Source organism: Borostomias antarcticus, assembly GCF_949987555.1.
Source record: "Borostomias antarcticus genome assembly, chromosome: 12".
NCBI classification, from domain to species: Eukaryota; Metazoa; Chordata; class Actinopteri; order Stomiiformes; family Stomiidae; genus Borostomias; species Borostomias antarcticus.
In genome coordinates this window covers 27,426,101-27,497,314 of record NC_140245.1, presented here as the reverse complement: position 1 = coordinate 27,497,314, position 71,214 = coordinate 27,426,101, and the positions used below count along the sequence as shown (strand labels likewise).

Genomic DNA, 71,214 nt, shown 5'->3' with positions numbered 1-71,214 from the left:
TGCTGTCATTTCGAGGGTCAGTGTTGGCCCCGCCCTGCTGTCATTTCGAGGGTCAGTGTTGGCCCCGCCCTGCTGTCATTTCAGGGTCAGTGTTGGCCCCGCCCTGCTGTCATTTCAGGGTCAGTGTTGGGCCCCGCCCTGCTGTCATTTCGAGGGTCAGTGTTGGCCCCGCCCTGCTGTCATTTCAGGGTCAGTGTTGGCCCCGCCCTGCTGTCATTTCAGGGTCAGTGTTGGGCCCGCCCTGCTGTCATTTCGAGGGTCAGTGTTGGCCCCGCCCCGGCCACAACAGTCCAGTGTGTTTTTCCCCCTCTTATCTGTTGATCTGGATTTGTTCTCTGCTGGAACCTTCCCTTGGCAGACCACCGGAAGATGACGTTCGTACGGATTCAATTTCCATCCGTTCGGCTGAGTTGACCTTTTGCCAACGTTATCATCCCCTTAGCCAATGAGAGCAGCGGAGTCTGTTATCTTTCAGAACGGCGTGGCTCATTAAGGGTGTGATGTTCCTCATGTGCAGGTTTGGTGTAGAGAACCAGGGAGAACGCAGCAGAAAGGAGACCAAAGCTCAACTGAGCCGGCGCTTACTGGGACTACTGGGAGAAGAGACCAGTGAGTACAACCCTCCCTCCCCCCGCCACACACACTTCTACACACTCACACACACACACACACACACACACACACATGCTTCTACACACACACACACACACACACACACACACACACACACATGCTTCTACACACACACACACACACACACACACACACACACACATGCTTCTACACACACACACACACACACACACACACATACACATGCTTCTACACACACACACACACACACACACACACACACATGCTTCTACACACACACACACACACACACACACATGCTTCTACACACACACACACACACACACACACACACACACACACACACACGTGCTTCTACACACACACACACACACACACACACACACACACATGCTTCTACACACACACACACACACACACACACACACATGCAGAGCTTATTTATTTACATCCATATGCAGCTTCCAGCGGCAGTGAGAGGAACTGTCTGGACGAGTGGTTTCTGAAGAGGCGTCTGGAGAAACCTGTGTTTGAACAAACGGACAACAAGTTTGGGACCAGGGTCACGTTCTCAGCAGCCGTGACCTTCTCCACAGGTTGGTCTCAGTCTGTCACCCCCACACACACACACACACACACACACACACACCTCACAGGGACACAAATGCATGCACACGCGTGTACCAGACATGGGTCGAAATCCTATTTCAATTCCTTTGGGAACAGCCCATTGATTCATAGTGCCAGATGGGAAAATAGCGTGTGTCGGTGAGCAGGTGATCTGAACACGCGTGTGTCGGTGAGCAGGTGATCTGAACACGCGTGTGTCGGTGAGCAGGTGATCTGAACACGCGTGTAGGTGAGCAGGTGATCTGAACGCGCGTGTGTCGGTGAGCAGGTGATCTGAACACGCGTGTGTCGGTGAGCAGGTGATCTGAACACGCGTGTGTCGGTGAGCAGGTGATCTGAACACGCGTGTCGGTGAGCAGGTGATCTGAACACGCGTGTGTCGGTGAGCAGGTGATCTGAACACGCGTGTCGGTGAGCAGGTGATCTGAACACGCGTGTGTCGGTGAGCAGGTGATCTGAACACGCGTGTGTCGGTGAGCAGGTGATCTGAACACGCGTGTGTCGGTGAGCAGGTGATCTGAACACGCGTGTGTTGTGGTTCCAGGCTGGACCGGCCGGCGGGAGGAGGCGCAGAGCGTGGCGATGGAGGAGGTCCTGCGCAGGGTCCGCTTCCTCAGTCACCACAGAAATTACTGACCAATGAGAAAGAAGAGCAGAAAAGGCTCTCCTCATCCCTCTCCTCCTCATCCCTCTCTTCATCCCTCTCCTCCTCATCCCTCTCCTCCTCATCCCTCTCTTCATACCTCTCCTCCTCATCCCTCTCTTCATACCTCTCCTCCTCATCCCTCTCCTCATCCCTCTCCTCCTCATCCCTCTCCTCATCCCTCTCCTCCTCATCCCTCTCCTCCTCATCCCTCTCTTCATACCTCTCCTCCTCATCCCTCTCTTCATACCTCTCCTCCTCATCCCTCTCCTCATCCCTCTCCTCCTCATCCCTCTCCTCATCCCTCTCCTCCTCATCCCTCTCTTCATCCCTCTCTTCATCCCTCTCTTCATCCCTCTCCTCCTCATCCCTCTCCTCCTCATCCCTCTCCTCCTCATCCCTCTCTTCATACCTCTCCTCCTCATCCCTCTCCTCATCCCTCTCCTCCTCATCCCTCTCTTCATACCTCTCCTCCTCATCCCTCTCTTCATCCCTCTCCTCCTCATCCCTCTCTTCATCCCTCTCTTCATCCCTCTCCTCCTCATCCCTCTCCTCCTCATCCCTCTCCTCCTCATCCCTCTCCTCCTCATCCCTCTCTTCATCCCTCTCCTCCTCATCCCTCTCCTCCTCATCCCTCTCTTCATCCCTCTCTTCATACCTCTCCTTCTCATCCCTCTCCTCATCCCTCTCCTCCTCATCCCTCTCTCCTCTTTATCCCTCTCTCCCTATTCGCTTCTGTCTCATGCTGAGCTCAAGACTGGAGTCTTTTTCACAACAACAACAACAACAACAGCAACAACAACAATAACAACAACAACGTTAACAACGTTAATAACAATGGTCCTCATTCCTGAACGCAGTTAAGAAAAAGTTACGAAGAAATTTCTTCTTAACTCCACTTACAAAGTTCCCGGGACAATTCTGTCATTTTGAATGGTTTCTTATCTGGGATTTGTTCTTATCTAAGAACAGGATTTAAGAACGTGGAAATGCAGTCGTGGGGAGGCCATGTTGGAGTGCGCCCGTTCACAAGGGCTGGATTTATGAGAAATCTGAGGTGATTGCGTTCACATCAATTCTACAGACATCCTAGCCTTGAAATAATAATAATCATAAATACGAGAATGCTCAGTCGCTACTCAGACTCAGCACAACAGCACCTTATATTCCATAGTCGTCAGAATGGACACATAAAACAAACGTGAATATCCATAACTAAAATATATCATATGGGCCTACATAATATAGATAGGGCACATCAAGATCCACACGTAGCCTACTCATGCATTTAACTAACTGCACAATTTAATAATCTGCTCTAAGCACATCCCATCCCTTTCATGTAGGCTATATATTTTGCATTTTGTATTAAAAGTCCATATACCGTCTTGTTTTCTATTGTTATTTTGTATTGGTTTTTTTCCACCTTGCTTAAGCTTAGTGTGCACGTTATAAGAGCCAGCAGAGAAACATCTCACTGCTCATTTTACTGGTATGTTGCATGTGACGGATAAAATGTCGAATTTGCACGTGAACTTGAACATCAATCATGTCAATTGATCAACTTTTTCCTCGCTGTCTGGGGATTCTGTGTGCACACGACCCTGTAGTACCCTGTAGTAAGGACCCTGTAGTACCCTGTAGTAAGGACCCTGTAGTACCCTGTAGTACCCTGTAGTACCCTGTAGTACCCTGTAGTAAGGACCCTGTAGTACCCTGTAGTACCCTGTAGTAAGGACCCTGTAGTACCCTGTAGTACCCTGTAGTACCCTGTAGTACCCTGTAGTAAGGACCCTGTAGTACCCTGTAGTAAGGACCCTGTAGTACCCTGTAGTAAGGACCCTGTAGTAAGGAGCTGGCGGGGCGTTTCTGTGTGTGACCCTGTAGTAAGGAGCTGGCAGGGCGTTTATGCAAATTCAGGTGTACGAGAACGCGTGTTCTCAGTGGCATTCCTCATTTGGGGGAGCACAGCTGAGAACACTTTGGCGGTTTAGGAACACATTTCCACGAATTCATGAATCCGGCGAGGATCTTTCTTAGGGTTGGTCTTACGAAGTTCGTAAGAAGACATTTAAGAAGAAAATGTTCAGGAATGAGGTCCATTAACGTTAAATCCAATTATTGGAAGTTGCTTTGGATAAAAGCGTCAGCTGAATGACTGTAATGTAACAAGTTGTAGTTCTGTATATTAAAGTGACTACTGATTTTGAATTCAATTCAAATTCCGTTCAAATGCTGAAACTTTTATAAATTTGACTCAACATAGACCTGCACCATAGAGGTGTGTGGAGGGGGAAGCCTGGTTCACCTGGTTATGGAATGAAACCTGGAGTCTGGTTCACCTGGTTATGGAATGAAACCTGGAGTCTGGTTCACCTGGTTATGGAATGAAACCTGGAGTCTGGTTCACCTGGTTATGGAATGAAACCTGGAGTCTGGTTCACCTGGTTATGGAATGAAACCTGGAGTCTGGTTCACCTGGTTATGGAATGAAACCTGGAGTCTGGTTCACCTGGTTATGGAATGAAACCTGGAGTCTGGTTCACCTGGTTATGGAATGAAACCTGGAGTCTGGTTCACCTGGTTATGGGATGAAACCTGGAGTCTGGTTCACCTGGTTATGGGATGAAACCTGGAGTCTGGTTCACCTGGTTATGGAATGAAACCTGGAGTCTGGTTCACCTGGTTATGGAATGAAACCTGGAGTCTGGTTCACCTGGTTATGGAATGAAACCTGGAGTCTGGTTCACCTGGTTATGGAATGAAACCTGGAGTCTGGTTCACCTGGTTATGGAATGAAACCTGGAGTCTGGTTCACCTGGTTATGGAATGAAACCTGGAGTCTGGTTCACCTGGTTATGGGATGAAACCTGGAGTCTGGTTCACCTGGTTATGGGATGAAACCTGGAGTCTGGTTCGCAGGGTTAGGGTTAGCCCTGTTTTAAAGCTGTTATGAATGACCATTAGTCACGTTTTATGTAATTCATCAAAAAGTGTATCTGTTATTGAAAATTGCACAGTCAATGAATAATAATAATACACTTTATTTGTATAGCTCCTTTGTCCTTTCATACAAAAAATGCTGCTCAAAGTGCTTAACAACAAATAAATGACATGCACACAGCGCCTCACATAAAAATAGACATAAAATCAGCATCAGAAACGGAAAATAAGATGATGTCCTAGCGTCTCCTGTAGGAGGGTTAGGGTTAGGGTTAGGGTCAGGGTTAGGGTTAGGGTCAGGGTCAGGGTTAGGGTTAGGGTTAGTGTTAGGGTTAGGGTCAGGGTTAGGGTCAGGGTCAGGGTTAGGGTCAGGGTCAGGGTTAGGGTTAGGGTTAGGGTTCATAGGCTCATATGCACTGAGGACTCTGGGATGCTGTGTTGATGTAGTGAAAAGCTAGCTACAGTATATCATCAACTATATCATCAAAGATAGCTATATCATCAACCACCCCAAATTCTCCCACGCAACTTCCCTCCTCCGTTCCCTACACTGGCTCCCTGTAGCGGCTCGCATCCAGTTTAAAACTCTGGCGCTAACCTACAGGGCAATGAAAGGAACAGCCCCCTCCTACCTCCAGGCCATGGTCAAACCCTACACCCCCTCCCGACCGCTACGCTCTGCTACCTCAGGGCGACTGGTTGCCCCGTCACTCCGAGGCCCCTGCGGTCGATCGACACGGTCACGGCTCTTCTCTGTCCTGGCCCCGCAGTGGTGGAATGAACTGCCCACTGATGTCAGGACAGCAGAGTCGCTGCCCATCTTTCGTCGCAGGCTCAAAACTCATCTCTTCAAGAAGTACTACAACAATCCTCCCACCTAAGCACTTATTGTATTATATTATATTGCACTGTACTTTAGATTGCGATTCTTGCACTTTGCCTTCAGCACTAGATTATGCTCTTAGTCACTTGTTTTAGAAAGAAGATGCACTTGTGAGTTCTGGCAAGTAGTAGTACATTGGCTCTTCCTACGTTAAATGCAATTATTGTTAGTCGCTTTGGATAAAAGCGTCTGCTAAATGACTGTAATGTAATGTAATGTAACTATATTATCAAAGCTAGCTATATCATCAATTATATCATCAAAGCTAGCTATATCATCAACTTTATCATCAAAGCTAGCTATATCATCAAAGCTAGCTATATCATCAACGGTTGATGAGTTAAGTGCAGATGATTATTTTAGAATTGACTTTGCACACTAAAAAAGGCATTTGGATGGTGATTGAACTGAAGGAATCTGAACTATAGCTTGGTGTGTGGGTTCATGCTAGTTCAAGAAATGAATGTGCGGCCTGGCCGTGTTTGGGTTAGGGGACCTGCCCCGTGATTCTGATCCGCTCCAGAATTGAACGGGTTGTTATTTGACCCCTTCACCGAGTTTCATGAAAATCATTTTGGTATTTTGTGGTATTTTTAGCGTAAACCTGATCTAAAAAATGAATGCAGGTGAATAGTTGGCTGTGTTTGGGTGGCTCGGCCTGTGATTTGGATCACTCCAAAATGTAATGGATTCTAAGTTGGCCCATGCTGCGCTACACCCTTCCACCGAGTTTCGTGATAATCGTTTTTATGTAATCCTGCTAACAGACGATCCAACAAACTAATGAACAAACACAATCAAATAAACGAATGAACAAACACGCTCAAACAAATGAATGAACAAACACACGCCACCGAAAATATGACCTGCGCTTTTGCTGGGGCGGAAGACGTTGTCCAGGAGCTGCCTGGTCATCTCGTTGAGAGAGGTCAGAGGTCAGGGAAGACGTTGTCCAGGAGCTTGCCTGGTCGTCTCGTTGAGAGGTCAGGGAAGACATTTTACAGTTCACCTACATTGGCTCAAATAGGTGAAGCTGTTTTTTGCTTCCCTGTGGAAAATTAGGGGTAGGGGTAGTATCACATTCCCACGCCTTTCTCTCTGAAAGCACATTGTGTTTCCTGTTTATGAAATGCGCTATATAAATACTTTGATTTGATTGGTGACAAGCATAGCGACAGTTACCAGGGTGCGCACACATGACACTCATCTTCAAACATTACCACTACAACCAAGCAAAAGTTTATTTCATACACAGAATAAAAATAAGTATAAAAATAAATGTTTTGTCAAATAAATGCCCATCTCTTCCATATAAACACTTCTCATTATAAGATGGGTATTTCCAAGTTCACAATCTAATAAACAGTTACAGTTGTATATTCATGATATCCCATGGGTAAAGCCTCTTCACGGTTCTGAGTTAAAGCACTATAGATATGTTTCAATCCATGTGCAGGTAAAGACATGGCTTCACTTTCTAGAGAACAGTAGCATTCCCACAAAACCCATAATCTGTGATATATTACCATGTACTGTACATTACATTACAGTCATTTATCTGACACTTTTATCCAAAGCAGCTTACAATAACTGCATTTAACTTAGGTAGACAGTGTACTAGTGAGTACTGTACATGGTGGTATAATAGTGATACCCTAATCCTACACACCCTTGAACAACACAGCCAGAGGAAACACTCTGACACTTCCCCTTACATGTCACCATGTGACTCAGAGTTGTGAAATTTATCATGTATGTTTGTTGTTAACAGTGAGAAGAAGAATGAACAGTGTGTAAGGGAAGTTCCCTTCTGAAGGCAAGTTCACTTCTGTGCAAGGCAACCCCTTCTGGAGTAAAATAACTGACTACTCAGTCCTCAGTAATTTTAGACTGATTTCCAACCTCCTATTTTAAAGTACAATTCTAGAAAAAAAAAGTATTCAAAAGAGTTAAATGACTTTCTAGATAGAAATTGTATCCTTGATACTTTTCAGTCTGGTTTTTGCCCTCATCATGGCTCAGCTGGCTCTGCACACTCCCTGTTTGCATCCTACCTGACGGGCCGCTCCTACCAGGTGACATGGAGAGGGTCGACGTCGGAACCACGTAGTCTGACTACGGGGGTTCCACAAGGGTCTGTCCTGGGTCCTCTCCTGTTTTCCCTCTACATCTCTGGGCTCTGTCATTCGCTCGCATGGCTTCTCCTATCACTGCTATGCCGATGACACCCAACTGGTTCTGTCATTTCCCCCTTCTGATACAAAAGTGGAGACACGCATAGCTGGGTGCTTGGCTGACATCTCGGAGTGGATGACGACACATCACCTCAAGCTCAATCTGGACAAGACTGAGCTGCTGTTCCTCCCGGGGAAGGGCTGTCCGCACCGGGACCTGGCCATCACCATTGAAGACACAGTGGTGACCCCGACTCGGACTGCGAGGAATCTGGGTGTGACCCTGGATGACCAACTGTCATTTTCCTCACATGTCACATCCGTCACACGTTCCTGCAGATTCATGCTCTACAACATCAGGAGGATTCGCCCTTTCCTCACTAATGAAACGGCGCAGGTACTCATCCAGGCCCTGGTCATCTCCCGCCTGGACTACTGCAACTCCCTCCTCGCTGGGGCACCGGCGTCAGCCATTAAACCTCTGGAACTTGTCCAGAAAGCTGCTGCTCGCCTGGTGTTCAACCACCCCAAATTCTCCCACACAACTTCCCTCCTCCGTTCCCTACACTGGCTCCCTGTAGCGGCTCGCATCCAGTTTAAAACTCTGGCTCTAACCTACAGGACAATGAAAGGAACAGCTTCCTGCTACCTCCAGGCCATGGTCAAACCCTCCACCCCCTCCCGACCGCTACGCTCTGCTACCTCAGGGCGACTGGTTGCCCCGTCCTTCCGAGGCTCCTGCGGTCGATCGACACGGTCACGGCTCTTCTCTGTCGTGGCCCCGCAGTGGTGGAATGAACTGCCCACTGATGTCAGGACAGCAGAGTCGCTGCCCATCTTTCGTCGCAGGCTCAAAACTCATCTCTTCAAGAAGTACTACAACAATCCTCCCACCTAAGCACTTATTGTATTATATTATATTGCACTGTACTTTAGATTGCGATTCTTGCACTTTGCCTTCAGCACTAGATTATGCTCTTAGTCACTTGTTTTAGAAAGATGCACTTGTGAGTTCTGGCAAGTAGTAGTACATTGGCTCTTCCTACGTTAAATGCAATTTGGATAAAAGCGTCTGCTAAATGACTGTAATGTAATGTAATGTAATGTAAATCATAACATGGAGACAGCACTGGTCAAGGTTGTAAACAACCTTAGAATTAATACTGACTCCAAAAAGCTCTCTGTTCTTGTCCTTCTGGACCTGAGCACAGCTTTCCACACTGTAGATCATGACATCCTTATTGGGAGACTTGAGAACTGGGTCGGCCTCTCTGGTCCAGTCCTTGACTGGTTCGGGAGCTACGTCATTGGCTGAGAGTTTTTTGTTGCCCTTGTTGATTACAGCTCAAAAAACACTTCAATGACATGTGGGGTCCCACAAGGATCCATTCTAGGGCCCCTGATTTTCAGTCTATATATGCTACCCCCATTAGGAGGCACAATCTTAGCATCCTTAGCTAGGCAGATGACACCCAGCTCTATATTTCTGTGACACCTAATGACTACAGCTCAGTTGATCACTTGGTAGAATGCATTGCTGATATAAATGTATGGATGTCACTGAACTCCCTTCAGTTAAACCAGGTCAAAACTGATGTGCTGATCATTGGTGAAAATTTTGAAAGGGAGAGACACTGGGCACTTAAAAACACTGACACTGAACACCAAATGCCAGGTCAGAAACCTAGGTGTCATGTTTGATTCAGATCTTAATTTTGAGGCCCATATTAAGAATGTGACGAGGACATCATTTTATCACCTGAGAAACATTACTAAGATGAAATCTTTTCTGTCCCTGGCCAGCACTGAAAGACTAATGCATGCTTTTATCAGTAGCAGGTTGATCAATGAAAGCTATTAATCAACTTCAAATGATACAAAATGCTGCAGCACGATTCCTCACTAAGACCAGAAGGAGGGCACACATCACACCAGTCTTACAATTGCTACACTGTTACTGGTCAGTTTTAGAATATATTTTAATAATTATTTTAGTTTATAAATCACTCCATAGTCATGCACCTGAATTCATGTCAGACATGTTTTTAAGATATACACCAATTAGGTCCCTGAGATCCTCTGGCTCTGAACTTTAACGGTTCCTGGATCAGGACCAAGAGACACGGGGAGAAAGCCTTCAGTTTTTACCCTAACCCTAACCCAGCCTCTGGAACACCCTGCAAGAATACCTAAGAATGGCTGAAACTGTGGGAGCTTTGGCTGAAACTGTGGGAACTTTGGCTGAAACTGTGGGAACTTTGGCTGAAACTGTGGGAACTTTGGCTGAAACTGTGGGAACTTTGGCTGAAACTGTGGGAACTTTGACTGAAACTGTGGGAACTTTGGCTGAAACTGTGGGAACTTTGGCTGAAACTGTGGGAACTTTGGCTGAAACTGTGGGAACTTTGGCTGAAACTGTGGGAACTTTGGCTGAAACTGTGGGAACTTTGGCTGAAACTGTGGGAACTTTGACTGAAACTGTGGGAACTTTTAAGCGAAACCTTTTTAATCTTGCTTTTATCACCTGTACTTGCGTTCTAATTAAATGTTCTCAATCTTAAAAAATGTCACTGTTTCTTTAAAACATTCTCTTCTCCTATTTCATATTATCTGTCTTGCTTTCTTTTCTTGTTTTTTGTACCATATTTTTTATTTATCTTTTCTTATTCTGTAAAGCACTGTGTGCTACAGTACATTTGCTTGTATGAACAAGTGTTCCAGTATACAAATAAACTTGGTCAGATAACCTCCCTTCCTGTCATGTGATAGGTGTAGGGCTCTGATGTACCCTTCCTGTCATGTGATAGGTGTAGGGCTCTGATGTACCCTTCCTGTCATGTGATAGGTGTAGGGCTCTGATGTACCCTTCCTGTCATGTGATAGGTGTAGGGCTCTGATGTACCCTTCCTGTCATGTGATAGGTGTAGGGCTCTGATGTACCCTTCCTGTCATGTGATAGGTGTAGCCAGAGTGTCGCCCACCTCCTCCACCACTGTGATCTCCTCCACAGGTTTGCTTGTCCAGGTGGTAAACTGTAACAAGATGGGGGACAAACTTACACCATGTTACACTTGAAACAAGGGTACAGTACATGTTACATGAAACTCTGTGTTTGTGTGAGCGTGTGTGTGTACTGTGTGTGTGTCGTGTGAGCGTGCGTGTGTGTGTATCGTGCATTCACCTGAAACAGGTCGTCTCTCTCCAAGAGGTGTTTCACCTTCATGGAAGGGTGAGGTATAGGAGGAAACAGGCGTTTATACACCCTGAAAAACACACACACTCATGTTACAGTTGTGAGTGTGAATCAGTCTATATGTGGCACCGCTCAGCCTACTGCGGTGTGTAACGTCTCCCCGGCTACAGTTGCTAGGAAGTGACCAGCTGACTGCCTCGGGACCACAGCGGCTTTCCTGGTATCATGATGCCCTTCTTGCAAACTACTGAGTCATCAACTGTGCATTTCCCTTTTCTGACGTTCTTAGAAACAGGGTTAGATCACTCAGTGGTTTCCATCTCATTTGAGTAAGTGCTGAGAGAGAAAGAGGGGGAGAGAGGGAGAAGAGAGGAAGAGAGAGATTGGGAGGAGTGACAGAGCGAGAGAGAGAGAGAGGGGGGGGGTAGATAGAGGGATGGAGAGAGAGAGGTGGGAAGAGAGACAGAAAGGTGAGATAAATAGAAAGAAAGCGGGAGAAACAGAGAGACAACAGGAGACAGAGAGAGACACTGAAAGAGTGAGAGAGGGAGACAGAAAGAGAGAGAAAGAAAGGAGAGAGACTTTTGATGCTCTTTAAAACCAAACAATTATAATCTTAAAAACAGAGACGGAGAAAGAGAGAGAACGAGGGAGAGACAGAAAGAGAGAGTACCTCTGAGACTTGACCAGGAGCCAAAATGCCAGGAGGATCATGGGTATTCCCAGAGTGATACAGACGATCACCCAAAGGTCGAGTTGTTGAGGCTGTGGCACCTCTGTGGCAGACAGTCCCACGACTTTCACCACTTTCACACACACACACACACACACACACCAATATAATATTGTCAGGTTTGGTCAAACTCAACTCGCCAATTATGTCCAAGTGCTTTTACGAGTAATTATTATAACTCACCAATGAGGGAACTCCAGTCACCCCAGTCCGAGTTCTCACGGCATTTAGAGGACTTTGTCCTCATCCTCACCTGGCGAGCCAGTTTGGGATCTGCATTCCGTTTTGAGTAAACCAGAACCCCTTCCCTAATATCTGTTATCTTGTCATGTACAGTACACACACACACACACACACACACACACACACACACACAGAGTTAACAGTGAACAGAATGAACAGTTAACAGTGAGCACACACACATACTGATATTGTGTGGTGCAGCAGCTGTACCTGGTTGTTGATCTCAAGCTGGTATGAGATGCAGCCATCGAGGTCTTTGATGGTCTTCATTTCGGGATGTGACCACTGGACAAGCAGATCGCCCCCTTTGATTTCCGCAGTTATGTTGCGAGGAGGCCCAGACATCTCTACGAAACACACACACACACACACACACACACACACACACACACATAGACGCACACACATAAACACACATGTGCACAGCACACCTTTTATTTAACTCAGCATCCTCTTGTTAACAGCGGTACACACTAACCCTAACCCTAACCCTAACCCTAACCCTAACCCTAACCCTAACCCTAACCCTTACATACTAAACTCATCTTCTGGTTTTGCTTTGAAATTGAACATTGAAATGGACAAAGAACAGTGAGAACACGGGGCAGGAACACAGTGAGAACACGAGTGCAGGAACACAGTGAGAACACGGGGCAGGAACACAGTGAGAACATGGGGCAGGAACACAGTGAGAACATGGGGCAGGAACACAGTGAGAACGCGGGGCAGGAACACAGTGAGAACATGGGGCACAGGAACAGTGAGAACACGGGCACAGGAACAGTGAGAACGCGGACGCAGGAACACAGTGAGAACATGGGGCAGGAACACAGTGAGAACGTGGGCGCTGGAACAGTGAGAACGCGGGCACAGGAACAGTGAGAACGCGGGCACAGGAACAGTGAGAACGCGGGCGCAGGAACAGTGAGAACGCGGGCGCAGGAACAGTGAGAACGCGGGCGCAGGAACAGTGAGAATGCGGGGCAGGAACAGTGAGAACGCGGGGCAGGAACACAGTGAGAACATGGGGCAGGAACACAGTGAGAACGTGGGCGCAGGAACAGTGAGAACGCGGGCACAGGAACAGTGAGAACGCGGGGCAGGAACAGTGAGAACGCGGGGCAGGAACAGTGAGAACGCGGGCGCAGGAACAGTGAGAACGCGGGCGCAGGAACAGTGAGAACGCGGGCGCAGGAACAGTGAGAACGCGGGCGCAGGAACAGTGAGAACGCGGGCGCAGGAACAGTGAGAACGCGGGGCAGGATGTGGCCACAGGAAGTGGTGCAGCGCCCATCTGCTCAGTTCTGATCTTCAAAGACACCAGGAAACCATGTCAGCTCCTCCCTAACCATAACCCTGGGCCTCTCCGCGCTGCAACACAATGACCATGTCCTCCAGACAACAACGACCTGGTGCTTTTGTCAGCTCAAGAACGGCTGAAAAGATGCACTCACTCAGTTCACTGGCAGCTGTGGGACTGGGTGGGGTCATGCTCTTTTTTAACCATTATTTTACTGGGTAAGAGAGTTAAATAAATTCTTATTTACAGTAACAGCTTAGCAAGAGGCAAAAGGCCTTGTGTAGGGATGAGGGTTGGGATTAAAATGGAGGACAAAACGGACATTGGCAGCAGCAAACAAACAAATAGGCTACAACTGCAACAAGCAGTGCAAGTGCACAATTCTCTTGACTGTATTCCGGTAGTCCTGCAGTACTGGTAGTGACAGCTGCGGTTTCTTACCTATTTCAGCAGAGTAACATTTTTTGGTGTAGAGGCACCAGGAATCAGGCAGCGACACATTCACATGTAAAGTCCATTTCAATGCATCTATATCATTGCCTGGCACAGTACCATGGCAACGGGCCACGCCCTCTGACTGAATGCCCACTCCTTCAGATGCACAGATGGGCTGAACGCTGGACTTCTCGCTGGAGAGATAAAACATACAGACGCTGTTGCAACCGTTATAATGCGACTACTGCACAATTACGAGGTGGAGGCAAAGTGCTCAGCTGTGTGAACGGTAGATGTTGAGGATAGCTTACAAGAGAGGGGGTGGAGCTTATAAAACTGAGGGGGTGGAGCTTACAGGACAGAGAAGGAGTACTGGCTGTCCGCATGGAGAGTACAGAACGTTGCCAGACAGTTGACTGTGTTGGTCGTGGGGAAGGAGCAGGAAAATGTGTTATTCTGGCCATCCTGGCACGGCATCTCTCCAACAAATTTCACCTTAGGGGTACACACATGAGAGGAAGGAAAGACATTGTCCACAATTGTTGTAACTTCTGGTCAAAAATGTGATGTAACACCATAATCTTACCCCGGGACTCACCTGAATTTCGCAGTTGTAGACTGGGTGACACATGGATAAAAATCAACAGAATCAAATCAATGGGAGCCTCTCAGATGTCAGATATGAACAGAGCCCCTAAGGGAGCTGCCACATACATACAAACAGTCTCTCACTACCTCACCCACCATCAATACCTCACCCACCATCAATACCTCACTCACCATCAATACCTCACTCACCATCAATACCTCACTCACCATCAATACCTCACTCACCATCAATACCTCACTCACCATCAATACCTCACCCACCATCAATACCTCACCCACCATCAATACCTCACTCACCATCAATACCTCACTCACCATCAATACCTCACTCACCATCAATACCTCACCCACCATCAATACCTCACCCACCATCAATACCTCACTCACCATCAATACCTCACTCACCATCAATACCTCACTCAACCATCAATACCTCACCCACCATCAATACCTCACTCACCATCAATACCTCACCCACCATCAATACCTCACTCACCATCAATACCTCACTCACCATCAATACCTCACTCACCATCAATACCTCACCCACCATCAATACCTCACTCACCATCAATACCTCACTCACCATCAATAGCATCTTTGGAGTGATTGGGGGGGGGGGGGGGTCAGAGGAGGCCACAGCTGATTTCATATTGCTTTTGTGCACATTTACTGTAAGGTTATATGTTATGGAACCACTGATGAAGAACTAACCTACCTAGTCTTGGAGGGTTAGGGTTAGGGTTATTAACCCTAAACAGGCTGATCAAAACCATAGCTCTGGGAAAACAGCTTCCCTTTATTGTAATGAGGGGAAGCTGTAAAATTAGCCCCAGCTTAATGTTAGCTAACAGGACTCATGTTAACAGGTTAACACAGCAATTTAGTTCTCTAGAGGCACGAACTATGAACCAAACCATTATTATTTTAGAAGGGGGTTATTGCTCTGAAAATAAAAACTTCTTTCAGCAATATTGCATGATTTGTGACTTAGTTTTAACTTGCTGATGCATTAGTTTGAACATTAGCTCTATATGTATGATAATTTACCTATGAAGGGTTAACCCTAACCCTTCATAGGAAGAGGGACAAATAATATGATGCTACTGAGGGTTCTGTGGGCCATTAGAACCGTTCCCCCCTTTTCCTCCTAAATCACGGCGCTGATGCTGAATCTATGACCCACTGCTGACATCACATGCTGCCAGAGCATCTATGATCCACGTGGGGCAGCTGTGGCTCAGTGGTAGAGCCAATGACCGTAGGGTTGTTGGTTCAAATCCTGCCTCCTCCTCCTGTCGAAGTGTCCTTGGGCAAGACACTGAACTGAACTGAATCCCAATGAGCAGGCTAGCACCATTGGTGTGCGAATGTATGTGTGAATGGGTGTTAAGCGCTTTGGATAAAAGCACTATATAAGTGCAGTCATTTACATGCTGCTAGAGCATCTGTGATCCAGTATTGACATAACATGTCTTCAATAAAGAGATCATAATCTCAACAGGACTTCCCTGATTAAATAAAAATAAAATAAAACACACAAACTCTCACCTCCATGTGCACCTAGGACCAGCGCACTGACCAAGAATAGTGTACAAACAGGAGACAGCATAGCAAATCTAGAAAAAAGAGACACACAGATGGACACAAGATGTGAGCCTGATAAAGAGCTGACCACTGAGTTTTTAACAGAGGGTTAGGGTTAACCCTCCTAACCCTAACCCTAACCCAGAACTTATATGGGCATACAGATCCATCAGCTATATTTAAGGGATTTCCTGGGTTTAAAAATTCTCTGTAACGGCTACCAATCATCTCACACTTCTCAAATCTCAGGCTAAGGGGGGAAATGTGTAATGCTTGAGATCAGTGTTCAATAATGATAATAATAATATTATTATTATTATTGTTGTAGTTATTATTATTATTATTATTAACAACAACAACAATAATAATAATAATCATAATTTATTTGTATAGCACCTTTCATACAAAAATGAGTGCTTCACATAAAAATAGACATAAAATTAACATAAAAAGCAGGGAAAATAAGATGGAAGATAAAAACCTAATAAAAAGACATACAACTTTGGGAACCTTTTTCGAAATCAGAAAAAGTTTTTACCTTTTAAAAGGCCGACTTCATTGAGCGCTCGTTGGCCGTTCTGTCTTTCCTCCTCTTTAATGACAGTTGAGCACTTTTGATCTTTATTCCTCCACAGGCTGCCCTGTTCGGCTGAGCTCTAGGGCTATAAGGGCTATTGCTATAATGCTATCTATCTAACACCAGGCTTTAAGTAGCACAGTCTCAATCAGACTACACACCATTCAGAATAAACCAAATATATAAAATAAGATCAGATAAGATCAACTTTAATAATCCCCAGGATAATTGTCAAATCGAATATAATTTCAGGGAGTCACTATAGTTATTTTTTTTTTTTTCATTTAAAGTACCTGAGTGGTTGTATGACTTTTGTATTACTTTTAGTAGAATGGGTTAACTCTCTAATAACTTCTTTAATCTAGATGACTATGAAAAACTTGAACTGTGCTTCAGAAAAGGAACTTTCCAGATCGCAAATTTCATCTGTAAAGCATGGGAGAGGAGAAAAATGCCGTGTATATATAAGTTGTAGTTTGTATTATATATTGTGTTTTTCCTTATACACACAAAGCAATAATGACACTATAATATAAACATATAGAGTTGAGTTGGTACTGAACAACTTGCAAAGCAACATACCCCGTGTCTCCTGCCTCCTCTGCTGGGGGGAACGCGCAGTCTGAGGGGATCGGAAAGCGCGAGGCCAAGCTCACTGTAGCTGGGGAGTGAAACGTGACGTCACAAGCTCCTCCTATGAGGCATAGAAAGCTTCTGCTTTTTGTTTGGGGGACTATGACATTTCTGGGCTATTATTTTTAAACTATCTTACCTGAATAAAATTGTTAATACTGTTAATACTGAAGAGTAACGCCATTTCTTTAGTAAGTCATATTAATCATAATATCTGGGGGTGGAAAAAATATGTTCCCTGACCGGGAATCGAACCCGGGCCGCGGCGGTGAGAGCGCCGAATCCTAACCACTAGACCACCAGGGAGCCTGTCACAGCAGTGTGGAACTGCCATCTTAATCCTTATAAGAATGTAGGCAGCCACCAGTTATAGCTACCTATAGCGGTAGATGATTGACTACGCAGGCGCACGTAGCCCGAGTAGGCTAGCCTGTTACACTAACTCGTACTGGAGTATCTTGAGGAGTGATACTCGAGCGGAGTAAGTTACACTAGTTCACGTTAACAGTTACCGTTAGACACAGCGAGGTCAGGACAAGGGTAGCTAGTCTGTATTGTAGCTTTCTTTGTCTAACTTTAGGTCAGTGTGAACGTGATTGTGCCGTGCTGTTCCCCATCTGGACTTTGCGAGGGAAAGAGCAGCGAAGCAAGCCTGGTTGCAGATCACCACCACTCACTGCTTCTCACCAACTAGTAGCCTTTTGCAACAGTAAGTTCACTGTATTATTAGTAGTGATACGTATTAGCTACGTGTTTTGTTAAACTCGAGTTCTCAACCGTTGTCCAGTTCAATAATATTTGAGCCCGCTAGCTAGCACTAACCAACGCGCTGGCTGCCCGGATAAGAAGCACGCTGAGCACTTACAGGAAGGAAGTTATAGTGCTAACTTATATTACAGCCGCAGGCTTCTCAAACATACATCCTCAGTTCCTATATGACGAATGTATACCTGGCCGACCGTAAGACATCCATAGTTCCACCTCTCAAAATCAATCAATCACTCAATCAAAGCTTTATTTGTATAGCGCATTTCATACCCAGAGGCAACACAATGCGCTTTACAGAGAACAAGGGAGGAGGTCATACGACCCACTCTCTACATATTCCAGAGGGAAGCAAAAAAACAGTAATCACCCGGGGGCCAGATAAGTGAGCTGTAAACATTCTTCCCTGACCCCTCTCAACGAGGCGATCGAGCAAGTTAGGCGTCCCCTAGCTAGCCTATCTACTTTTGTTCGGTGTGTCTGCGGGAAATATTAGATAGCTACATCATGGGCCACTAGTATTCTTTCTTTGTAGTGTGGAGGAACCGTGACCTCTGGCGGCAGATGTGAGGAACTGCAGCCTCGTGCCCGTGCTGCGCGCGCCTGTATAATTCATAATAAATTCTGTAAAAAGGCTATTGCTATGCATTACGTCCTAAGTACGCAACTAGATATTATAAGGTTACCTATCTGGCAATTTACTATCTGTAGTCTAGCAGTCTATCAAATTGATCCTCATCTACTTATTCCATCCAATCATGGAGGACTGCGACTGTGTCCATAATATAGGCAGTGCAATTAATAACATTCAAGTATACATCTATACAGTCAATTGTTATTGTCTGTTGTCAGGCAAGAGTCAGTTGTTATTGTCTATCACATAGGCAAGGTGTTCAGTTGTGTGTTGTCAGGTGTTGGTTCAAGTGATCGAGTATACAGTAGTACAGAGTCAAGCGTTGTTGTTTATTGTATAAACAAGGTGCCAGGTGCTCAAAGTGTTCGGGGTTAGGGTTAGGATTGGTCCGGGAGGGGGGGGGGGGGGGAGGGGTAGGATTGGGGTTAGGGTTGGTCCGGAGGGGGGAGGGGTAGGGTTGGGGTTAGGGTTGGTCCGGGAAGGGGAGGGGGGAGGGGTAGGGTTGGGGTTAGGGTTGGTCCGGGAAGGGGAGGGGGGCAGACAACTTGAAACGGCTCCTCTTCCTTAATAATCTTTTGAACAAATAAACACAGATCTTTTGGTGCGTTCCAGCACTGGGAAGTCAGACTTTCCTAGTTGAATTTCAATCGGAATGCCCCCTGAAGTCGTAAACACTGTTAATCGGCACAAAGTTAGCTAAAGTGGATTGATGGGTATGAAGTAACAGTAACTTGCAAGTGCTTTAATATGCTAATCTTGTTGTAAAGGATGACAACCAGTAAATGACGTTCAGCATGGCATCCAAAGCTACAGACGATCTGAGACATAGGAAGCAAAAAATAATAGATATCCTGTCTATGGACCTGGAGTTCATCCTCAACAAGGTCCATGAGAAGGGGATCCTGACAGATCGTGAATACCACAATCTGAGATACACCACTGGGCAGGCCCCAGGGGAAACGGGAACCAAACTAGTGGACAAGGTGATGGGAAAAGGAGAGACTACCTGCCAAGTATTTTTGAATCTACTGAAGGAAGTCTTGGTCACTGATAACTACCCCGGACTGAAGGACATCTTCTTCCCTACTCATGGTCCAACGTCAACCCCTAGCCCTAATGGTTCCAACCTAAACCTTCCAACCATGTGTACAGGTACTTCTTTCTAACACACCAATTTAAACCAGCTTCCATGCTGTCATTCTTCACTCAGATACTGACCTACAGTGCATTACTCTACTACATCTCACCTCCCACCCTGTTACTGTTCACTAGGTCTGGACACAGTACACACTCACACTGTTAGAACTGTGCCATAAACCTGAAATACATGCTTGGGATGCTGACACATTGACTTGGATACAGTATGTTATCCTAACCCTAGTTATTCTATATATCAAGTAACAAGGAGGGAAAAAGACAGTGAAAGCTCTTATAACATCAAACACTCATTTATTCCTGTTTCCTTGGTCTATTTGTTTATTGATTTATTTTCAGATATTCCTAACCAAGAAAGTGGAGCCAGTCAAGAGGTGAGGAGGTTCATCTACTCTGACATCCATAACGGTCCTTTACAACCATGCCATGACTGATTATGTAGGGGTGGGTCGTACGCCCACCTCCCTTGTTCTCTGTAAAGCGAATTTTGTTGCCTCCGTGTATAAAATGCGCTATACAAATAAAGCTTTGATTGATTGATTGATGGTATGAGATCCAGAATATTATTCTTTTGTTTGGACTGAATTATTGTTGCTTTCCTTCATGGGAGTCACTTTTAAATCGAGGGTAATCACACAGGACCCAGTGCTTGCATTGAAACAACTATGTGTGAAACTGAAACTGATCTTATTTTCTTCCAGGAGGGTCTGTATGAGATGGTGAATAATCCACGAGGTCTTTGTGTGATTATCAACAATGAGCATTTTGACACTAACAAAGAAAGACGAGGAACACAGAAAGATGTTGGTACGTAAAGTCCAATACAGAGTAGTGTATTTGTGTTTCAGCATGCACAAGGACTCTGAAGTTAACTCGGGAGAGTGTTGTTTCATGTTTCAAGTTTCATGAGATGATATTGTGATTTTGAGAACTGATACTGAAGGGGTTTTCCTCCTTACAGATGCCCTGGTGAAGGTTTTTAGCTCACTGTGGTTCAAAGTGGTATTGTGCAAGAATCAGACAAAGAAGCAGATAGCTGATGTTCTACCACTTTTTGCATCACTGAATTTACCTGAGCTTCAGAAACGTGAAGTTAAGGAGTGGTCTGGCAGTCAGTTCACTGATCTGAAGGAGCTGCCCCCACACAGTGACGCCTTTGTCTGTTGCATCCTGAGCCATGGAAAGGAAGGGGGTATCTTAGGAACGGACGACGAATTCCTCCCAACCAGTGACATAACCTCAACTTTCAATGGGCATAAATGCCCTGCCCTTGTCAACAAACCCAAGGTTTTCATCATCCAGGCATGTCAGGGGTCAGAAGCACAGGGTGGTGTGCAGGCGGATTCTGCCGGGGACGAAGAGGAGATGGAGACAGACGGTCCCAACCCAGACCCTACGGCCTACAGCATTCCTGAGGAGTCTGATTTCCTTATTGCCATTTCCACCGTGGAAAAGTATCTGTCTTTCAGAGAACCAGCATTAGGATCCTGGTTCATCCAGTCACTCTGTGAAAACCTGGACATGGGCAGCAACAGGTAAAAGCTTCAAGAAACACAGACTTTTACAAAGAGCGGACAGGTTTGTGTTGACTGTGTGTTCATGTGTTCACTGTCTGCTCTATGTGTGTGTGTGTGTGTGTCTGTCTGTGTGTGTCTGTCTGTCTCTCCAGGGGTGATGACATCCTATCGATCTTCACGCGGGTCAATCATGATGTGAGCCTGAAGGAGGGGAAATCCCCGAGCCTTGGAAAAGTAAAGCAGATGCCAGAGCAGAGGACGAGTCTGAGGAAAAAGCTCGTATTTAGAAAATAAATAGATTTCCAACTGATGCAGAATCAGCATGATGTGGAGAGGCAGAGGTCATGCTAATCTGTTGCTGCATTGTGAAAGGGCCTGGAAATAATGTTTTTATATAATCTGTCCTTGCATTGTGAAAGGGCCCAGGCTACGGTTTTATATACATGGAAATAATGTTTTTATATAATTTCTCTGCCGTATTTTAGAATAAAAGTTTAATATCGAGTCATCATAGGGTTAGGGGTGTTAACCCCAAACCCACTAACCCTAACCCAGTCATCATAGGGTTAGGGGTGTTAACCCCAAACCCACTAACCCTAACCCAGTCATCATAGGGTTAGGGGTGTTAACCCCAAACCCACTAACCCTAACCCAGTCATCATAGGGTTAGGGGTGTTAACCCCAAACCCACTAACCCTAACCCAGTCATCATAGGGTTAGGGGTGTTAACCCCAAACCCACTTACCCTAACCCAGTCATCATAGGGTTAGGGGTGTTAACCCTAACCCTAACCCAGTCATCATAGGGTTAGGGGTGTTAACCCTAACCCTAACCCAGTCATCATAGGGTTAGGGGTGTTTGTACTCAGGGGTCCGACTGGGTTGAAAACAACATTTTCTGAATTCTGAAGGTGAACATCAAATTTCTGTTTGCATTGTTGTGTGGGAGACAAGGTTTTATAATGATGGCAATAGTGTTTTTATATAAATTTGTTAAAACATCAATTTGTGAGCTTTATGACAAGTTTCATTATTTTTTATTCAATTGGGTGACTGGTCATTTGAACAAAAGATCCCAAACACTCAAAAAGTATCTGGAGGAACGATTAAAAATAAAAGGCCTATATTGTGGCACAGCTACATTTTTAAAAATACCAACATGTTACAACCAACTGGTCTTATCAAGGCACCTAACCCTAACCAAGAGCAGCGGTCCAGCCCTGTATAACACATCACAGTTGCCCAGGAGAGGGCAATGCCATATTATCTATCAATCAATTATGCAAACATGACAACATGACAGCAGCAAATACATTTAGATATAACAAGAATAGTAAGACTATACCAGAATATAAAAGAACATCTTTCTACACATAAGATCATTTATCCATAAAGAAGCAGTTTCCTCACCAAGGAAAGGAGAAATTACAGGTAATCAGATCGGAAAAAATCATCATAGGAAGCATGTAAATTCAATATCTATGTTTATACCTGGATAATTCAGAGCATCAAACAGGATGAATCCCAACAGTTTTACATTGGTTCTGTTTACAGATGCTGTCACCACCCCTTGTTAATGGTCTAACATGCTCCAATCCTTCGATTTTTAAAAGTGAATCATTTTCTTAGTAAACTGGTCATGTTTTTAATTTTATTTCTCTATTGTGCTACGTTTCTCATTTTTGTTCACAATAATAATAAACTTAATCAAATGGAGTTGTCAGAGGTCTAGGGGTGATTGTAGGCTCTACACATGTGTCTGACTGGGTGGGAATCTCATTTTAATTTGTTTTCTGAATTCAAAGGTGAACATCAAGGAGTCCTGTCAGATCATAGCCTATATATTTTTAACAGTCCAATTCCGCTGCGCATTATGCTAAATGTTACGGTAACTGAGGCCGAGGTCTCACAGCGTCGTTGTCAGGGAACTAGTGGTGTTGATGATGCAACATGCTCTTTATCATTAGCTAGCAGGGTAAATAGCCTATAAGCAATACTAGCAGGGTAAATAGCCTATAAGCAATACTAGCAGGGTAAATAGCCTATAAGCAATACTAGCAGGGTAAATAGCCTATAAGCAATACTATTAGTGCGTCTAGCTCTCTTCCATGCTGTGTATTATCGACGTGTGATTGACGGGAGACCAAAACATGGAAGACAGTGTTTCGGGGGAAGGGTTCAAACCCTCTGTAGATGTTTCGGGGGAAGGGTTCAAACCCTCTGTAGAGGCCATGGACTTTCTGTCCAGTCTCGGTAAGTCAACTAGCTAGTAAACTAGACTAAGGTTGAACTTATTAGTATAGCTTCTAAATTAGCTAAATTATCTGGGAGTGCTAGATATCTAGATATATCTATTATATCTATCTATAGGGGTTAGGGTTAGTCTATCACGTAACGTTACTTAGCGCGCATCTGGTGGTGGCGCCTGCTGCTCGAGGTGGTGGGTTAGGACTAGGGTTAGGATTAGGATGGGGTTAGGGTTAGGATTAGGGTTAGGATTAGGGTTAGGATTAGGATTAGGTTAGGCTGAGCATGCCTAGCAAGAAAGGGTTAGGATTAGGATTAGTGTTAGGCTGAGCATGCCTAGCAAGAAAGGGTTAGGATTAGGGTTAGGATTAGGATTAGGTTAGGCTGAGCATGCCTAGCAAGAAAGCCGTGGTCGCGCAATTTACTTTGTCTGATAAACATCTAAGCCACTCGTAGGCATAACGTAATTGATTAACGGAATGCTTTTGGTTTTGGCATGTTCCTCATCACCTTGGCCCGTCTTGTGTGTGTGTGTGTGTGTGTGTGTGTGTGTGGCGCAGGGGTTGCTGAGCTGCAGAGCTGTCTGTTCTCTGACTGTCTGGTGACGCAGTCTGAGGCCGGCAGGGAGCTTGGCGAGTTCAGCGTGACGGTGGAAGCGAGCCGTCGAGGTGATCAGTCCTGTCTCCTGCTGCACGCTGACAGCCATGGATCCGTAGACGGCATACCCTGTGGAACAGCTATCACAGGTGAGAAAAGGCATGTGTGGAAAGGCAGAGGAAAGATATAGAGGAAAGGTGTGAATGGTTGTCTGAGTCTGTATTGAGCCTGAGCCTTTCTGTCTCCTGACAGCGTACCTGTCCTTGGGCCTCGAGACGCTGGAGCAGGAGCACCACGAGTATGTGCAGGTGAGCCAGTCAAGACCCATATCATGTGCAGGTGAGCCAGTCAAGACCCATATCCAGTATGTGCAGGTGAGCCAGTCAAGACCCATATCCAGTATGTGCAGGTGAGCCAGTCAAGACCCATATCCAGTGCCATTTCATCTGAGCATGGCAATACAAAGCAGTTTAGCAGCGTAGTAGTGTGGGTTGTTATAGCTTTGCCTTTACTTGGATCTGGTACCTTCCCCTTAACGCTCCCAGCTTCAGGACCACCGGTTGGACAGGAGGTGTCACATGGTCCAGCGTGACGGACAGATGGTGGTGGAGAAAGTCACCAGTGTGGGAGAGGTGAGATAGAGGGATAGCTGTAGAGGGAGCAATGGACACTTCTGTGATGCGGAACCAGATCGGAACTGATATCTGTGTGTGTGTGTGTGTGTGTGTGTGTGTGTGTTTATTGTTTATTTGGGCACACGTTAGTTGCCACCAAGGAGTCCACAAAATGATGTATCAAACACACATGGTTAATCTACTCGTACACTTCAGACAGCATGCAAGCATGCATGTAGACTAAAATAAAACGTGTGTTTTGTGTGTGCATGTGTGTGTGTGTAGGAGGTGAAGGAGCAGAGTGTGTCTTATCTGCTGTGTGCATGTGTGTGTGTAGGAGGTGAAGGAGCAGAGTGTGTCTTATCTGCTGTGTGCATGTGTGTGTGTAGGAGGTGAAGGAGCAGAGTGTGTCTTATCTGCTGTGTGCATGTGTGTGTGTAGGAGGTGAAGGAGCAGAGTGTGTCTTATCTGCTGTGTGCATGTTTGTGTGTAGGAGGTGAAGGAGCAGAGTGTGTCTTATCCGCTGTGTGCATGTGTGTGTGTAGGAGGTGAAGGAGCAGAGTGTGTCTTATCCGCTGTGTGCATGTGTGTGTGTAGGAGGTGAAGGAGCAGAGTGTGTCTTATCCGCTGTGTGCATGTGTGTGTGTAGGAGGTGAAGGAGCAGAGTGTGTCTTATCCGCTGTGTGCATGTGTGTGTGTAGGAGGTGAAGGAGCAGAGTGTGTCTTATCCGCTGGCCTCCCTACGTGGGCTGGTCACTGAGGGGTCCAACCTTCTGCTGCTGAGACTACTGGCCCTGAGGAGGAAGCTTCCAGAACCCATGACCTTCATCTCCTTTGACCAGGACGCACACATCTCCTCCTCCACCTACGTGTGTGTGTGTGTGTGTGTGTGTGCGTGAAAAGCAAGAGTGTGAACATTCAAGGATTCAGAGGTAGCAAAAATGATCATTTGAGTCCTCTGGTCTCACTGTTGACCTATGAGTTTGACTGTGTGTGTGTGTGTGTGTGTGTGTGTGTGTGTGTGTGTGTGTGTGTGTGTGTGGTCAGAGGGAGCTTGGTCCGAGGCAACAGGAAATTGGAGGCAAGGTTGTTGAGGTGTTTGGGGTTGAGCGGAGGGTGGATTCGATGGAGGATGTCCCTACCACATGGCACTGCTACTTCCTGTCCGATGGGTGAGGTGGCATGGTTAGATAGATAGATAGATAGATAGATAGACAGACAGACAGACAGACAGACAGACAGACAGACAGACAGATAGATAGATAGATAGATAGATAGGTTACACAGCTGTGTTCATTACATAGCTGTGTTCTCAGTGGATCTAGATTTGAGCCAATGTTGACGTGGCTTTCCCTTTGTTATGACATATCCTGTTTATGTCCAGGCACCTGGCCAGCAGAGTACAGGTGGGCTCTCCTGTCACCATGATGCTCCTGCACCTACCACCTCAAACCAACACAGGTACACACACACACACACACACACACACACACACACACACACACACACACACACACACACACACACAAAGGAGGGTATTTAAATACAACATGTGAGGATAGAGTCTACAGAGGAGTAAATAAGAATTGTGTTATTCATGTGTTTTGTGTGTTTCTCAGAGGTCAGGGTGTTTGAGAAGAGGCCTCTGGTGTGGGAGGAGGACATGCAGATGTACTCCAAGTTCTTGGACAGAAAGGTGACGATACAGGCTCTATGGCCCAATTCCATTTCCGTCCTCAGCACCAATGCTTAACTCCTCTCATTATGGTGCTGACTGATATTGGAGGATTGGCACAGCTATAAGCAAGATTGTTTTGACTGTTTACAGTATGTGTAGTGTGTGTGTGCTTGTGCATGCGTATGTGTGTGTGTCTGTGTGTGTGTGTGTGTGTGTGCGCGTATATATGAAGTCTAATTTACCAATAGCCTAATTTATCAATAGTCTAATTTATCAATAGCCTAATTTATCAATAGTCTAATTTATCAATAGTCTAATGTATCAATAGCCTAATTTATCAAGTCTAATTTATCAATAGTCTAATTTATCAATAGTCTAATTTACCAATAGCCTAATTTATCAATAGTCTAATTTACCAATAGCCTAATTTATCAATAGTCTAATTTATCAATAGTCTAATTTATCAATAGTCTAATTTACCAATAGCCTAATTTATCAATAGTCTAATTTATCAATAGTCTAATTTACCAATAGTCTAATTTACCAATAAACTAATTTATCAATAGTCTAATTTATCAATAGTCTAATTTATCAATAGTCTAATTTATCAGTCTCAGTCTGAAGGAGGAGGCCTTGACCTGACTTGAGTGACCTAAAGATCATGTGATGATGCTGCGACGTGATAAAAGCTTAAGAATATTTATTGAAGTTATACTAATCAATGAACAAAATAATATTATAACACAATTCAATAATAAATGGAAAAACACGTGGCAATATGAAAACACAGCAGAAATTAAATGAATGATGTCAGATTATGGCAGCCTATCCTAAATCCTGTTAGCTTAAACATCACACCACATCACAAGAGAATGCTGGATGCAGCCTGACGGTCGTGTGTTGGGAAGCGATGCTCCTGAGGCGTTGTTGGGCTCGAAGAAGGGAAGAGGCATGTGACGTGATTGTTGCTTGGTTTGATGCAGGGTGTAGCGCGCCTGCGCTCCTGTTGAAACAGTGATGATAGACTGTTGGCGAACATTGATATTCGTGGAGATTCAGCGCTGCTTGATGTACAGCAACTGAAATGGTTCAAAAGATGCAAATGTCTTGTTCAAAACCTCTGCTCTCGCCAGAGGTGGATCGTTTGTAGTTTGTGGAAATTCCTAAGACCCATGCAGAATTAAAATGTGTGTGTGTGTGTGTGTGTGTGTGTGTGTGTGTGTGTGTGTGTGTGTGTGTGAAAGGAGGAATTGAAGGCGGAGCATGCTTCATACCTGCGGCAGCATCCAGAGCTGCGTGCCGTCATGGCCGACTTCCTGCAGTTCCTGTTGCTGAGGAAACCAGGCGACGTGTTTCTGTTCGCCAGAGAGTACTTCCTCCCCTTCGCCTCCCGACGTCCCCCTGGAGGAACATTCAACGCGTCCTCGTTTTAAGGAGGGATTCTCCCGAGGAGGGTCCATAGTGGCCTCATCTTTTTTGCTTCACCTGCACTAATCTGAAATAGAAAAAAAGTTACTTTTCTGGTTACTTGATAGTCCTCTTCTTTCATTGTGTAATGTCTGGGTCAGGATTGGCAGCTGATGGACATTTAAAACACAAAAGGTGGCCTTCTTTTCAGACTTCTTAACCCTAACCCTTCTTTTCAGACTACTATGAATCAGCGCAAAAATCATTAAATGGTGACCCTGTCTAACCTATATTTGAGGATGGTTAGTTGATTAGGCTATGTATCTTTTTAGATGGTCTCATTTTCAGACATACCACTGAAAGCTTTAGTAAAGTTAAATTAAAACTTGTGTTTGTAGTTATGTCCAGCCATCATCCAACATTTGACTCTCTGTCTGGCCTAACCTCGCGTCTCCTCTGGGAGCAGAGCCTGGAGTCTATGCCAGTAGAGACAGCAGGGGTGAGTTCAGTCCCAGCAAAACGTTGCAAAGCGGTTGTTGAAACGGAAACAGTGGTGCTTTGAACACCCTGAGTGTTACATAAGCATTGCCCCTATGGCAGCTGAGAATATAAGGCAGGATTTAATCACTAATTAACACCTCTGACACACCCACCAAACGAGCAAAACCCCACCTCAAAGCCTGTTGCCTACACCATTTTCAGATTAAACTAACCCCGGCTCTCTTCCCCCGAGGAGAAACTTGGGGGGTGAGTTCAGTCCCCTGACAAAACGTAGCAAACGGTAATATTGAGACGGAAATGGTGGTGTGTTTGAACACCCTGTTGATTAGGTAACAGAAAAGTTAGAGAAAAGTTAGTGAGATTATTCTTCAATGGTGTTAATGACTGGGTTAAACGGTTAGCCTATCGTTTCAGTCCACATTCCAGAACAGTGGGTGGCGGTAATGCACCTAAAAGTTGTTTGCCAACCGCCAATAAATAACCACAAGAAGAAGAAGAAACTGAAAGTAAACTGGGGAAGTTCGTTCTGCTCAGAAACGAGAAACCTGAAAACATAATAACCGGTATCACCTGAAAACAACCTCTCGCAGCTGACAGCAATCTTTGGAAAAATTGCGTAACTCGAGGTGAGTTTAAGTTTTTCCAATTTTCCTATGAGTTCTCCCCCAAAAAATCAACTAAAAGTAAAAGATAGCTATCTCAAACAAACAACGAAGGGGACGTGGCTTCATAGAATATCACAACGGTACACGGAGCAATTGCAACGAAAGAGTAGAAAAAGGTAGGTGAATATGACGAGCATTAAAAGGTAGGTGAATATGACGAGCATTAAAGGGTAGGTGAATATGACGAGCATTAAAGGGTAGGTGAATATGACGAGCATTAAAGAAACAGGTAGGTGAATATGACGAGCATTAAAGGCAGCTCTAGGAAGAACGGCACAAGCTGGTTGTCTGCGGCAGGTCATTCCCAACAGTGCCTTGCTTCAGAGTCATTGGGCCCATACACGCAGTTTCACTTGATCTCGGGTGCATGCAGAGAAGTATATTGTCCTACTGCAAATACTTGCAGGTGCAATACCAAAAGGAAAACGCTTCAATAATTGCCTAATGTAAACGAAATATTTTGAATACTCATTAGTTGGAAAATATTGTTTGAAGTCTAGGCTAGACTTCAAACAATATTTTCCAACTAATGAGTATTCAAAATATTTCGTTTACATTAGGCAATTATTGAAGCGTTTTCCTTTTGGTATTGCACCTGCAAGTATTTGCAGTAGCCTACGACAAGAAAGCTCTTGCATGGCAGGTTCTGCGGCTGCACCTCACACAGGTAGGTCACTGTTACCCTAACCCTAACCCTAACCCTCACACAGGTAGGTCACTGTTACCCTAACCCTAACCCTAGCTACAAATATGGCCACGACCATGAGCCATGCTAAAATTAGTTTAGAACAGTCCCTCTGAGCACAATTTAGCCTAGTGTATCTTATGTTTATAATATAGTACAAACAAGCACCGGAATATATATTAGAGAACTTGTCTTTCGATAGGCCTACAAAATAAGTTTTTGATGAGTTGCAGTTTGCGCCTCTAGACGCTAAGGGGCAGTGCCTCCTAACCCCAGCTAATCTGTAAGGATGTTTGGGTCTCATAAAGTGAAAGATATTCTGAGACAGGCCTATGTTGGCGCATCCAAGCCTGGCCTTGAATGTAATTAGTGGGATGTTCAAATCTGTTCTGAAAGTATCCATTTTGTCTAATCTGTGGACAATTGAACCCAAACAGCCATATATGAATTCATATTAATAACTCTGAACAGGGCAGTCTGGACACGCTGCCTCAGGTCTGGGTAGGGTTCTCTCCTCCACCGAGCCATAACGTTACTCATTATTGAGTCTCCCTCTCTCTTATTATAGGTGACTGGTGGAGGCCTTGTGGTCTCACTCAGTGTGTGTCTCTCTTATTATAGGTGACTGGTGGAGGCCTTGTGGTCTCACTCAGTGTGTGTCTCTCTTATTATAGGTGACTGGTGGAGGCCTTGTGGTCTCACTCAGTGTGTGTCTCTCTTATTATAGGTGACTGGTGGAGGCCTTGTGGTCTCACTCTGTGTGTCTCTCTCATTATAGGTGACTGGTGGTCTGTGTGTTTTTGTGATGGTGGACCATCTTCTGCTCTCACGCGTCGACGAGGAGCTGGTTTCCTCTGAGGTGGCGGCGCTGCGTTTCCTCTGCAGAGACGTGCTCAACTGGAAACGCCTGGAGACCGTGAGTATGGCTGAGACCCTGATCCAGTGAGTATGGCTGAGACCCTGATCCAGTGAGTATGGCTGAGACCCTGGGACCAGTGAGTATGGCTGAGACCCTGGGACCAGTGAGTATGGCTGAGACCCTGGGATCAGTGAGTATGGCTGAGACCCTGATCCAGTGAGTATGGCTGGGACCCTGAGACCAGTGAGTATGGCTGGGACCCTGAGACCAGTGAGTATGGCTGGGACCCTGGGATCAGTGAGTATGGCTGAGACCCTGGGACCAGTGAGTATGGCTGAGACCCTGGGATCAGTGAGTATGGCTGAGACCCTGGGTTACTTGGTTAAGATTACTACATAATACTAAATATTCAGCTTAAGTATACTGATAGCTTCACGTGATGTACTGTACCAACAACTAATTCTACCGTCATTGGTCGTGTGGTGGTCATCATTAGGGTTAACTAACCCTAACCAAGCAGGTGGGCAGTCGGCTAATTTAGGCTCAGCTGTTTGGCGCTGTATGAGACTTAGGCTAATTCACAACAGAGACAAATAAATGCAAGTTATAGTTTGGCAACTGAGGCTTAGGGGGCAAACAATACACTTGTTTCGTTTACCTGGCTGGTTAGCTGTCATCACTCGGGCACTCTGGATGGGGAGAGGGCAGGGAGGAGATGTGTGTGCAGTGCTGCTCATCTCTCTGGATGGGGAAAGGGCAGAGAGGAGATGTGTGTGCAGTGCTGCTGCAGCGCGCCTCCGTTTGTGTCCACTTTTCGCGTTTACCATTGACAAAGGAAGAGAGGGAGGGGAGGGGCATGGGTGTGCCGCGGGCACGTGTGTGTGTGGGGGGGCAAAATTACAACGCATTTTGGGGCATTATTATTACACGCTTTTAATCAAGAATTGATCGATGTCACCATGGGCCACATACAGTAGGCCTATACTGTAAAAAATAAAGAAGTAACTTTCAAAAGGGCACTTGCCTTGTCCAGAGGGCAAAGGGCAGGTTCTCTAGCACCACCTTGTGTCTATCTGTGCACGTCCCTGGCTGGGACCCTGGGATCAGTGAGTATGGCTGGGACCCTGGGATCAGTGAGTATGGCTGAGACCCTGGGATCAGTGAGTATGGCTGGGACCCTGGGATCAGTGAGTATGGCTGAGACCCTGGGATCAGTGAGTATGGCTGGGACTCTGGGATCTTGTGCTTACAGGTCACTGTGAGAACTGAAATGGGGCCCCATAGACTTACTACTAAAGTTGAGTTGTAGTCTGTCTCTCTACTCCTCTGTTCTCCTCTCTAACCCTAACCCTAACCCTGTCTCTCTACTCCTCTGTTCTCCTCTCTAACCCTAACCCTGTCTCTCTACTCCTCTGTTCTCCTCTCTAACCCTAACCCTAACCTCTCTACTCCTCTGTTCTCCTCTCTAACCCTAACCACCTGTCACCTCCTGCCCAGTCAGGGATCAGAGAGAAAGGGAAACGATCTGACAGGAATGTGTGGTATGACACGTTTGATTGTGGTATGACACGTTTGATTGTGGTTCCCAGGTGCAGGATGGCTGTGGCCTGTTCCAGAGGCTTCTGGAAAAAGGTCTGCTGGAGAACCACCACTTCCTTTCCCAGCTTCTCCAGACGATTGGTCGATACGATCTGCTCCGCCTCCTGGAGACAGACGTCGGCCAACCGGAGCAAGAGTCCCGCCCTCAAACGGATGCGAGTCCCGTCCTGTCAGACTACAGGTGAGCCCAACCAGGCAGTAGACTTGTTTCACACGTTCCACCTCTGCGTTCCACATGACCAGCAGTCTGACGTTCCACCTCTGCGATCCACATGACCAGCAGTCTGACGTTCCACCTCTGCGATCCACATGACCAGCAGTCTGACGTTCCACCTCTGCGTTCCACATGACCAGCAGTCTGACGTTCCACCTCTGCGTTCCACATGACCAGCAGTCTGACGTTCCACCTCTGCGTTCCACATGACCAGCAGTCTGAACTTTGCCTCTTTCTTTCTCTCTCCCTTCCTTCACCTCTTCTCCTTCTCCTGTCCTGTCAGGAGGATGCTGTATAAAGTCTCTGAGGACATCACTCTGGAGAATTTAACAAAGATGAAGTTTCTACTAAGCAACAAACTAGGTCGAGGACGACTTGATCACTGCTCTGTAAGAAAGAACACACTGAACACCAGCCCTAACCCTAACCCTAACCCTGTAAGAACACACTGAACACTCAAACATTATGGCTGTTACAGTATTTGTTTATTTGTTTATTTAGAAGGATCCCCATTAGCTCTACCCTAAAGTAAAGCTACTTTTAGTTGGACAACCAGTATAACCAACCAGTCCACAACAGTATACCTTCAGTATATCTTCAGGCTAGTCCAGTTGTGACCAGGGCCTCTTTGAGCCCTGCTAAGACTAACCCTAACCTTCGGCATGTTCTCACACATTTATACAAAACACGGTTCTACTCTTCCTGAGAACACGGTTCTCCTCTTCCTGAGAACACGGTTCTCCTCTTCCTGAGAACACGGTTCTCCTCTTCCTGAGAACACGGTTCTCCTCTTCCTGAGAACACGGTTCTCCTCTTCTGGCTCCAGACGGCGCTGGAAGTCCTGGCCGAGATGGAGAGGCAGGATGAACTGTCAGAGAGGAGACTAGAGGAGCTGGAGAAAATGCTGCTGCAATGTGATAAACAGCTGGCCCAGATGATACAGCTGTACAGAGAAGGTACCGCGCGCGCGCGCACACACACACACACACACACACACACACACACACACACACATACTGTACACACACAGACAAGCTGAAGTACATATTTAACTCCAAAATATTGTGTATTATTATCAATGACAGACAGACGTGGTTGTAGTATTCTGTAACACAGGAACTGCTGCCCATCTTTCGTCGCAGGCTCAAAACTCATCTCTTCAAGAAGTACTACAACAATCCTCCCACCTAAGCACTTATTGTATTATATTATATTGCACTGTACTTTAGATTGTGATTCTTGCACTTTGCCTTCAGCACTAGATTATGCTCTTAGTCACTTGTTTTAGAAAGAAGATGCACTTGTGAGTTCTGGCAAGTAGTAGTACATTGGCTCTACGTTAAATGCAATTATTGTTAGTCGCTTTGGATAAAAGCGTCTGCTAAATGACTGTAATGTAATGTAACTCTAAATTGTTGTTCTTCGATTGGCAGGGTGCAGTTTGTCGCAGGAGGAATTATTTGTTCAGCCAATCGGGACCCCAGATTTTCCAGCGGAGCCTGCACCCCATGGCAGTGTGGACCAGGTGTGTGTGTGTGTGTGCGTGTGCGTGTGCGTGTGCGCGTGTTGGACTGTGTTCCCTGCAGACTAACTCTCTGTTTGTCTCTCTCAGGGCATTCCTCTCTCTCTACAGAGCATGTCTATACTTTCAGAGACGCAGCCCATCCGTAAGTCTCCCTCTCAAACACACACATACTCACACTTTCACACACACACTCACACACACAAACACACTCACACACACTTGACTTAGTTCTCCTGGTCTGGTCCTTAGTTCTCCTGGTCTGGTCCTTAGTTCTCCTAGTCTGGTCCTTAGTTCTCCTGGTCTGGTCCTTAGTTCGCCTGATCTGGTCCTTAGTTCTCCTGGTCTGGACTTAGTTCTCCTGGTCTGGTCCTTAGTTCTCCTGGTCTGGTCCTTAGTTCTCCTGGTCTGGACTGAGTTCTCCTGGTCTGGTCCTTAGTTCTCCTGGTCTTGACTGAGTTCTCCTGGTCTGGTCCTTAGTTCTCCTGGTCTGGTCCTTAGTTCTCCTGGTCTGGACTTGGTTCTCCTGGTCTGGTCTTTGGTTCTCCTGGTCTGGTCTTTAGTTCTCCTGGTCTGGACTGAGTTCTCCTAGTCTGGTCCTTAGTTCTCCTGGTCTGGACTGAGTTCTCCTGGTCTGGTCCTTAGTTCTCCTGGTCTGGTCCTTAGTTCTCCTGGTCTGGACTTAGTTCTCCTGGTCTGGTCCTTAGTTCTCCTGGTCTGGTCTTTAGTTCTCCTGGTCTGGACTTAGTTCTCCTGGTCTGGTCCTTAGTTCTCCTGGTCTGGACTGAGTTCTCCTGGTCCTTAGTTCTCCTGGTCTGGTCCTCAGGTGAGCGAGCGTCTGAGGTGGAGCAGCAACATCTGTCCATGGATGCAGAAACGTCCGGCGCAGATCAGGTAACGTCTGTTCCCAGGAGAGGAAGCACCTTCTGTGACCCTAACCCTATATGACCCTAACCCTATATGACCCTAACCCTATATGAACCTAACCCCACACTCACCGCTGCCTGTGTGTCTCCTGCAGATGGAGCACTATCCCATGACCCATAACCCGCGGGGGCAGTGTTTGATCATCAACAACGAGCACTTCACAGGGACTTCACAGGGACGGTTGAATGATCGACCAGGGACGGACATGGACAAGAGTAGGCATCCTCTCTCCCCTTGTCAGGGTTAGGGTTAGCTAACCCTGTCTTCTCTTGTCCTCAGACCAGCCGTCAGAGAGGGATATGATTATAGATAGATGGATGGATGGATGGATAGATAGAAGCCTTTATTTAGACATGGAAGAGCATACTGTATTGAGACTAGGGGTGGTATTGATCTCACAATTCGATTGAATTTCGGTTTCAAATCGATTATCTTTGATAAAATTTTTGATTTGAATTTGATAGAACTTTCAATGACATTTCCACCATTTGACTACAAGAACCCATTACATACAGGGGGGCCCGAGATGGTAGGGAAACACTGAAATACATCCCAAGCACAAAGATATTGTGAAAACAGTATAAAATCAGAAGAAAGAATTATAATAAAATATCGATTTGTGAATCGACCTTTAATCATAGAGAATAGAATCACAATTCTTACATGAATCTATTTTTTTCACCAGCCCTAACTGAGACCAGATCTCTTACAGATGTGCCCCGCTTAGAAGCAACATGTACAGTAATACAGTAGCAGAGAGCACAGAAACATACAAGAACAGTGGGAGGGAGCTAGATCATGAGCTATCATTCTCTCTCTTTTTCTTTCTCTCTCTCTCTCTCTCTCTGCCTGCCTCTCATTTCTTCTCACCTTAGGGTCTATAAGCAGTGTGTTTTCCAGACTGGGGTTTGTGGTGAAGGTCCTGAACGATCTGACGAGAGATGCCATGCTTGATGCTGTGGAGCAGCTGGGGAGAGAGTCTCATGCTCAGGCAGATGCTCTGGTGAGATGAACTCGTTAGGGTCGGGGTCGGGGGCTCAGAGCCGGCGCGTCCATAGAGCATTTTGGCAAGTGCGGCAAAATGTGAGCCAACCAGGTTAAAAAAAAAGAGAAAATAATGGGTGCCTCAATTGCTGAGGAATGTGTCAATCACGCTGCACATGTCAATCACGCTGCACCTGCCAATCACGCTGCACCTGCCGCCGCCTCCCTCCCCCAGCCCCGCCCCTTTCACCAGCCATGACTGAGGATGGCAAAAAATGGCAATAGCCAGCCTACTGTAAGTCTAAACAACCACAATTATCTGGCTGTGAATATAAAAAGAGGAGACAGTTGAAGGACCAAGCACACTTGTTAAAATATATTGATCCCTTTTCAGTCTCAGCCCAACAGGAGAGCGCAGTTTCTCAAAGTTGAAAGTGAAACTTATACCTTTGCAGTAGGTCTACATTGAAACAGGACAGACTTAATTATGGACCGGCAACGATCTCCATAGAACATGCTCAGAGAATCTAAATAGACCTAGAGGATGAAGGCCCACCATGCTTCTGAAAAGTAGGCTGCTCTTTGCTCTAGTCGTTAAGCTGAATCTGCTGTTGAAATGTGCTTGCACACATTTCATAATATAAATATGTATGTTTATCCACATGAGAAAGTGGTGTATAGGATAGATTTGCACTGGTAGTTTGAGGAGCGGAAATTGGATTACTTAGAAAATAGAAGTCAAATAGATGTCATGTCTGCTGTAGAGAATTTGGAACCAGGTTATATTTACTATGCAGACCTTGGGTGTTATTTGTATGGATCCAGATCCCGCTGTTTATATTATTGACACTGAGCACACTGTTACGCGAGACCAGCGTTGCACTAGACTTTGCGTTAGCCTACGGCATAATTAGTTAGCCTACGGCATATTGGCCTTCGTGTGCTGTTGCTGGTAGGGCAGGCCTTCGTTGCAAATAATTGCTTTTCACCTAGAGCAGCAGAAGTGCACACACCGGTCCTGGGGGGGATTGACGTTAAAAATCAGAACTCCTTTGAGTCTTTATACTCACTTATTACTGTGCTATAGCTGTTATTCCTCATCTTTCCATGAGCCCATTTGGAATGGACTGTCCCACTAATCCCTGTGTCCCCAGGTGGTGTGTGTGCTGTCCCACGGAGATGTCGGGTGTGTGTACGGTGTTGATGCGAAGCCGGTGGCCGTGCGCTCCCTTGCCCATCCCTTCACCAGCAGGCGCTGCCCCTCCCTGGTGGAGAAACCCAAGCTGTTCTTCATCCAGGCTTGTCAGGGGCAGGGCTACCAGAAGGGGGCGCTGCCTGCCTCCACGAGGCAGAGAGCCAGAGGGGCACAGTACGAGGCAGACGCCGGCCCCGTCCAGTCCATTCCCGATGACGCAGACTTCCTGATTGGCATGGCGACAGTGGAGAATTTCAAGTCGTTCCGGAACACGAAGGAAGGTTCCATCTACATCCAGGAGCTCTGCAAGCAGCTGGAGAAGGGAGGAGCCAGGTCAGTGATGCTCAGAGAGGGGAGGAGCCAGGTCAGTGATGCTCAGAGAGGGGAGGAGCCAGGTCAGTGATGCTCAGAGAGGGGAGGAGCCAGGTCAGTGATGCTCAGAGAGGGGAGGAGCCAGGTCAGTGATGCTCAGAGAGGGGAGGAGCCAGGTCAGTGATGCTCAGAGAGGGGAGGAGCCAGGTCAGTGATGCACAGAGAGGGGAGGAGCCAGGTCAGTGATGCTCAGAGAGGGGAGGAGCCAGGTCAGTGATGCTCAGAGAGGGGAGGAGCCAGGTCAGTGATGCTCAGAGAGGGGAGGAGCCAGGTCAGTGATGCTCAGAGAGGGGAGGAGCCAGGTCAGTGATGCTCAGAGAGGGGAGGAGCCAGGTCAGTGATGCTCAGAGAGGGGAGGAGCCAGGTCAGTGATGCTCAGAGAGGGGAGGAGCCAGGTCAGTGATGCTCAGAGAGGGGAGGAGCCAGGTCAGTGATGCTCAGAGAGGGGAGGAGCCAGGTCAGTGATGCTCAGAGAGGGGAGGAGCCAGGTAAACTAGTTGGGTGGGGTGTTAAACCCTAAACAAGTCCAAACTCCTGATCAGAAACTATACTCTCACTGCCATTTAAAGGCAGGGATGTGCACTGGATGTTAGAGTTTAAAAAAGGCACTTAGGTTGTGCGCAGCACATTTTTACCTTAATTAGCAAAATATGTAATGAAAATGAATGAATAAACAAATTGGTCTACTTCTAGCCACAAATGGCTAGCAAACTACCTAGTAAAGTAAGCCAGCAATCTTATCATCACTGCTTGGTTCCACCGCCTTTTGAGTTGAATTTTGTTTAACTTTTCAGAAAAGCGCTGTGTGATGTCAAGCGCCTTTTTGACAGATGACCAATCAGGACGAGTAGAATTGGCACGCGTCACGTGTACCGTCCCTAGTAACCAACTTAGTTACCAGTGCCCCCAAAAGACTTCAAGATGGATAAAGTAGTTAAATCGTAATGTGGGAGTCGAGGAACTGTAATGACTGTGTCCAATCATTTTGAGTTGCCAACTTTGATGGCTCACCTACCTGTCAACCTACCTACAGTACCTGCCTGTCAACCTACCTACAGTACCTGCCTGTCAACCTACCTACAGTACCTGCCTGTCAACCTACCTACAGTACCTGCCTGTCAACCTACCTACAGTACCTGCCTAGCGAGGGTCATTTGTTTTTCCCCGGTTTGGAGAAGTGGCTTTGGAAGGTGGCCTGAAGAGAGGGGCAGGATTTTGTCCGTTGCATTTTTCAGCATATGATTGGTCAGATAATCACAGTAGCCTACCCTGGCTCAGTGTATGATTGGTCAGATAATCGCAGTAGCCTACCCTGGCTCAGCGTATGATTGGTCAGATGATCACAGTAGCCTACCCTGGCTCAGCATATGGGTAGCTGCACATGCTGTGGTCTATCCGTGATTCACATTTGTTTGATCAGGATTCAGGAATAAACTCCTAGCATTATATCACAGTATATATCCTTGCTGTGTTGTCAAGCAGTTTTTATGTGTATTCTGTTATGTTTTACCTGTTTACTATCAATGTAATGTATTACTGTGTGACATGTACTTCCTGTTTCCTGTGTAGTGGGGAGGACATCTTGACAGTGTTGACTCGTGTGAACCGAGAAGTCAGCAGAGGAGAGTTTCTAGCCTACAAGCAGATGCCTGAACCCAAGTACACTCTCACCAAGAAACTCATCCTCACCTTCCTCTGAGGCCAAACTAACTGATCACAATCATGTTGGGAAGCACAAGATGATAGTTTTTTCTCCAACGGTGCCCTTTACAAAATGGTGCCTAAGCAAAAGCAGGAAGCGAACAACCCCATGGGACATTCAATCTGAAAAAATGAGTGGTAGTCAATGGCCAGAGAGAAATCATTTATTGATCCGGTTTTAATTGTGCCATGACAATACATACATGATGTTTGTCAATTGAAAACATACATTTTACTCATATCCGTTAACTGACAAGTTGGCTAATTTTAGCTAGCTGACATTCTACTCATTTAACACTCACCAAAACCTTGTAAAGCTCTTGCAGAACTGACTAACTCCCCTTGAATTTCACCTCATTCTGGAATAACTGCTTTACAGATTTATGACAAACTGTGACTTTCTTGACTTGTACAGTTATATTTGAATTGCACAAACATATGTGTATGGTCATGACACAATTCAGATGATTTGTCTCATATTTGTACCATATATTTCTTTCAGAAATAAGGTCCCATGGGACAGCTCTTCCTACTTGCTTGGGCACTCTATAGTGTCGGGGGATTGAATCTGATTGGAATTGAGCGCCACCCATGACAGGCTTATTCCAAAAATCTACATGGAGCTGTGAGCCAGACTAGCTTGTTACCAGCCTCAGAGCTGGTGCAGCGGAGGTTAACCCTAACCCTGAACGGAGGGGATAGGGGGGTTAGTATGTGTGGTGTGTATGTTGAGGCACATCAACATACACACCAAAATGCCCATATTTTCATGTATGGTTCTGTTCTGCTATTAAAACGCCCATTTGATTTGAACTGTCTGATTTGAACTGTCTGATGTGAACTGTTTTTCTGAGTCGCATCATCCATGGGAAATGACTCGGGATAAACCATGTCACCATGACGAGTCAAAGACAACTGACTACTATTGCACTACTGAACTACTGTACTACTGCACACTCCATCACTTGAAACAGCACACTTGAAACAGCACCTGTGAACACTTGAACACTGACTATACCATAGATGCATAACATATAAAATAGGCAACAACTGACTCTACCCAACTGTATACTTGAATGTTATTTAATTGCACTGCCTACTGTATATCATGGACACAGACACAGTAATCCATGATCAGATGGGATGAGTAGATGGGGATGATACTGACAGACAAGTCATCCATGATCAGATGGATGAGTAGATGGGGATGATACTGACAGACAAGTCATCCATGATCAGATGGATGAGTAGATGGGGATGATACTGACAGATTACAGACAGTAAATTGGCAGCTTGAGTGCCTGTCTAGTTGAGTACCTTGGACTGGAATGAGGAGCTGATTAATGCTCATAAGATACTGTCAGGACAAGCAATGACAATAATTCCATTGTACTCCCAAATGGGCCACACACTCAAATCAGACACTTGAGTTTGTGGCCCAGAAGTGGAGTGCCTTTGGGTTATCCTCAACTAAATTGACAAATTGTGCTGTTGTTTAAAGTAAACAGCTGTGCTGTGAATGAACAGAAGAGACATTGGGAGGGTAAAAGCTCAGAGTTCGTCCAGATGACAGCTGAGAGTATCGAAGCACTGAAGGGTGTGCATGTCTGTCTGCCTGCCTGCCTGCCTGCCTGTCTGTCTGTCTGTCTGTCTGTCTGTCTGCCTGCCTGTCTCTGTCTGTCTGTCTGCCTGCCTGTCTGTGTCAATAAACAGAAGGATTAATCCTGTTAACTCCATGCATCTGTTCTCTTTATTATGCTGGGTTCACTGTATCTATCTGTGGGTTCACTTTCAAACAAACACTTCTGAAGATAGAAACCAGATACCAGTCTCCACGTCCCATTTGATCTGATGATCACCTGTTGTGACCTTAATTGACTCTGCTTCATTTTAGCTAGCTCAGTTATATGAGAGCGTCACAAGAGCTAGTGTTGTCTCTCTCTACAGCCCGCCAAAGAGAAGGACAAACTGGTGTTCAAGAAAACAGCAAGTTTGAGTCCTGGCTTTTCATCCCCCAAACAGAAACACAGACTATATGATCGCACCGGTCATATATACACCATAATGTTGGACTTTTGAGCTGCTTCATAAAATAGCCTAATTATTTGGTGCCCCACCCTCCCTCTCTGACTCGCACACTCAGTGAGGTGTGACTGTGCGGATTCCACTGGACTCCACCCATAGGCCACGGGTGAGTTCAGCCCTGACAGAATGTTTATTGAAACATAAACGGTGGTGCGTTGAACACCCTGTATGTTATGCAAGTGTTGCACCGCTATGGCAGATGAGAATTAAAGGAGGGGTTTATACCAGTCTGCTGATTGGGTAACACCTCTGATGCACCAAAGTGAGAAAACCTACATCTAAGCCCGTCTTAGACCGTTTCGAATAAACATGTAGTTCAACCCGGAAACCACAGCAAAACGGTGCACACCGTTTTCAGATTGAACTCACCTGATATCTCGTCCTAAAAAAGTTTCAGGAAATGTTTTACATCTGTCCGCCTGCTGCACGAGCGAAGGAGCGACTGGAATAAATATACATTATAACTAAAACATATATTTAATCAGTCTTTTAAGCTTCACTTCGGTAGGACTGCTACTAAATACACAGAGGCCACACATACTTTTTCTTAGTGTTTCTAATTCCCATTTCTGAATTATTGCGTGGTGAGTAAACACTTTCTAACGATCGCACAATATGTAAGTAATGTTTCCAGTGGCAGTTCAGAGCTTGTGTGCATATCTGGAAGCCGTTCACTACCTGAATGGGCCTTTTGTACACATCACATAGGCTACCAGTTTCTTAATCCACCTTGTTCTTCATCCGACGTTCTCTTTATTGGTGGTTATGGAAATGGGACTTTCAATCACCAGGGAGCTGGCCTTTCAGCTGCGTAAATTGAGTCAGACGTTTAGACAATATTATGGTCAGGGTAGGCTATACGCTCCTTAGTTTGTGTTTGTGGCACAGATAGAATCTTCGAAATGCAGAAGTACCGTGGTTCTGTAATTGGTTAATGGATATATTGTGCATCTCTCTCTCTCTCTCTCTCTCTCTCTCTCACACACTCACTCGCACGCACGCACACACAAGCACGCACGTCTCCCCTTCATATGCACACAGTAACCCTCTAGTTATTCAGTGAGAATGACTTGACTGTGGGTCATTCTCTCACTGTTATATGGGTTCAGTACGTGTTAAGTATTTTTTCCACTGAGTGTTTTCTCCTGTTGCTTAGCACTGGGTATGTGAAGTCATGACTTAAAGATGTAAGCCTTGGGTGGAGCCTGCTGCTGGCCTCCGTGTTTGTGAGAGTGAGAGAGAGTTTGTTTAGGGGCGGGTGGAGGAGGGTTACAAAACTATGTACGTCCTTGTGAAAAGGGACTTTCAGGGACTTTCAGATCCCTTTTCACAAGGAGACTTGCCACATGTTCAATGGCATACACAGTATTACTCTAACCCTAACCCATACACAGTATTACATTACATTACATTATTACAGTATTACTCACGTAATCTGTCACTTTCACAGTAACAAAGAGGCTGTAGGAGTTTTATTGTACTGTATGTGGGCTAACCCTAACCCTAACCCTAACCCTAAACCTAACCCCACCACACACACACAGATATAACCATGATACGGTACCACACACACAGAGATATAACCATGATACGGTACCACACACACAGAGATATAACCATGATATGGTACCACACACACAGAGATATAACCATGATACGGTACCACACACACAGAGATATAACCATGATACGGTACCACACACACAGAGATATAACCATGATACGGTACCACACACACAGAGATATAACCATGATACGGTACCACACACACAGAGATATAACCATGATATGGTACCACACACACAGAGATATAACCATGAAAATGCCATCACAATTTAAGTGACCAGTATAATTGCGGTATTGTTAAAATGGGCTGAAAATTATGTCACCACTGAAATAATTTCACCAAGTTTTATATTGCAAACCACAAATTAAACACACACTAAAATTAGCAGCACTATACACTTTATATTTGCTTTAACATTAAAATAATGTGTGTTGGTGACGTGTGTTGGTGACTTACTAACTTTGGTTGATTCATGTGCACTGTCCCTGTAAAAAAATACACTAAACTTCAGCATCGTCCCATGCAGAAGGGCCTTGGGTCTTTTATGTTATGTGTGTGTGTTTAAAGTGTGACAGTTATTGGAAATGTCCTTACCAAATAAATGTTGTGGTGTGGGGTTTGTGTGGACCACACATTTAAGCAGAAACACATGGAAGCCCCCTTAATTTTAACACCATCTGGCGCTAGAGGCTTGGCTATCTTCTGCTGTGTAGGTACCGGCCCCTTAACTCTAAACCTCAACGTGTGTGTGTGTGTGTGTGTGTGTGTGTGTGTGTGTGTGTGTGTGTGTGTGTGTGTGTGTGTGTGTGTGTGAGAGAGAGAGAGAGAAAGTGCACAGTAGCTGTAGGCCTAACTATATGGACTCAGTTTAGAGCTACTACAGAATTTTGAGAGTCCATGGAGAAACCAGTAGGCTCTCTAGTAGTTCTCTCCTCCCTCACAGCTCTCTAGTAGTTCTCTCTTCTCCCTCACAGCTCTATAGTAGTTCTCTCTTCTCCCTCACAGCTCTCTAGTAGTTCTCTCTTCTCCCTCACAGCTCTCTAGTAGTTCTCTCTTCTCCCTCACAGCTCTCTAGTAGTTCTCTCTTCTCCCTCACAGCTCTCTAGTAGTTCTCTCTTCTCCCTCACAGCTCTATAGCAGTTCTCTCTTCTCCCTCACAGCTCTCTAGTAGTTCTCTCTTCTCCCTCACAGCTCTCTAGTAGTTCTCTCTTCTCCCTCACAGCTCTCTAGTAGTTCTCTCTTCTCCCTCACAGCTCTCTAGTAGTTCTCTCTTCTCCCTCACAGCTCTCTAGTAGTTCTCTCTCCTCCCTCACAGCTCTATAGTAGTTCTCTCTTCTCCCTCACAGCTCTCTAGTAGTTCTCTCTTCTCCCTCACATCCAGTTTAATGGTCAGGGATGAAGGACCCCAGGTCTGCTGTCTGGAACACAGAGACACGCAGGCTAAACCCTAACCCACGCAGGCTAAACCCTGACCCTAACCCTAACCCACGCAGGCTAAACCCTAACCCTGTCAAACTGCTACTAGTGCTGAATGAACTCTGTGTTCTGATCTGATCTGGGGTTATTTTTTCCAGCCCCCTCTCCCAGCCAGCATGTCCAGGTCGGATTTTCCTCCAGGGTACGACGACGATCGCTCCCCCCTCCACGGGCCCCCGGGTGGAAATTACCCCCCTCCCCCTGCGTATGGCTTCCCCGCGTATGGCGGTGTCCCACCAGGCCAGCCCTCCGCCCCCTACCCCCCGGGCCCCCAGGGGTTCCCCTACCCTGAACAGCCCACTGCCCTCTACCCAGGTCAGGGCTACCCGGCTGGGCCTCCGGGCCACCTGCCCTTGCCCCCGATCATCCCCCCCACCATGCCTGCAGATGCACTGAGCTCCGGTAAGCTTTGAACGAAGGACGGACAATTCTGTGGGCGTAGATGTTTGTTTGTTTGTTTTAGAATAGCGATGGACCAGTGATGGAAGTAGAACATGGCCTGGTTACAGTAGAAGTTTACTTTACTTCCTGTGACCACTTCCTGCACAGCACATTTCTGCCTAATCCACACTGCAGCATTAATGTGTCCCCCTCACCCTCACTGCAACATTAATGTGTCCCCCTCACCCTCACTGCAACATTGTGTCCCCCTCACCCTCACTGCAATGTTAATGTGTCCCCCTCACCCTCACTGCAACGTTAATGTGTCCCCCTCACCCTCACTGCAACGTTAATGTGTCCCCCTGACCCTCACCCACACTGCAACGTTAATGTGTCCCCCTGACCCACACTGCAACATTAATGTGTCCCTGACCCTAACCCACAGGTGGAGGGGAGGGGTTTGCTGCGAGCGGCGCCAACTGGGACAGTCTGAGTGTGCGACATGCCTTCATCAGAAAGGTGAGGCCTACATACAGCAGCCTACACACTAGCTGGAACACACCCACATTCCCTTAGGAAGCTGCTATGAAACGGTTAGGGTTAGAGGGTTAGGGTTAGGGTTAGGGTTAGAGGGTTAGGGTTAGGGTTAGAGGGTTAGGGTTAACCCATTGAGCTGTTGGCCAGGAAAGGGTCATGTTTTTTTCTCTCTTTCTCAGGTGTATCTGATCCTGGCAGCACAGCTCCTCGTCACAGTCGCCATCGTGTGCGTCTTCACATTCGTGTGAGTGTGTGTTTGCACATGTTACAGTGCACATTGAGACTTTGCATAAGGCTGTCTTCACGAGTGTGTGTGTGTGTGTGTGTGTGTTTGTATATGATTTTCATGACAATGTGTATACATTTGTTGTGTGTGACTTTGCCTGTCGTTGTCCTCTACAGAGACAGCGTGGGCAAGTTTGTGATCAGAAACCCAGCAGTCTACTGGGCATCATAGTAAGTGCTCTTCCTACAGTACTACTGGACAGGATTAACACATGCCTTCTGACTGACAGCTATGTAGCCAAATCTCTCTCCACTACTGTTTGATTGACAGCTGTGTTGGTCTAATTTCTTCGCAGTGGTGTGTATATTGTCACTCACATCGTGCTGGTCTGCTGTAAAGGACCCAGGTGAGCAGTACATGTCAGCTAATAACCACCAGATGCTCAAGGCATGTGGACTGGGATTGGTTAAACCTAGAATAGAACAGAATAGAATAGAAATAGAATAGAAAGTTTATTTTGCCATATACAGTATAACCAGTACAGGTACATTGGAATTCTTGTCATTGCTTGTCCTTGCAGTATTTTATCAGCACTAATCTTGTCCTCATTCCAGTCCTAGACACAGACATGTTCACAAACAGGCAATTTACAGTCCATAGTCGAGCAGTCTATTCTGCCAGTTTGATCCTCCTCTACATAGCACATCCTTTCATGGGGGACTGAGTAGAAATATGGGCCAGCCATGCCAGCGAGATGGCTAGCTGTCCTGAGGCAGCTTGGCCGGCTGAGGCGGTGTCTGAAAGAGGTCATGTCTGGGCAGGCGAGGGTGGAAGTGGTGCTGGAGACGAGCGACGCAGTGGCACCAGCTGTTACATACACAGACACACAAGTGGTGTTGTACTGAAACGCTGTCCTAACCCTACCCCTAACCATAACCCTAACGCTGTCCGAACCCTAACCCTCCTCCGAATCCTTAAAGGACAATGCTCGTTTTTGACAACCTGGACCTTATTTACGACATATTATAAGACGTTTGACTCACCGAGATCACTTTGGTGTAGTTCGGAGGCATGTAGAAGAAATTTAAAATCCAGTGCGAGCCAGTATATCCATGTAATGGCGGTGGTCGGGGCACTTAGAATGCAGTTTCTATTTTCTGCCGCGAAACGGTTGTTTTCATCAATCTGTCTTGATGAATCGCTAGTTGTGCTTACATAGAGCATAGGCCTGTTGTGGTTTTTCACATGCCTCTGTAATATGATCTTTAGAAACGTCTTTAGACACGAAATAGCTTCCTCACTTGCTCCAGCACGCATGCGCACAGCGTGCTGGAGCAACGATTGCGCGCTGTGCGCATACGTGCTGGAGCAAGTGAGGAAGCTATTTCGTTTCGAAAGACGTTTATAAAGATCATGGCATGTTAAAACCACAACAGGCCTATGCTCTATGTAAGCACAACTGGCGATTCATCAAGACAGATTGATGAAAACAACCGTTTCGCGGCAGAAAATAGATTTTTAGAAATCTATATATACTGGCTCGCGCTGGATTTTAAATTCCTTCTACATGCCTCCGAACTACACCAAAGTGATCTCGGTGAGTCAAACGTCTTATAATATGTCATAAATAAGGTCCAGGTTGTCAAAAACGAGCATTGTCCTTTAACCCTGTTTTCCCCACAGGAGGAAGTTCCCATGGAACCTCATCCTGCTGGCCCTCTTTGTAAGTGATCTTTCCCGGGAGCCCTAACCCTAACCCTGTAGGGGCATGTTCATAAAGATGGAGTCATCTGTATCTGAACCAGACTGACTGGGTTTTCCTTGTGTGTTCCGGCAGACTCTGGCATTGTCCTATATGGCGGGAACTATATCCAGGTGAGTGAGCCTGTTTGTGCGTACATGTGCACATCATCCACCGGCCTGTCGTATTGTGCACTGCAGTGATGTATACATCTGCGTATATTTGGTTTGCAGCTACTATGAAACCAAGGCAGTGTTTCTGGCTATGGGCATCACTGCCGTTGTCTGTGTCATTGTCACGGTCTTCTGCTTCCAAACCAAGGTAAGACCCTGGGAGTATGTGTGTGTGTGCGTGCATGTGCGTGCGCCTGTGTGTGTGTGTGCGTGCGCGCGCGCATGTGCGCGCCTCTCAGTGTGGGAATTTAACTATGGCCGTCGATGCCCCTCACTCTGGCCTGAAAATAATTGTACGTCTCTATGGCTTTTGTGCCCCTACTAGCCTACCATCTAAATCTCAAGGTTGCTTTAAAAGCATCAGTGGTCTTGTCCTTTGCTTGATATGATATATAGGTCTGAATTGACTTTATATATAGCTAATAAATTATGACACGGCTCAAAATACCTTGTCTATCTAGCCATTGCCCAACTCTCTTTGTGCCAGGTGATGGCTAATGTGATGCTAGCTAGCTATTGCTAACTCCACAGACCACAGGCACAGCTTGAGTTAGCTATTGTTAGCTAATGTTACATTACTGACAGCCAGCATTAGGTAGGTAGGTTAGGTAGATAGCTGACTTATTGAGTGCTTAACTGAATCAAACCTTCCGTTATTAATACTTGTGTAAGTTGACAGCTGCTTTCTAGTTAGCTAGCTAGCATAGCTAGATAGAATCCGATTACACTGGCTATTGATAGCTAGCTAGCAACCCTAATTACAGTATGTTGCACATTGCCTTTCTAGAATAATGCCTTGACTAAAGAGACTATAGCAAACAAATTGGGTTTGAAACAGATTGTGCTGCTAAGTGCATGTATAATTGCCTGTTGGTTCTAGTTGCTTGGCTATACTATAGAGCTACATAGCATTTCCAGTGAAGGGGCATGCTTGCTCGGCTCCGTATGATTAAACCAAGATTGCATGACTTACGACAACATTATGGAGGCACCATTTGATATAAAAAAAAGTAAATAAAGTAGGCTATTTATGTTTTTCATGTCATTCATGTTTCATGATTTATTGGGCATAGAGAACAGTTAGGGCCAAATCCACAAAAGGATTGCACGGCTTTTGCAGCGACAAACCCTGTGCAAATGAGACAAAGAAATAGCATCCAATCCACAAAGAACACGCAAAGGGTTCAAAACTGCACCGATGAGCAAATAGCACTGCTGCACCAGGCTCATTTGAATGTATGTAAATTAAGTACTTCCGTGCAAAATTGCCCCAAATAAGCCTTATTTCTGATCCATAAACACCATGAGCTAACTGCCACATGCGGTTACAGGTGCAAATACCGCTTTTGAAAAGCTGCTATTAACTGCAGCAGTCAGCGCACACTCTTTCCTGTCTCTCAGAACTTGTGAAATTTGAATGATATTGAATTGATGTTGAGGGCGAAATATATATAGCCTAGAGGCGGGTTTAAAAATAAGTTCTGCCAGCTGCTATGCACAGAAACAAACAGAACTGATATTTTCTGAAAAAAAAGTGTGGTCTCGTTTTCATTATGATCCAATCTGTGTCCTGAAATATGGAGAAAAGCTTGACACACTGGGGAAAGATACGACATATCCAAGATCTTATATCTATATACAAGAACAAATTGCATTCAGCTGGTGGTAAGTGCAACACATACAGGCCTGGCCCCAGGACAAAATGACTGAGGGTGCTAACAATACAGTGGCTAAACAGTAACAAGACTACTGTTTCAAAACCAAATAAGCTACATTTATCTAGCCTAACAGCGGAGTGTCTACAAGAAGATGCAGAAGAAATAATGAACGATTATTCTATCTACACAGAGAGATGACTGCTAAAATGAACAAAATATAACAGCGCAGCAAGCATCATGTAGGCTACAAAAACATTAATGTCGTGAATAAGGCAGACTGAGGCGTAGCTTAAAACTCAGAAGGGTCTGGTTTAATGAATCGCCAAACGGCACGGACGTAGGCTAACACTGACTCCCAAAATCAAACATACAGTAGCTCAGGAAGCGCGAGGAGGAACGCCCACCTACAGTATTATATCCCACACAGCGCCCGCTCCCCTCCCTCTACAACCACAACCCACACACACCAACACACAAACAGCAACAACATTATAAACACGGGTTGCTACAATATGATAATGATCTTTTCGGATTATTGGTCAAGTGCAGTAGGCGTTCACGTAGTAGGCTATCACGTTTCATGCAGCTCTCTCCCTCTCTTGCTGACTGAAACTTCACTTCCCTGTCGTTTCTATTTTGTGGATTTCTACAGTAGGCCTAACAGTAAAATAGGAAAAATAGAACTGCGAAAAGCAAGCAAGGCTGAACCAAGTGATGTGTGTTTTATCTATCCTCTCCATAGCCTATAGTACCAGGGACAGCGCTCTATACTATAGCCTAAAAGTAGGCTATGTCTCCAACATGCCAAACCAGCAAAATATAAAGACAAGAAAAATAAACCAGCTAAATTCTCTTTCCTTTCCTCAGTAGAGTTGTAGCTTCCTTGTTGCTTGTTTGTTGAACTTCCTGAGTAAACGATCCTTCCAGTCTTTTTCACTAAATAGTTTTGTAAGATCCCTTTCAAACACGTTTAAAAAAACAAAAAACAAAACAAAACAATTACCACGTTTTAATCACATCCCGTCTACAGTGTTCTGAGAGGTTCACATCTAATTAATACCTCTTGACAGATCAGATAACAAGCTTCAAATATTTAATGGGGGAAAACTTCAAAGAAAGTGTCTCATTACTGCCATCTCAATGATGACTACTATTTCTCGGCCAATATTTTTGTTGTTTTTGCTATTTTTCTATAACGTTAGTGTAACGTTACATTAAACTTACAATAAACTGAGGGGGCTAAGCCTGACCAAGCCCCCTCGTATTTCCGGGCCTGAAGGGATCATACAGTTATTGTAGCCAGTGAAGGTACCGTCATGCCAGGCGTGCACAAGAACGCGTAGCCTACATGGCAAGTTGCAATCATGGGCGCAAACTGCACACAGTTGACAAATTTGTGGGCGTGTTTGCCCGGGCATATCATTAGAGCTAAATCTTTTGTGGATATCGTGCTAAACTGGAGCAGATTGCCATTGCAATTGCTGTGCAAAATATAGAGCAATCCATTCTTTGTGGATTTGGGCCTTATTGTATATTATTTGGTGGTAAAATCAGTAGACCATTCAGTTAAAGGGATCACTGAACTACTGCTTTAAAGTCATGTATTCGTAGCCTCTAAATCCTCCTTCAATCAATGGCCTTTGTGCATTGACATGTGGCTTTTGTGCCCTAAAAAATTGAGTAACACCAAATGCCAAATGGCCTTGCCCATAAAATGATGAAATTCCTACCCTGGTGACTGTCACATTTTCCCTCCTCAGGTGGACTTCACCTCATGTGGGGGACTGTTCTGTGTCCTGGGCATCGTTGTCATGGTGACGGGCATCATCGCAAGCATTGTGCTGTCTTTCAAATACGTGAGTCCTACAAGCGCAAATACACACACACACACACTTGCACGCACACACACACACAGGTATCCTTTCTAGACTATAGCGAGTAAATAGTTGGAGTTGTCCAGGTGATGTTTTGATGTGTTCTGTTTGTCACCACCAGATTCTATGGCTTCACATGCTCTACGCTGCCATCGGTGCCATAGCCTTCACACTGGTGAGCACTACTACCGATGTACAGTATGTTCATATAGCCTTCACACTGGTGAGCACTACTACCGATGTACAGTATGTTCATATAGCCTTCACACTGGTGAGCACTACTACCGATGTACAGTATGTTCATATAGCCTTCAAACTGGTGAGCACTACTACCGATGTACAGTATGTTCATATAGCCTTCACACTGGTGAGCACTACTACCGATGTACAGTATGTTCATATAGCCTTCACACTGGTGAGCACTACTACCGATGTACAGTATGTTCATATAGCCTTCACACTGGTGAGCACTACTACCGATGTTCACATACCCTTCACACCAGGGTGGCAATTACACAACGCCCATGATGCCCCTCCCTCTGGCCGTGATCCCCCCAAATAATTCTACCCCTTGTGACCACCATGGCTTTGGTGCCTCTGCTACCATCTAAATCTCGAGGTTGCTTTAAAAGCATCAGTGGTCTCCTGTCGTTTTCTTGATAATCCGAAATGAATTCAATTGAGGCTACATTGATATCAATAAAACATTATACTGGTAGCAGGCTATACCATTGTAGCCTGCTAGGCTTTGATGCAATGTAAAACTGGCACGCGCAACCAGCTGCAAGGACTGCTGCTGCGTTGTGATTCGTTGAGAGCGCAAGCAAGCAAACAAGGGCTGAATTGACTATATTGATGGCTAATGAATTATGACACAGTTCAAAATGCCTTAGCTATCTAGCTATTGCCCAACTATTCTTTTTTTATACAAAGTAATTTTCAGAGCAGAGAAAGTCTCTCTTTGTCCTGGGTGATGGCTAACGTGATGGCTAGCTAGCCAACTCCACAGACCACAGGCACAGCTTCAGTTAGCTAGCTAAAGTTAGCTAATGTTACATTACTGACAGCCAGCATTGTTAGTGTTAGGTTGATAGCCGACTTATTGAGTGCTTAACTGAATCAAACCTTCCGTTTTTAATATCTGTGCAGGTTGACAGCCCTACTAGCTTGTTAGTTAGCTAGCTAGCATAGCCAGATAGAATCTGATTACACTGGCTATTGATGGCTAGCTACCCTAATTATGGTATGTTGCACTACATTGCCTTTCTAGAATAATGCCGTGACTAAAGAGACTACATCAACTGAAACGGATTGTGCTGCTAAGTGCATGGATTACTGTCAGTCGATTGACTGGCTATATGTTAGTGCTACATAGCATTTACAGTGGCTGTGTATGATTCAACCAAGATTGCATCTGACTGACTTATGACAACATTATGGAGGCATCATTTGATACAAAAAGGTGAATAAAGTAGGCTATTTATGTCTTTCATGTCATTCGTGTTTCTTATTTATTGGGCATAGAGAACACAGTTATTGTATCTTATTTGAGTGGTAAAATTCAGTAGACCATTCAGTTAAAGGGATGACTGAACTACTGCTTTAAAGTAATTTATTCGTAGGCTCCAAATCCTCTTATTACACTCAACGGCCTTTGTGCCTTGGCCCTAAAAAATTGAGTGGCACCAAAGGCCAAATGACCTCGCTCCTAAAATAACAAAATTCCTACCCTGCTTCACACTGGTGAGCACTACTACAGATGTTCATATAGCCTTCACACTGGTGAGCACACTACTACAGATGTTCATATAGCCTTCACACTGGTGAGCACACTACTACAGATGTTCATATAGCCTTCACACTGGTGAGCACTACTACAGATGTTCATATAGCCTTCACACTGGTGAGCACACTACTACAGATGTTCATATAGCCTTCACACTGGTGAGCACACTACTACAGATGTTCATATAGCCTTCACACTGGTGAGCACACTACTACAGATGTTCATATAGCCTTCACACTGGTGAGCACACTACTACAGATGTTCATATAGCCTTCACACTGGTGAGCACACTACTACAGATGTTCATATAGCCTTCACACTGGTGAGCACACTACTACAGATGTTCATATAGCCTTCACACTGGTGAGCACTACTACAGATGTTCATATAGCCTTCACACTGGTGAGCACACTACTACAGATGTTCATATAGCCTTCACACTGGTGAGCGCGCTACTGCACATGTTCATGTACTGCACCATGTTTAAAGTCATCCAAATATGCAGGTGCCTTCATGTCTGATTAATTTTTCTAGTCCAGTTCTTGGCCTACCACATCTCTGTGGCAATTTCTGGTTTATTTATTTGATATACTGTATTTTATATTTCCATCTACAGTTCCTGGCCTACCACACACAGCTGCTGATTTTCTGGTTTATTTATTTTATATACTGTATACTGTATTTTATATTTCCATCTATAGTTCCTGGCCTACCACACACAGCTGCTGATTGGCAACAGGAAGCACTCCATCAGTCCTGAGGAGTACGTGTTCGCAGCTCTGTCCATCTACGTCGACGTCGTTCAGATCTTCCTCTTCCTGTTGCAGATCATCGGTGCATCCAACAGATGAGGGTCCAATTTGGATCAACAGGGTGTTAAAATGCCAATTACTGTAAATGACCAATACAGGATCCTCCAAGACATTGAATATAGATCAGACAGGTTTAGACATTTATAACCAACTCTTTTATTCAAGACATAGAAAGGAAGCATCAACCTACCAATGGTTCACACCCAAATATTCATTTTTATATATACTGCGTATGAATTTCTTTAGAGGTAGGGCTAGGGTTAGGGTATTGACCATGCTTCTGCACAAATGAGCTCTTCATCAAATCCATACTTCCTCTATGATGTACCTGCTTTGAATACTGTAACATATTGATATGCAAGATTTACCTTCATAGACACTGAAACCACAATGCCATCTGCAATACTGTATGTATCATTATCTGCTGATGACATTTCTGTTATTGTTAAACTGTATATTCTTTCTTTCTGGGAGGAGCTGGTTCCAGTCCAATAGGAATGAAACCTAAAATGTTTTGTAACATAAATGTTTTGATAATCTACCTATTTTAGTATTGTGACAATCACCTTGTGCCAATAAGAAACCATACAGACTTAAAATAAACAAATACAAAAATAAAAGTGGTCCTTTTCAACCTAGTCAGACAGAAACAACTGATAGGATTCTCTTTAGGGATTGATCTCTGTGTTCAGGGAGCATACCATTAATCTAACATGGCTTCCTTTACCCTTCACCTGCACTCATGTGAGAACGTGATGGCCATTTGGGGCCAGCATGGATGCAGAAGTGTTCATAAATAAAGGACAGACAGCAGACAATATCATTAATAGATTACAAATGAAGAAATCTGATTTGCATTTCATATCAATATTTATTTGTGATGATTAAATCAATTTGCAACAGTTTGCAAGAGAGTACCCAATTTACTGTTTGGATCACATTAATATAACAATACACATGAGAATGTCTCAGCGTCATAGAACATAGCCTACACCACAGGGGACATGTTATACAGTAACATTCCCCAGCTCAGAGAGGCCTTGCAGAAACTAGAATGAGGTATCACATTGAAAGTGAATTGAAAGTGACAGACAATGAATGTCGCCCTACTTAGAGGTGGACAGCGCACATTTTCTGAGCAGGCATCACCAGTCCAACTAGGTTGTGATCCTGTGGCACCCCTCTGCTTTCATGATCCGTTTAGCTGCAGCTGTGTTGTGGAAGCGACTCCTCGTATTCCCCCTCGGTGGACAATCTTCATTCTCTGGTGGCTCCTCAGCAGCTCCAGGCCATTCTGGTCCACCTCTCTCTTCGCCAGGATGAAACCAGTTATACCAGGTGCAGTAGGCCCATCATCCTGCAGAGGGGAAGGGGCGCCAGCTCTAGAATATCTTTGGGAAGGCTAAACATTCTAAACGGTGGCATTAAAATAAGGAAGAGAAGGAAAAGCTGGCAGATGCGTAAGAGAGAGGATGGGAATTGTCCATGGTGAGCTATTTGATCAGAAAGAGACAACAAAAGCATGGGGTCTCACCAGGTATGTGCATTCGTCATCATGGGGTTCTTGGCTTCTTGGGGATGTACACTGGTGCGGGTTAGAGTTAGGGTTCTGTGGGTCTGTTTTAGTGCTGGTGGTGAAGGTTAGCACGGGGCCAGAGGAGAGGTGCAGTGGTCTGTGTGGCCCGCTAACCCTAACCCTAACCCCTAACCCTAACCCGCTAACACACTGGGGACCCACAAGGCCCACCAACACATCATACCATGTTTTTACGTGAATAACTTGCGGTGTAGGGATGTGACAGTGATACAGCAGCACTGTTCTCCTGTCCTTTTCATAAACTGTAAACCATTCTACTCCCCCTGTGTGTTCACATCCTTTGTTTTGGCTAGTGTGTATATTCCACCCCATGCTGCAGTGCAGTAGGCACAATGCATACTCACTGACAAGATCAGGGGAGTGGAGGGTTCCCGGATGCCTGTATTGGGTGACTTAAATAAAAAAGTACTCCCTTTTTGATTAAGCTTGCCATTTATATGGAAATTATGCATAATACATACAATTACTAACCCTAACCCATAATACGTACAATTTGGGAGGGAGATTTATCCTCAGTGAATGAAGGGGGAAGAATTAGGAAGTGATTTGTTCTCCCTCTCTATCGTGAAATTTTGGACACAAGCACATACATGCACACACGCAAACACACACACACACATCCTCTCTCCCTTGGTGTGTGATGGTGTCACTGTCCTTCTACCGACCCTGTTGAGGTTTCCACAGATCCATCTGTCTGATCAACAGTAGAAGACATCAGCATTTTCAGCAGTACTGTAAGTGACATGTCTTTGTTCATTGTCTCTCCCTTACTGTATCTTTATATACTACCCCCCTCATCATGAGTCTCTCACAAACATCCTATTACCTGGTGGATTATCTATCTCTCCACTCATTCTGTGTCTGTGTGCATTACTTTTGAGATGATTACACATATCTGAAAAATGTTTTTCTTTGCAGGTGTGTTTGTGTGTCTTGGAGTAGTGATTTATTAATGCAGGTCTGCATGCAGCTATGCCCCTGCAGGCTACTACTCCCCATCAGTTGAGAGGCGCATCACCCCCCCTGGTGGCCAGGCCCTCCCATCACAACAGCAGATGCTAGGCTGCAGGCCATAGTGACGCAACACTGTTGGAGAGAGACAGAAATCGGAGAGGTAGACGTAGCAGTCAGGAGAGGGATGTGTGGCGTCCTATGAGGATGTTGAACCTGAAGGAGACCCTGAGAATGGTCAACAATGAGGTAATCTAGCCAGTGTGGGATGCTCTTCAGTCCTGTCTGATGCACTTCAGTCCTGTCCCTGACCAGGACTTAGTCTGAGCACTTGGACTTGGTCCCTGACCAGGACTTATACTGAGCACTTGGACTTGGTCCCTGACCAGGACTTAGACTGAGCACTTGGACTTGGTCCCTGACCAGGACTTAGACTGAGCACTTGGACTTGGTCCCTGACCAGGACTTAGACTGAGCACTTGGACTTGGTCCCTGACCAGGACTTAGACTGAGCACTTGGACTTGGTCCCTGACCAGGACTTATACTGAGCACTTGGACTTGGTCCCTGACCAGGACTTAGACTGAGCACTTGGACTTGGTCCCTGACCAGGACTTAGACTGAGCACTTGGACTTGGTCCCTGACCAGGACTTAGACTGAGCACTTGGACTTGGTCCCTGACCAGGACTTAGACTGAGCACTTGGACTTGGTCCCTGACCAGGACTTAGACTGAGCACTTGGACTTGGTCCCTGACAAGGACTTAGACTGAGCACTTGGACTTGGTCCCTGACCAGGACTTAGACTGAGCACTTGGACTTGGTCCCTGACCAGGACTTAGACTGAGCACTTGGACTTGGTCCCTGGGCGCCACTGATGCACTTGGATGGGAAAATGCAGAAGACAAATTCTACCGATCACCCCTGAAGTTGCATGTATGTGTTGTGTGCTGCGTCGCCTCTCACCTGTGTGTAGAGTAGAATGTTTATTTGCCATGAGTAACAAGTACGGGTACAGCTACATGGAATTATTGTAATCGCTTGTCCTTAGGCTGCTGCTTGAGCTCAAGGCTGTACTCACTGTACACCCACGATGCAATAGAATCGTCAGGTTTGCGGACTGTGATAGGCCTGATCTCCCCCAATGACTCATCTGAATCTGTCTTCATCCAGGAGGTATCAGACCTAGTAACATGGTGTCAAGACAACAACCTGACCCTGAACACAAGCAAGACAAAGGAGGTGATTGTGGACTTCAGGAAAGGAGGGAAAAGCCACCCCCGCCCTCAGCATGATCAACGGGGAGGAAGTGGAGAGGATGAGCCCCTTCAAATTCCTAGGGATGCAGATATCCGATGACATGACCTGGACACACAACACACAAGAGGCCATCCTAAAGAGGGCAGAACAATGCCTCTACTTTCTTAAATGCCTGTGGAGATGGGGCATGAGCACACAAACACTTGTGAACTTCTACCGCAGCATCATGGAGAGTATCCTGACTGGAGGCATCACAGCCTGGTACGGTAACACCACCGCCCACGACACATGCCATCCAGAGGGTGGTGAAAACAGCACAGAAGATCATGGGTGGGAACAGCTTCTTTCCTGACGCAGTCCGCAAGCTCAACAGCCAACAGCTGCAGTAGACTGACACTGACGACACCCCCTAGTCAGACCCCCCTCCCTCATGACCCATTACCCCCCCCCTTCCCTCTGCCTAGACAGTTACCCCCCTCCTCCCTGTGACTGGTCTGTTCTGATGGCCCAGTCTCTCAATCTCACTCCCCTGCCCTTGCTGACCCACCCACCCAACCACTCCCACCCCCCAGCCCCCTTCGGCCTACCACCCGACCATGGATAGGATAGTAAATTGCCAGTTTGGGAACCATGACATGTCTAGCTAGGTACCTGGACTGGAATAGCGAACTGATTTGCACTTGATTTGATTCAATTTATTTATTTGCTGAGGTACAGTGAAAGTTAATGAACAATAACTATATGATTTTAGCAATACAACAAACAAAGATTGTAAACTAGCCAGGTTGAAGCCAGAGGCTAATTTCCACCTGTAGTCCCATGGGAAGATATTCCCTAAAAGAAGAGAAGTACAATACTAAAAAACGATAATGTTAAATCTAAAAGCATAACATACAACAAAAACATACATCAGGATTATAACAAGATAGCCACATAACGATTAACTACTAGACTACATTTGTATTTTAGATATATAAACCCGGGCAGATGGAGACAGTTAATGTGTCCAAGCCTGATTGGACATTAGCCATTCCCTAAAATGTACTTTGAAGGTGCTGGGTGTGGGGCGTTCTCTAAATTCATGAGGCAGACTATTCCAAAAGTTGCCTCCCTTCACTGGAGGAGTGACGAAAGGTTGTGCGCCTGAATGGGATTACGCAGCCCCCCCTAGCTGAGGCTCTACTACATCTGGTGGTGGTACTGCTGTTTGTTTGCTTTCTGATGTAGTTACCTAGTGGGGGCGGTGCACTGATAAGATACTGTAAGGACAAGCGATTACAAGAATTCCGATGTACCTGTACCCGTACTTGTTACACATGGTGAATATACTTTCTATTCTATTACATTATTTTATCATTGCTAATCAGTTCCTCATCCCAGTCCTACATCCCAGTCCCTATATACATTTAAAGGTTCCCAAACTGGCAATTTACTATACTATCTGTTGTCTAGCAGTCTGCAGTATCACCCTCATCTACTTAACCCATCCGATCATGGATGACTACCTACCTCTTAGTCACTTGTTTTAGAAAGGAGATGCACTTGTGAGTTCTGGCAAGTAGTAGTACATTGGCTTTTCCTACGTTAAATGCAATTATTGTTAGTTGCTTTGGATAAAAGCTCAGCTAAATGACTGTAATGTAATGTAAACCTAGAACATACCTGCCTGGCTGGCACAGTTAAATCTACCACCTACCTATCAGGCTGGCACAGGTAAGCCTAGCACCTACCTACCAGGCTGGCACAGGTAAACCTACCACCTATCTACTAGGCTGGCACAGGTAAAGTTCTGCTCACAGATTGGCTAACAACTTCGGACATGAACTATGATGGTTCTGATGCTGATATTGTTATCAACACACTCATAGCCTTTTACACCCACTAACCCCAGATGACTATGAGTATTGGAGTAGTTTGCAGGGAATCACAAATCCAGGAAAAAGAACATGAGTCACAAGACGCCTACCTACCAGGCTGGCACAGGTAAGCCTATCACTTACCTACCAGGCTGGCAAAGGTCAACCGAGCACCTAACTACCAGTCAGCACAGGTAAAGCTAGTAGTTTCCTACCAGGCTGGCACAGGTAAAGCTCCCACCTACCTTTCAGGCTGGCACAGGTAAAGCTAGCACCTACCTACCAGTCAGCACAGGTAAAGCTAGCACCTACCTACCAGGCTGGCACAGGTAAACCTACCACCTACCTACAATAATGGCACAGGTAAACCTACCACCTACCTACGAGGTTTGGACAGGTAAGGTTCTGCTCACTGATTGGCTAACATCTTCAGACATGAACTATGATGGTCCTTATGCTGATATTGATCAATTATCAACACAATCATAGCCTTTTATACCCACTAACCCCAGATGACTTGGGTATTGGAGGGGTTTGCAGGGAATCACGCATCCAGGAAAAAGCACGAGTCACAAGAGACAAAAAAGCCCTATACCTCCCTCTTGTGGCTATAGCTGTAAATAACCTGTTTCATAATTATATTTCCAACAAATCACTACGTTATCTTCCTACTGTGACCTCTCTTAATCTCTGTTGAATATATATTACCATAACACACCTCTACTGGCTCATGAGTCTGCCCATCACACCAGCTATCCCAACTACCTACTTAGTCTGGCTCAGCTTCTGGGATGTGACTATTTTACCAAGCTGAAGGTAAATTCTCATTAAAATATGACTTACACACATTACTCTGCTTCACTGCAGAACTGTAGTTTAACAACTTACAAATAAATGCTTCCTTCTCTGATTCCAAGGTTGATGAAAGGAACAACTAGTGATCATATGGAATAGTGAATGACATGTTAGAGATCATTAGTGGTCAGTGGTCGAGGAGCCTATCCTGGCAGAGGTACTTCCATCCTCAACCATCAGCCTTGAGGTTGAGTACATATGTGTCACTGAGTAGACAGCTGGACATGTCAGGTACAGTATGATCATTGGCAGTAATATAAAAACAAGTAAATGCATAATGATTAATAAGACACACGTGTATGATGGTTTGGTTTCTTTCAGATACATTAACTAAGAGGGGCAGGTGGATAAGCAGTAACAAAAAGGTGTATAACCAGTTCTAGGACATGGTTCCAGTGAGTGATGGGAAGGATGACACCGTTGCTACTGCTATCAGAGATGTCATTCACAGGAAACAGTTAGGATTAGAAACTATGGACTTTAAACAGAGGGAGCAACAGTGTAATTCCCTCAGATTTAGTGAATTAGATTAGTGGCTCCTTTCTGGTACTCTTATTTTGACAATGAAGGGCCTTTTAATTTTGTACCAGTTTTACATGCACTTTGACAGGAAGTCCGCCATCTTAGTTCTTCAGCCACATGTGTGAATGTTTACACAGAAACAATCTGCTGCAATATTTCTTGTTTATTCCTTTGACAGCATCATCTGTGAGTATTTGTTTTGCGCATAACTTTGAACTATTTGATCTGTATTTTTGGATATTAGCTAATTGTTAGCATATTTGTATTCCTTGTTAACTATAGCCTTCCTGAAACTATACGGGCAGTAAGGAGTTTCTACAGTATGTTAATATTTATTTTACAGTACTCTTTGTTCATTTTGTTAGTTTCACTCTGATTCATATTGTCTATGATCGTGTGGTCTGTAGTAGAATTTTCGAAAAATGAAGTATTTGCCCAGGTTCGCTCAAAAAGGTTCAGTCAGATTTATTAAGAAAACAATACGATTGCAAAAGGACCTCAAGATAAAACACAGAGTGGTTCATCAGAACAGAAGTGAGCTTAAGCTCGCCTAGTACCGCCTTATATGTGCTCAAAACACAGGTACGGTGCTTCCAGGATGTGATTGGCTACTTCATTGTACGTCATATGAAATGGCAGGCGTGGCCAAGAGTACAGACATGTGACATGAGAAAAAGGCGGCAATTGGGGACAAAGGATGACAAAGGATGGTTATTCTGTTGTAGACAGATTCAAAGTGTATGGCCTCCTGGAGGCCATCTTGTAGGTTAGCACAGCTATGTGAATATTTGGGGGAGGTGATGAATTACAAAAGGAGAGAGAGAACAAAGGTTTAAGGTGTTTGGATGTAAATTCCACAACAATCCCCAATTTGTGCATGAACAGGTACACAAAAATAAAATATAAAATCCAAATACAAAGTGTAAACATTTAGCTATGCTATACATGTGGAAAGGAAATAATCTCTCCACTAGGTGGAGCAAAAAATAATAATTTTTATTTTGTGAAATATTTAAAAAAACAATAATAATATTTTCTTTCCACGTGCAAAATCACGCACCAAAACCCCTTGTTTCAGAAATATGACAGGAAACAAGGTAAAAAAGATGACATGATTATATATTATTTATAGTCTAAAAGTGGACAACCATTCACCAAAAACCCTGATTTTGTTGTTTGAAACAAGGTAAAAAGATGAATGGTTACCAGTGTAAGAAGGGCAAAAAACCTCTTGGTCAATTTAGAGGAAAAACCCAAACTTATTTATCAACTCATGTTTCAACCATTGTAACTCTTGTAAACAAATATGATATCTTTTCAAGATAATTTCAAAGTTCATTCACTCTTGTTGTGAATAATCGCATGTAATTTCTTCTGGATCATAGCTTCCATGTTTGCGTCTCTGAATGTTTAATGTAGGTTCCAGTGTGTGCGGTTAGAGGTGCAGTCATTGCTGTTGAGATTGTCCACGTTGTCATACAACAACCACGAGAAGGAGGTGACCGGCAAGGTCAGTCTCCGATTGCTCATCAGAGGAGAGGACAGTGTGGCGGTGACCGTCAAGGTCACTCTCCGATTGCTCATCAGAGGAGAGGACAGTGTGGCGGTGACCGCTTTGCCCTTGAGATCTCTGGTTCAGCTGCATGGACCGTCCTCTCAGCTACTTTTGACAGCTATTCCACACAGGCCAGAATGCCCTGGTCCTGATTGTTCCATCTTTGACGGGTAGGTTCACCCCGCAACTTCTCTCTGACGGGTAGGTTCACCCCGCTACATCTCTCTGACGGGTAGGTTCACCCCGCTACATCTACTTCTCTTCCATGTTTTCTGGCCTGTTCTCAGGCTGCTCATCTGCTCCTTGGTTTGGGACGCAACGGCGTCGAAGTTCTCTCAGCTACTCTGGCAGCCGTCTGCGTGGTGAGTTGAATCTGGTACGGCCCCAGGTCGCGGATCAGGACCCAACGGTCTGGTTGGAGATGATAAGAAGAAGCCCTCTCTGGCGTCCGGAATGGTCACCTTTCCTTAGTGGGGACTTCATACGGGGAGCAGGTCGGCAATGTCTTTGAGAGACATGGGAGGAGAGACCTGTGAATCCACAGATGAGAGACAACAGACTGATGAGAGACAACAGAGACAAAACAGAAGAGCAAAAGGAGAGTCCTCTGGTCTGGTCTCCCTGTTTCCCTCTTTGAGTCCTCTGGTCTGGTCTGGTCTCCCTGTTCCCCTCTTTGGTCAGGAACCCCCTCTTTGGTCAGGAATGGTTATTAGCAGTCTGTTGAAGATACTCAGAAACATGGTTAAGTGCAAGCCACATTCTATCATCCCCTCTTCCTGGCAGGAGATGATCCTGCTTTGGGGAAAAATTGTGTTATTCAGTCAGGAAAACTTTAACAGGGTGTCTGTTCAAGTGTCATTAGAGCCAGTCGGGCTCGTCAGTCTATGTAGTTTGTCAGTGGGGATCTAGCTTTTGTCCATTTACCGAATCGGACAGTAGCAGGGATCTAGGCTCTGCAGTAGCCTACAGTGACATCAGGGGCAGTGTAAGAATTACTTTAACACGCCCAGTCCCCAGTCATGATCAAGGCAATTGGATTTTGCTCTTAGAATTTCTCTCGCGATTTTATGAAATAAAAATAAAAAGATTCTCATTTCAACAAAACAACACCCCCTAAGGGTGAAAACTAAAAATTCCCTGAAGTCAGGATAAAACAGAGATGGGGGAAAAAATGCATCACTCAAATAAAATAACACTAAAATGAACTCGCTTCATCTACAACTAACAAAACATCAATTATCAATCAATCAATCAAAGCTTTATTTGTATAGCTAATTATTAAATATTGTATATCTAAAACTTCCCTCTTTTGCATTTGAGGACAGAGTATTGGGCACGCTTCGGACAAAATGGTCTCTTCCCTATGTCATACTTATCTGTCGTTCACGGTGAGTCGGTGACATGGCGTTGGCCCTGCATCCCACGAACCACAGGTCGCCCATCCAGCAACTGGTCCTTTGTTCTCCCTCTGGCTCGATGGCGGATCACGGGAGAGCGGAGTGGTGTTTTCTGCCTCTCCCAGACGACCAGCTACTAGATTCTAGCAGTTAGGATTTAACAGTCGAAACAGTGTACAAAATACTTACAATACTTACCTGGATAATAGGCGCGCTTAACAAACAATACAAGGCAAGAGCCGAAGCTCAAACAGTAAACAACAAAACGAACAACCCCGTGTAGGGACACGGAACACAAAAGACGAACAAAGGGGACGAACACAGGCCCACGTTTACGACAAGCAAAAAAATATATGCCTGCCCGGCTGAAACACCAGCCTCTGGGTTGAAAGCTAAAACTCGTTTAGGTTATATCAACCACCCGGGATCAAAGGGACAAACGCTTCTCCAAGAAACACGGGTCGGACTACCAAACCACTCCCAGTAGCTACCTTCGCTGAGAAAAAATACAACGGAACACCCGCGACCGGCCAAAGGGAAGCCCGTTCTGTGCCAACTTTGGCGTATTAACTCAAAACCGTTCTAAACTGCAACCGATAAACAACCTTAACTGTACATCAACTGCAGGGGAACAAATCACGAGACCAAAAATCACACTTCTTCCGAAAGGCATATACCCTAGTAACGAAACAAGGACGAAGTCAAAGAACAATACAATATAATATATCTATTGTTGAGTCACAACTCCTTAGATAGTTACTAAACCCACCCCGGGGTACCCTGTTTTCAACAATCTAGACCAACACAATCTGAAACGAAACCAAGGCAAATACCAAGCATAACAGGATTCGTTTTTCAACGTACCGTGAGTTTAGCCGAGTGGAACCAACGAGGCGGACTTCTCCAAACCCATGCGAATAGGCGCAAAGAGAGAAGATTTTCCAGAGCTCGCTACTGCTCCGCACGTCTGCTTCCTTCGTCGTCCACTCCAGGCGAATATCACAGCAGCCGATCCCGTCCCGAGTCGCCAATTGTAGTAGAAGTTTCGAAAAATGAAGTATTTGCCCAGGTTCGCTCAAAAAGGTTCAGTCAGATTTATTAAGAAAACAATACGATTGCAAAAGGACCTCAAGATAAAACACAGAGTGGTTCATCAGAACAGAAGTGAGCTTAAGCTCGCCTAGTACCGCCTTATATGTGCTCAAAACACAGGTACGGTGCTTCCAGGATGTGATTGGCTACTTCATTGTACGTCATATGAAATGGCAGGCGTGGCCAAGAGTACAGACATGTGACATGAGAAAAAGGCGGCAATTGGGGACAAAGAATGACAAAGGATGGTTATTCTGTTGTAGACAGATTCAAAGTGTATGGCCTCCTGGAGGCCATTTTGTAGGTTAGCACAGCTATGTGAATATTTGGGGGAGGTGATGAATTACAAAAGGAGAGAGAAAACAAAGGTTTAAGGTGTTTGGATGTAAATTCCACAACAGGTCCAATAAAATACCAATATTAATTTGAATGGAGTTTAGCTTGCTGCTGAATTGTATACCTACGTGCATGCACAAGAAGAGCAGTACAAGCAGCAATGCAGGTAGGATGATTTTACTCTCCATGTGAGTGTGCTTCTGAGCAAGAAATATATCATATATGAATTTCCTGTTTGACATTTATTTTCTCATTTAAACAGAATGTAAGTAAGTAAGTAAGTAAGCTTTATTTATATAGCGCTCTTCACAGCACGGATGCACAGAGTGCTTTACAGTAATAAATTAAAATGGCAATACAACACGAGACAAGTTTAAAACGACACAGAACAGATAAAACAACAACATTGCGAGCAGCAAGGCGTTATAGATGGCCGAAGGCCTGCCTGAACATGTGTCTTAAGAAGTTTTTTGAACATGAGTTCAGTGGATGGCTCTCTCAGAGCCTGGGGAAGGGCGTTCCAGAATCTTGGCGCCACCGCCTCAAATGCTCTGTCACCCTGAGTTTTTAGTCTGGTCCGGGGCACCGCCAGGAGACCCTGGTCGGATGACCTCAGAGACCGACTCAGAGAGTGAGGGTGTAAAAGTTCTGAGATGTAGGCCGGGGTCCATCCGTGGAGAGCTCGTGGGTAAACACCAGGACTTTGAACTCGATCCGGAGGTGAACTGGGAGCCAGTGCAGGGAGGCCAGGATAGGGGTGATGTGGCATGTCTTCTTTGACCTGGTGAGTAGTCTTGCGGCAGCGTTTTGGACTAGCTGAAGTTGTCCCACAGAGGATTTGTTGAGGCAGGTAAACAGTGAATTACAGTAGTCAAGTCGTGATGAAATAAATGCATGGACAGACATTTCTAATTCAGCATGTGATACAATGGACCGGAGTTTGGCAATATTTCTGAGGTAGAAAAAACAGGAACGCGTTAGGGATTTGACATGTTTGTCCAAGTGCATAGCCTGATCAAAGAAGACACCCAGGTTTCTAACAGAGGGCCTCACATTTCCCTTGAGGGACCCCATGTGGTTTACCACTGTAGCGGCAGTCTTATCATTTGCAACGATCAGCACTTCAGTCTTGGAGGTGTTCAATTGCAGGAAATTATCCGCCATCCATTGGTCAATGGCCGACAGACAGTCATGAAGGATGCTGAGTCCCTCGACTTTCCCGGGTTTAAAAGAGAACTGGAGTTGGATGTCGTCAGCATATAGATGATATTTGACACCCTTGAATGTGCTGATGAGAAGACCGAGGGGGAGCATTTATAGGGACCGAGGGGGAGCATATATAGGGCAAACAGAGTTGGTGCCAGCACGGATCCCTGTGGCACACCACACGACAAGGGATGGGGGTCCGATTTAAAGGGACCAACAGCCACAGAGAAACTTCTCTCTCTGAGGTAGGAGGCAAACCAACTAAGAGCACTCCCTGTGATGCCCACCCACTCCCTGAGCCTATCCAGCAGGATGCCGTGGTCCACCGTGTCGAACGCTGCGCTGAGGTCTAGCAGGACCAGGACGGAGCATTCGCCGGCGTCAGACGACATCATGATGTCATTGGAGACCCTGAGGAGGGCAGTTTCCGTGGAATGTAATGGTGTTGCCAAGCAATTATCAGACAGTACTTCAGGAATAGGGCAAATTAGACTTAAGTCAGCAGCTGCCACCTTGCATGTCTGTGATTTGAAAATAAAGGTACGATGTACAGTTGCCTGATAGATAATACCTTACTGTTGGTATTTCCTGTATATTCATTATTAAATAATGAGTCTATTGTAACATTTAAAGTAAGTAAAGGACACAAGGTGGCTGTCACAGCATGGAGCCATTGAAGCCCTGCAGAAGAACCTAACTCACAGCATGGAGCCATTGAAGCCCTGCAGAAGAACCTGACTCACAGCATGGAGCCATTGAAGCCCTGCAGAAGAACCTGACTCACAGCATGGAGCCATTGAAGCCCTGCAGAAGAACCTGACTCACAGCATGGAGCCATTGAAGCCCTGCAGTCTTGCCAACATTGGCAGAGGTGAAAAGATGCCCACTGGACAAATGGCTATACACATTCTGTGGGAAATACTGTACAGATTTGTAGCAACTGTTTATCTACAAGCTGACTTATTGCTGCATCTTGCTTGCCTGTCCTGAATGTTTCAGAGGGCAGATGATTACCTTTTTCTAATCAAGGAGCAGCTGTTCATAGCTCTGTCTGCATCACTACACTGAGGTGATATTTTGGTTGTACTGTCTGATCACAACACTAAGAGTTCTAATTTTTTACTCATCCATCCATCCTTCCATCCTTCCATCCCATTCATTAGGTGGGCTAGCTTGCAGAAGCTAGCCCAACTTGTGATATTCCCACTATTTCTTTCTTTCTTTCTTTCTTTATTATTCTCCCCGCTTTTTTGGACGTCTACTAGTTCTTCATACTTTGTGCTAGAAACCTCATTCAAACTTTAAAATGTTCATGACGTTCAGCTCTTGAACGGATCCATTCAGATTTTTGATATTTGTTATAGTTTTTTAGAAATTTAACTTTTAAAACTATTTTTTGTCCTATTGAAACTGCTTGAAATGCTTTTGGAATGTTCAGAAATTTTATGTTTTTAGAGTGGTGGCAGCAGTTGCTTTGAAAATATTCACACATTTTGTAAACTGCTGTCGCTCCTACAGTTTTGAAAGCTCACACACATATTATACATCAAAACATTCACACAACTGTGCTGATTCGTACAATGTAAGTATCTAAGCAGTGTGACTTATAGTTTTCGCTGTATGACGATTTGTTCGGCAACTGCGCTCCTCATTGAAACGTATGGCAACACACTCTAGCTTTTGAGCTGCTAATTTTGCATTTTTACTCTTTTTCTAACTTGTCGCTATGCCTACAGTTTTAACAGCTCATACACATATTATATATCGAAACGTTCACACAACTGTGCTGATTCGTACAATGTAAGTCTCTAAGCCGTGTGACTTATAGTTTTCGCTCTATGACGATTCGTTCGGCAACTGCGCTCTTCATTGAAACGTATTGGCCCACACTGACTTTTGAGCTGCTCATTTTGCATTTTTACACGTTTTCTAACTCGTCGCCATGCCTACAGTTTTTAAGCTACACGGACAGTTATACATACAAATGTTCAGCAAGTTCTCAGGATTCCTACGATGTCAATAGCTAAGCTGTAGCCTTTATACTTTTTGAGAGAGAGCTGTCTGAATCCAGCATGCCTTTCCATTGAAGTGAATGAGAGGATGCTCAGTGTCAGTTGAGATTTGAATTTGGGGACACGCGCAGGCTCTCTGTACAGGCACCCTTTTATGACTACTGTGGTAGCATTCATATTCCTTCCTTCCATCCTTCCTTCCTTCCTTCCTTCCTTCCATCCTTCCTTCCTTTCTTCCATCCATCCTTCCTTCTTTCCTTCCTTCCTTCCTTCCATCCTTCCTTTCTTCCATCCATCCTTCCTTATTTCCTTCCTTCTTTCCTTCCTTCTTTCCTTCCTGCCTTCCTTCCTTCCTTCCTTCCTTCCTTCCTTCCTTCCTTCCCTTCCTTCCTTCCTTCCTTCCTTCCTTCCTTATATTCAAAGAAATATTTAGAATGACACTCTTTTTCAGGCTGCAAACTCATATTAATATCTTTTCTCCTCTTTCAGCTATTGAACTCAATAAAACTATGAGTTATGATGAGTGTTCTAATCTATTTTTGAGTGTAGTACTAGCAGTACTTATAACAAACACCTACTGCTTTTCACTGCTACTTCTTCTAACCTCGACTTCCATACAACACCTCTACAGCTACTGCTCCGCCCCGGAGTTGGCTATAGACACATGGTCTCCAATGAGGGGTGCATGGGGATGGCCTGGCAATCACTGACCTGCCTCCCACAACCTCTGACCTGAGGGGGCGGAGTCTCGCCACCACGCCACTATCCACGCCACCGTCCCCACATCTCAGCCCCTGAGTTGGCTAAAGACGCAGTTTTCACGGTTGGGTGCATGTGGGTGGTCCGGGGAGCAGTACACTGTCCTAGACCGGCTCTGACCCGAGGTGGCGGAGTCTCGTCACAACGCCATTATCCACTCCACTGTCCCCACATCTCAGCCCCTGAGTGAGCTACAGACACACGGTCTTCACTGTGGGTGCATGGAGATTGCCCGGATGTCAGTGCACTGCTCCCGACCTGCTCTGACTGGAGGGGGCGGAGTCTCGTCATCACGCCACTATCCACGCCACGGACCTCACAACACAGCCTCTGAGGTGGCTAGAGACACACAGTCTTCACTGGTGAAGGCAGGTGGGTAGCCCGGCATGGCCTACACTGTCCACGACCGGCTCTGACCCAAGGGGGTGGAGTCTCACCCCCACGCCACTATCCACGCCACGGCCCCACAACTCAGCCCCTGAGTGGGCTAGAGACACATGGTCTTCACCGGTGCGGGTGGATAGGTGGCCCGGAGAGGGGTACACTGTCCTCGACCAGCTCTGACCTGAGGGGGCGGAGTCTCACCACCACGCCACTATCTACACCACGGGCCCCACAACTCAGCCCCTGAGTGGGCTAGAGACACATGGTCTTCACCGGTGCGGGCGGGTAGGTGGCCCGGAGAGGGGTACACTGTCCTCGACCAGCTCTGACCTGGGGGGGCGGAGTCTCACCACCACGCCACTATCTACGCCACGGGCCCCACAACTCAGCCCCTGATTGGGCTAGAGACACATGGTCTTCACCGGTGCGGGCGGGTAGGTGGTCCGGAGAGGGGTACACTGTCCTCGACCAGCTCTGACCTGAGGGGGCGGAGTCTCACCACCATGCCACTGTCCACACCACAGACCCCACAACTCAGCCCCTGATTGGGCTAGAGACGCACGGTCTTCGCCGGTGGGTGCATGGAGATTGCCTGATCCGTAGTAGTTCTAGCAGTAGCTGTTACATACAGCTGCAGCAGCTAGCCCACCTCACATTTTCTCCAGGAAATGTACTTTCTAGTTCCATTCATTGTCTGCACCTGTTTAATTATTGTATCTGAGGCTTCACATGTTTGGTGATGGGACCTCAGTGGGTGAGAAGAGCCATGCTGAATAGACAAAGACATAAAGATGTAGGCATGGGCAGCATCTTTCCATTCATTTAAAAATAAATATGTATTATTTTATGCCAACCTACATTCAGTCTAGCCCTAACCCTAACCTCTTAGAGTGCACGAAGTGTCGGCCAGCTGTGTCATGTGTGTGTGTCTCCATTCTCAGTGTCAGTATGTCCAGTTTGATAGTTCACCTGGGCCAGCAGACTAAGCAAAGCCTCAACCCAAACAAGCTGTCCTGAATGGTCTCCCAGGTCAACCACCATCACAGCTACAACAGTGACACCAATAACCCTGTCACTCGGCTACAACTCGGGTCAGCTGGTAACTTCAACCACCACATCTGACCAGTCTGCCTGGCAGCAGTGGGCACCACCTAGCACCTACCTACCAGGCTAGCACAGGTAAACCTAGCACCTACCTACCAGGCTAGCACAGGTAAACCTAGCACCTACCTACCAGGCTAGCACAGGTAAACCTAGCACCTACCTACCAGGCTAGCACAGGTAAACCTACCACCTACCTACCAGGCTAGCACAGGTAAACCTACCACCTACCTACCAGGCTAGCACAGAACCTAGCACCTACCTACCAGGCTAGCACAGAACCTAGCACCTACCTACCAGGCTAGCACAGGTAAACCTAGCACCTACCTACCAGGCTAGCACAGGTAAACCTACCACCTACCTACCAGGCTAGCACAGGTAAACCTACCACCTACCTATCAGGCTAGCACAGGTAAACCTACCACCTACCTACCAGGCTAGCACAGGTAAACCTACCACCTACCTACCAGGCTAGCACAGGTAAACCTAGCACCTACCTACCAGGCTAGCACAGGTAAACCTACCACCTACCTACCAGGCTAGCACAGGTAAACCTACCACCTACCTACCAGGCTAGCACAGGTAAACCTACCACCTACCTACCAGGCTAGCACAGGTAAACCTAGCACCTACCTACCAGGCTAGCACAGAACCTAGCACCTACCTACCAGGCTAGCACAGGTAAACCTAGCACCTACCTACCAGGCTAGCACAGGTAAACCTAGCACCTACCTACCAGACTAGCACAGATAAACCTACCACCTACCTACCAGGCTAGCACAGATACTTCTACCACCTACTGTACCTACCAGGCGGGAACAGGTAAACCTACCATCTTCTGTACCTACCAGGCGGGAACAGGAACTAGGATGGTCCTTATGCTGATATGGATCAATTATCAACACAATCATAGCCTTTTATACACACTAACCCCAGATGACTTGGGTATTGGAGGGGTTTGCAGGGAATCACGCATCCAGGAAAAAGCACAAGAGACAAAAAA

General features: G+C 45.6%; 5 protein-coding genes across 6 annotated transcripts in view; all 5 read left to right on the top strand.

Moving 5' to 3' along the window:
- Positions 1 to 2,095, top strand: part of LOC311315865 (uncharacterized protein) — a gene marked incomplete at its 5' end in the record, with an annotated part of 23,900 nt that extends 21,805 nt beyond the window's left edge. Inside the window, 3 exons of the mRNA XM_084446563.1 lie at positions 518 to 609; positions 1,056 to 1,190; positions 1,769 to 2,095. Coding sequence (XP_084302689.1) covers positions 518 to 609; positions 1,056 to 1,190; positions 1,769 to 1,860 — 319 coding nt within the window. The 3' untranslated portion in view covers positions 1,861 to 2,095. The remainder of the gene's footprint in view (positions 1 to 517; positions 610 to 1,055; positions 1,191 to 1,768) is intronic.
- Positions 2,096 to 19,263: 17,168 nt separating this feature from the next.
- On the top strand, positions 19,264 to 21,542 carry LOC311315864 (caspase-8-like; the record flags this gene model as incomplete). Its single annotated transcript, XM_084446562.1, has 5 exons — positions 19,264 to 19,728; positions 20,071 to 20,105; positions 20,433 to 20,538; positions 20,693 to 21,266; positions 21,401 to 21,542. The coding sequence occupies exons 1-5, from the start codon at positions 19,359 to 19,361 to the stop codon at positions 21,540 to 21,542; spliced, it is 1,227 nt and encodes a 408-aa protein (XP_084302688.1). The 5' UTR covers positions 19,264 to 19,358.
- Positions 21,543 to 23,369: 1,827 nt separating this feature from the next.
- catip (ciliogenesis associated TTC17 interacting protein) lies at positions 23,370 to 27,878 on the top strand. Of its 2 annotated transcripts, XM_084446752.1 has the most exons (10): positions 23,370 to 23,442; positions 23,476 to 23,500; positions 24,055 to 24,240; positions 24,344 to 24,399; positions 24,637 to 24,723; positions 25,407 to 25,574; positions 25,753 to 25,877; positions 26,090 to 26,166; positions 26,325 to 26,401; positions 27,628 to 27,878. In XM_084446752.1, the coding sequence occupies exons 1-10, from the start codon at positions 23,398 to 23,400 to the stop codon at positions 27,814 to 27,816; spliced, it is 1,035 nt and encodes a 344-aa protein (XP_084302878.1). In that variant the 5' UTR covers positions 23,370 to 23,397; the 3' UTR covers positions 27,817 to 27,878. The 2 variants fall into 2 exon arrangements, with proteins under 2 accessions (XP_084302878.1, XP_084302877.1); XM_084446751.1 differs by having other exon boundaries at positions 23,370 to 23,500.
- Positions 27,879 to 28,791: 913 nt separating this feature from the next.
- casp8 (caspase 8, apoptosis-related cysteine peptidase) lies at positions 28,792 to 39,827 on the top strand. The gene is made up of 12 exons (XM_084446750.1): positions 28,792 to 28,917; positions 30,420 to 30,557; positions 32,090 to 32,280; positions 32,597 to 32,702; positions 33,140 to 33,269; positions 33,747 to 33,838; positions 33,926 to 33,980; positions 34,662 to 34,729; positions 34,857 to 34,977; positions 35,638 to 35,765; positions 36,901 to 37,274; positions 38,883 to 39,827. Exons 2-12 carry the CDS (start codon positions 30,447 to 30,449, stop codon positions 39,010 to 39,012), a joined length of 1,506 nt encoding a protein of 501 aa, XP_084302876.1. The 5' UTR covers positions 28,792 to 28,917; positions 30,420 to 30,446; the 3' UTR covers positions 39,013 to 39,827.
- A 1,699-nt stretch (positions 39,828 to 41,526) lies between these two features.
- On the top strand, positions 41,527 to 54,046 carry LOC311315930 (protein lifeguard 3-like). The gene is made up of 12 exons (XM_084446652.1): positions 41,527 to 41,683; positions 44,241 to 44,544; positions 44,969 to 45,042; positions 45,240 to 45,304; positions 45,463 to 45,516; positions 45,642 to 45,692; positions 46,970 to 47,009; positions 47,124 to 47,161; positions 47,261 to 47,348; positions 50,619 to 50,714; positions 50,854 to 50,907; positions 53,220 to 54,046. The coding sequence occupies exons 2-12, from the start codon at positions 44,259 to 44,261 to the stop codon at positions 53,367 to 53,369; spliced, it is 996 nt and encodes a 331-aa protein (XP_084302778.1). The 5' UTR covers positions 41,527 to 41,683; positions 44,241 to 44,258; the 3' UTR covers positions 53,370 to 54,046.
- Positions 54,047 to 71,214: the final 17,168 nt, after the last annotated feature.

What these genes read in the sequence shown, in the direction of transcription:
- LOC311315930 (XM_084446652.1), top strand. Translation starts at nt 44,259, where the DNA reads ATGTCCAGGTCGGATTTTCCTCCAGGGTACGACGACGATCGCTCCCCC. An exon ending in GCAGTCTACTGGGCATCATA is followed by an intron (nt 45,517 to 45,641) that starts GTAAGTGCTCTT and finishes ATTTCTTCGCAG; the next exon opens with TGGTGTGTATATTGTCACTC. An exon ending in ATGGCGGGAACTATATCCAG is followed by an intron (nt 47,162 to 47,260) that starts GTGAGTGAGCCT and finishes TTTGGTTTGCAG; the next exon opens with CTACTATGAAACCAAGGCAG.
- casp8 (XM_084446750.1), top strand. Translation starts at nt 30,447, where the DNA reads ATGGTGGACCATCTTCTGCTCTCACGCGTCGACGAGGAGCTGGTTTCC. An exon ending in CCCGTCCTGTCAGACTACAG is followed by an intron (nt 32,281 to 32,596) that starts GTGAGCCCAACC and finishes CTGTCCTGTCAG; the next exon opens with GAGGATGCTGTATAAAGTCT. An exon ending in GATACAGCTGTACAGAGAAG is followed by an intron (nt 33,270 to 33,746) that starts GTACCGCGCGCG and finishes TTCGATTGGCAG; the next exon opens with GGTGCAGTTTGTCGCAGGAG.
- catip (XM_084446751.1), top strand. Translation starts at nt 23,398, where the DNA reads ATGGAAGACAGTGTTTCGGGGGAAGGGTTCAAACCCTCTGTAGATGTT. An exon ending in AAGTCACCAGTGTGGGAGAG is followed by an intron (nt 24,724 to 25,406) that starts GTGAGATAGAGG and finishes GTGTGTGTGTAG; the next exon opens with GAGGTGAAGGAGCAGAGTGT. An exon ending in ACATCTCCTCCTCCACCTAC is followed by an intron (nt 25,575 to 25,752) that starts GTGTGTGTGTGT and finishes GTGTGTGGTCAG; the next exon opens with AGGGAGCTTGGTCCGAGGCA.